The 72,089-nt window shown below is 46.8% G+C and overlaps 1 pseudogene; it reads right to left on the bottom strand.

Annotated features, from left to right (window-relative positions):
• Positions 1–26,912: 26,912 nt before the first annotated feature.
• On the bottom strand, positions 26,913–32,600 carry LOC144249848 (potassium channel subfamily K member 9-like; annotated as a pseudogene).
• Positions 32,601–72,089: the final 39,489 nt, after the last annotated feature.

Here is a 72,089-nt window from a genome sequence, read left to right as displayed (position 1 = left end):
AGGCAGAGTCCCTGCCAGCACTGGGCCTGCAAGGAGGCCTGTTGTAACCACCTGAGGTTCCAGATATCCTGGCACTGAAGACCTGGCTCTTTCATTAGGTGAACTATTTCAGAAGGATTTGGGGAAAAGGCAAAGAGTCACATGAGTGCAATCGCTCATTCTTAGATTTGCAAAAAATAAATTCCAAATTCTATATACTGAGCATATTAGCTTCAACTATTTTATCTCCATTGTGAGTTGGAACATTTATCAACATAAAATAGCCCTTCATTCCATCTCGGTGTCTGAAATCAATAAATCCATCCCAGTATTGTTTTCATGGTCCTGAAATTTTTAAAAAGATGGTTAAAGATAAACGGCTAAAAGACCAGAGGCTTCTCACAGCAACACAGAGCTGACTTCTTTCAGCCCAAGTTTCAGTAGAATTTTTTTAGCCCAATCTGGGAGTTGGCCTTTTTTTTTGGGGGGGGGGGACTAATAGATGAGTTTAAATCATTGATACTCTTAAAGAGTCCCAGGTTAAGGAAGAGAGTATCAAGCAGTACTCTGGATGTCTCAATTCTAGCTGTTCACATATGAAGACGAGATGAACCCCGTTACATATGGCCTTTGGAGCTACTCCTCATGGATTTTTTTTAAAATATCTTTTTGGTTGTCAATGGATCTCTATTTATATGCAGTTCTGAGAATCGAACCCAGTGCCTCATACATGCCAGGCAAGCGCTCTACCACTGAGCCATAACCCCAGCCCTTTTTCTCAGGGATTTTACTTCAAAAGAAATCGGGTCTAAAAACATGGGAGAACATTTAAGCCAACTGTCACCATAACAGGGTTAACTTATAATTGAAAGCATGGTATTGCATGGGTCAAATTAGGGGTGTGGGTGGGTGGGGTTATATATATACAAGTGAAATACTTTTAACATATTTTTTTACTATGTCTATTGTTCAGAGAATGTTAGATTAAATAGCATAGGTACAGTTAATATACTACATACACTATTCTATACAATATTAATAATGTATATATAAAATAGTATATGTAGTATATATCTATAGTAATTGAAAGTTATTTTTCTAGAGGGCATCTTGGTGTGTCTGGGATCTTACACAATACAATGGGCTAAGTGGCTCACAAGCAACAAGTTTCTCAGTTCTTGAGACAAGTCTAAAAGTGGCAGCAGGTTCAGGTTCTGGTGAGGGCCCTATTCTGGGTTGCAGATGGACACCTTTTGACCCCACATGGCAGAAAAAGCTCTGACCCTTATAACCTCCACTTCCTAACACCCTCACTCTGGGGAGTAGGTTCAACATGTGAATTTGGTCTACTGCAGAGGGATTTCCAAGGGAGCACCTAATAAATGCCCGCACCCAATTTCCACTAGCCTCAGAACGGGGAGCTTACGAAGCGCATGGAGTGCTAAAGTGTCAGTTTCATCTGACAAAGACAAAATGGGGGTGAGGGGTGGGGAAGTAACTTGTCAATCATAAAATTAACCAAACCACAAAATTAAGCAAACACCTACTCCATCCTGGGAGGACAGGCTCACCCCTGAAGGAGCATGCGAGAGTCTTCACTGCAGGATTGGTGTCCACAGGAGGAAAAACTAGATGGTATCTTCATATTCAGATACAAACTGTAGCAGATGGTGTGGCCAACACACAGGTCTTCCTGCCCTTTTTGACAGTATTACTCCTAGATGGAGCTTTGATAGCCCATGTCTCCGAGTCCCTCCCTGGACACTGATCTTTCCTGGAGGGCTGCCTCGCCCAGGTTCCAGGGTTTTGTACCCTTCTTTCCTAGTAGATGCCCGAGTACAAAGGCCTGGCCACTTGCCTTAGCAAGATGTCCAGGGTCCCCTGTGGGGCCTGTAGTTCAGCTTTCACTGTCCAGCCTGCCTGACTTGCTCCCTCAGAGCTGAGCTGCAATCGGTCTCCATCTTGGAACTGGTTTCCCTGAACCTAAGCTGCAACATCAGACTGTGGCCAGGTTGGTTTTAGTCCAAGAACACAAAGAAATTGGTATCAGGAACCCTACCATATAATCCCTTGCATCAATAGGCTAAAGAAGGCTTTAAAATATATCAATGGCTACCTAACTGGCATTTCATGTAAGGTAGTAATTCTTGTTTAAAAACAATTTAAACTAGAATTCAGTAGAAAATACTTTTTGTTCTGGATTTTAATGAAAATGCCTTCAATGATTCAATATAGTTATTTTCTAATATACATTATACAGTCAATCTTCCAAAAACTTTGTGCTAATATTTCTGAAAACACTATGTGAAAATTTGAACAAATACTGACAAAAGCAAAATCGGGTTGCTATAATTTCATAACTAAATCCAGAAAGCCTTGAGTCTAAATGTATTTTGTTTTCTAAAACCTAATCTTCAGGTGAAGAATCGGATGTATACTCAAATAGCTTCTCTATTAACAAAAGGTCTAAAATCCTATCTTTATAAAAATAGTGCATTATAATTACATGACAGTGGAATTCATTTTGCCACATTTGTACATTCACATAATTTGATCAATCTTGTTCCCCACTACCCTCCTTTCCCCCCCTCCCTTCCCTGATCCACTTGTTCTACTCTGCTGATTTCCTATTGTGTTTAATTAGTATGTTATAATCTCATAGCAGCAGGATTCATTGTGGTATATGTGTACGTGGACATAGCCTGACTTGGTAGACTTCATTCCCCAGTGCTTCCAGGCCTCCCCTCCTCCCTCTCCACTCCCTTCCTCTGCTCTTTGTCTCCCTTCCATTACAATCCCATGTATAACAGTGACAAATCTATAAGGGTTTCTAGAAATTTTCTAAGAATGGTCCAGGACTTTTATGTAAAATAAAATCTTATTGATGGACATTAGAACAAATGACCAGACACATTGTGACCCTAGAAGGGAGAAGATATATAATTGGCTTCAATGATATAAATATATGAATGCAATATAATGTGAATATTTCCAATCAGCATTCAGATAAGTTTTGAAATAATTAAATTTAAAACTTATGTATTCCAACAAAAAATCGTTGAATCTAATAAATGAACTCAGTAAAATTACAGGATATAAAATCAATGTACCAAATTCTACAAAGTTACAATTACATAGATGAATAAGTCTAGACATCTAATGTGCAGCATGATGACTATAGTTAATAATATTGTACACTGGAAATTTGCTAAGATGTCAGGTGCTCTGATCATAAAAAAATCTTACTTTATAAAGACAAATTACTTGACTATAGGAATCATTTCATTATGTATACATGTCAAAATATTCTTAATGCTTTAAATGTAATCAATAAATTAAATTGTCCAAAATTTATTTTACATCCTAAATTGAGCACATTTAAAATATTAAATTTCAATGAAAAACTATTCCTTGGGCTGGGGCTCAGTAGCAGAGCGCTTGCCTAGCATGTGGAGGCACTGGGTTCAATCCTTAGCACCGCATAAAAAACTAAACAAATAAAGGCATGCTGTTCATCTACAACAATTAAAAAAAAAAACAAACTATTCCTGCAGAACCAACTTAAAGACAACCCATACACTAGGAGAAAATATCTGCAAGCCATTGATAAGGGTTTTGTAATTAAGTGAATTCTTAGACTCAATAATAAAAAGGCAACCTAATTAAAAATGGGCAAAGGATTCGGACACTTCTTTCTGACATAGGTCCACATGATCAATAAGCACATGAAAAGATGCATGAAGTCCTTAGGGGAAATGAAATCAGGATCACAATGAGAGAACAACACTTCAAACCCACCCGAATAGCTACAACGAAGATAAGGACGATGTGGAGATTTTTGGAATGCTCAAACATTGCTGGTGATCATGTGAAATGATCCAGCCACTCTGGAAAACAGTTCTGAAGTTTTCCAAGTCTTACTCAGATACCTGGAAGTAGAATTGCTGTGTCACAGATTTCTACTTAGAAGAAATGGAAGCAGACGACTACACCAATTGTACACAGGGCTCAAGCCAGGCTTATTTAGATGGCCCTCAAAGGGAACAACCCAGATTTCTATCAACTGAGAATAGAGAAGTGAAGCATGGTCTATACATACAATGGAAGGGTTGGTGAAGCCGTGGGAAGGTGGCATTGCTGATGTAGACTAACCGAGGAAGCAGAGTGCAAAATGAAGTTAGAGGAACACCTGGGGATGGTGTCATTCACATGAGACATCCAGTATGGGCAAACCAATGGAGAAAGATCAGAGGTGGCTGCAGACTGGATGGGAGTGGCTGTTGGGTGTGGTGTGGAGTTTCTTTGAAGGGTGATAAAAGTGTTCCCAAGTTAGATCATGATGATTTTTTTTTGACAGAAAAACTCATTTTGATAAAATCATACAAGAATGTAATATCTTATTCTAATTAGGACCTCATTCTTGTGACGGGGACATGGTGGGTTTCACTTAGTTAACTTCACATGTATACATAGGAAAACTAGCTATTCTACTGTCTTTCCTACTCCTATTCCCTTCCCTTTCATTCCCCTTTATCCTATTAAACTTCTCTTCTTCCCCTCTCCTCACTTATTGTGGTTTTAGCTTCTACATATTTAATACTATGAAAAATAAAGATCTGTTTAAATCAAGCCATTATAAAGTTACATTTCAATATTGACCAGAAGTTTGTCAGCCTGAAGATAATTTCCAAGCCTTTAGGTAGCTTGAAACCTTGAAAGGATACTAAATCCAGTTAATGGCACCCCTTGGATGCCTAGATCATTCCTAAGTAAAATGGAATAATGAAACATGGATTAGTAAGCATGATTTGGTTTTGCTTATCTTTATACACTGCAGAAATGCTTTTTCTTAGGTCTATTAAGAACAAGTTCATTTTTCCACGTGGAGGAGTTGAACAAGAGGTGTGTCACAGCAGAGCACTAATCTCTGGGTTATTTGTTCTTTATATATCCTAACCAATAAATGGAACAAAAACCTGAACATCCACTTCTCAGAGGATATACAATCAACAATGAAAAAAATGTTCATCTCTAGCAATTAGTAGTTTTGATTTGCATTACTCTAAGATACCATCTCATTCCAGACAGAATGGCGGGTATTATGAACACCAAAAACAGTAAGTGTTGGCGAGGATGTGGGGGAAAAGGCACACTCCTACATTGCTGTGGGACTGCAAATTGGTGCAGCCAATATGGAAAGCAGGATGGAGATTCCTTGGAAATCTGGGAATGGAATCACCATTTGACCCAGCTATCCCTCTCCTTGGTCTATACCCAACGGACTAAAAACAGCATCCTATAGGGACACAGCCACATCAATGTTTATAGCAGCACAATTCACAATAGCTAAACTGGAGCCAACCTAGATGCCCTTCAGTAGATGAATGGATAAAAATGTGGCATATATACACAATGGAATATTACTCAGAAATAAAATAAAATCATGGCATTTGCAGGTAAACGGATGGTGTTGGAGAAGATAATGCTAAACAAAGTTAGCCAATTCTAAAAAAAAAAAATGTCGAATGTTTTCTCTGATATAAGGAGGCTGATTCATAGTGGGGTAGGGAGGGGAGCATGGGAGGAATAGACGCCCTCTAGATAGGGCAGAGGGGTGGGAGGGAAAGGGGAGGGGGCAGGGGGTTAGCAAGGATGATAGAATGTGATGGACATCGTTATCCAAAGTACATGTATGAAGATACGAATTTGTCAACATACTTTATATGTAAACAGAAATATGAAAATTGTGCTGTATAAGAACTGTAATGCATTCTGCTGTCATTCATTTTTAAAAGTCAAATTAAAAACTGATACAAGCCTGCACCAGCTAGTGTGCTGGTGCATGACAGACTCCTCCATCGGCCACCACACTGAGAAATAGGACTGAATGCTTCTGCTCCCCCAGGGAAGAGGTGGCTGTCCCCGGAAGTATCGGTGTTCAGGGTTCTGACCACCAGAGCTCCAGGCTGCCCTGGTACACTGGCCTTCTGTGCACGGTACAGGGGACAAGGCTCAAGCCAATGAAGCCAGCCTTTCTCTGACTGGAGGAAGCTTTGCTCCTCATCAAAAGTGAGGAGACAGTAGGGGAAACTGTGGTTCCATTGACAACTGAGAGCAAGTGTGTCTCCAGCCCATCTTGGAGTTTGGGTCCGACTTTCTGGGGATGATCTCACGACCCTAGGTTGCAGATGAATGGTAACCAGGCCTGTGTGCAGAAGGCGACCGAGCACCCCGCTTCCCCAGAGCTAACCTGTTCAGTTCCATTTGCACACTTCCTTTATATATTTGGTCTATAAAAATCTTCAAACTGGTTACAACACTTCAGTTTCCTCACTAAAGAGAATCTTCACCAGCTCATTTGTGTAAGGTTGGTTTTTACCTTTTCTAATGTTTCAGTATCACTTGGAAGGCCGGTCCACATGCGTTGAGCTTGACATGAGACAAGGGCTACGTTCAAGGCTCACAGCTGCTCATTTGTAGGAGAGCCGTGGGTTTTCCTTTTTTTTTTTTAACATAAAAACTCTCACTACTAAGGGACTGACTTGTGCACCTTGAAGAGCTCACTGTATGGTGAAGCCACATTCTGCATCAGTGGGGAGAGGACTGCCTAGTTTATAGAAGTCACTAGAACAAGGGGCTCCCATCTGAAAGGAAGCCAAGTTAGGCCCCCCAAGTGACAGTATCTAGAAAAATGAACCCCAGGTGGATTTAAGATGCAAATGTAAAGATTTACTATTTTAACATCCTACGTTTCTTGTTCTGGTATTAAGCTCGGCGTGAAGGGGCCACCTGCCAGGACGGGGAGGGAGCTGGCCTCCACCATTCCTGTGAGGTCGTCTAAGACGGCTACGCATAAATCCGGAGTAAAAGGTCAAACGGTTCCTCAAGCTGCTATTTCTTTTGACTTCGCGGTTCTTATTGTTACTCAACACTTAAAACTTCCTGTCTCATTGGTCTCATTTACTATGTGACCTTGGGGTTTTATCTTTCCAGAGAAAGTCTCCACCATTCCAGTTATTCCCCTGTCCATGCACAAAACTCTTTAGAACCACGTCAGAATGGTTATGTTCCAAAGTACTCAAAGGGCACCTTCTCTGGAGCAGACATACAGGTAATTTTATTCTCTTGGTTGTGTTTGCTAATCTGCTTTAAACAAGGAAATTTATATTCACTTTTTTGCCAGGGGAAACTAATGTTCTAAGAAAACATCAAATGTCGTACTAGAAGGATCTGTAGAATCCTAACAGACCAAATTGGTTGACTCTGTGGAAAAGGACAGATTAGAGACGGGAGTGGAAGACAGATGTCCCACAGAATACTCTTCTGCACCATTTGAATTTTGAGCACTGCCAGTTCAAAACCTCAGGTTAAGCTAAAACGCAATCCCCCTGGCCCAGGGAAGTCCTCGCCCCATTCCACAAGTTGCCTTTCTCCATATCCCCACCAGCCGCTTCTCGCCATGAGCCCAACTCGGTCCCCTGCAAACCATGGCACAAGTCTGGTCCCTGAGCCAAAGCCCTGGGCTTCCGTGTCAGGCCACCCCTCAGGTATACCCAGGCCCCAGGCCCTCAGTGACAGAGCCACAGGAGGACTTTGCTTTCCGCCACCCCCCCCCCGCCCCGTTCCTTTATTTCAAAGTGAAGGTGGCTTATCCCAACAAACCCCTAAGCCTGGAATGGAGAAGCCATAAAGAGCCTCACATGTAGTAGATGCTTAATAAATAGACCTGGAGACCGTGATGGGCCTGCGTGTGTGCCCAGCTCAGTCGCCATAGCTGCTGATCTTGCTGTAAATTGCTCCCTCTCCTCTGCTCTGATGGCGCCCAAGCTGCCCCAGGGTTCTCCGGTGCTTGAAGTGGGCTTTCGGGACAATGGCTCCTTACACCTGCCAGGGCCAGGTGCTGTTCCCAGCTGAGGTGGATGGCTTCAGGAAGAGGGGGCATTTCGGCCTACGTTGTCTAGGCCAGGCTCCCCTTTCCTTCCTCAAAGCAGGAGGGTGACCGGGAGGCCATCCCAGGAGGCACAGTGAGGACGGGGAAGAGGGAGGGAAGGTAGCAGACCAGCAGAGCTGAGGGCTGCTTGACGCTTCAAGCAACTGACACTGGGGCCCACCCCAGCCCTGCGGAGAAAGCAGGTGCCATGTGACTTGAGACGCCACGAAGAGGGCTAGAGGACTGGGCCTTGGCCCAGCTGCTCACCACATTCTGGTAGAAGTTGCTTCTCGGGCCCAGGGGAGTTGATGCCCAAGTGTGTCCCCTCACGTGGTCAAGTGGCCCTGCTGGCCTCAGAAAAAGCAGAGGGCCACCGCAGCTGGACAGACCCGGGATGTGTGCGGGGAGCTATATAGCAGCACTGTGCGGAAGTTGAGCACGCAGCAGCATTGTGTCTACAGCAGATGCCACCAAGCAACCACAGCACCGCCACGTCCCCGTGACAGGTCCTGCTGGCTCCCCAGACCTCCCCTACTGATCACCCCCTCCCTCCAACGCGGACTGCGACACTCCAGTCTGTCTCCGCTTTCACCCCCGCACCCCGCCAGCCACACCCAGCCTGCTCTGTGGGACTGTCTCGTGCATCCTGTGACTACCAGTTCTGCACATTGACCCTTGGTTTTCTCACCTGTAAAATGGCAGGAAGTTATTTTTACTATTGTGAAAGTACTGAACACCACAATGTTAATATGTGGAGAGGGGAAAATGTCTGGCACACAGTACATTTGGAAAATGGAAATCATCATTAAAAACTCTTCCTTGAGGCTCTTGCATCCCAGGCCCTTCCCTGTTTCTTTACCAGAATTACAGGAAAAACTTTTCTCAATACTATCTTCATGATCCCTATGAATGCCATCTTGAACTTGGGCCCAGGTCTTCTGAGGCCCACATGGCAGTGTAAAGCTGGATAATCTACTGGCCAAGCCATCGGCCCTGGACTGGGGCGGAATCCCCAGATCCCTTCTAAGGAGCAACTTGCCCTTCACCTCGGGCGCTCCATTCACAGCCAGCGTCCCTCTGTTAGCCTTTGGGTTCTCATGGGATGCTGCACTCTTCCCTGAAAGCCTGCCACTCCAGGGATACTGGACCTGGCTGCTGCTGTCCAGCATGACCCCTCTGGGAGCCGTCTTGGCTCTGAAGCTCCCGCTGGGCTCAGCCCAACTGTCGGATCTGCTCGTGATCTGAAGGCTTTCTCTGTCCAGACCTGCTTCCTCCCTTCTGAATCGGACACTCTCCCTCGGGAGACAGCTGGCACTCCTAACTGCCTCCTGGCCAGCTTCCAGGAGGCCTGCATCCACAGTCGCTGCCTGGTGCTCTCCTGTGGGTCTTGGCCTCCCCCTCCAGGCGTGGAACGTTGGTCTTGCTGGGCTCCAGGCCTCTTCAGCTTGGTCCTCACAGAACTGGGCCCCATTGGGGTGCTCTAACTACAGAAGGGGAACTGTCCCAAGTCCCAAGTCCAAAAGAACAAGAGAACAAGGGACGGCAACACATTTCAGCAACTAGAAAGAGGTGGGATAGCAGCGTCTCCTTACCAAAGTCAAACGCTAACGGCAGCTGAGCCACATCTGCTGGGCATGCCGCAGGACCCTGAGACTCCGCTGATGGCACCGGGAACTTCTAGGGTGGGGGTGGGAAGGGAGAGCTAAGGCTGAAATACCCTGTAAACCCAGCCTCATTTCACTTGGCTTCTGCTCCCCACCATGGGAGAAAGGAGGTTGGCTCACCAAGGGAGTGAGCCAGAAGACCAGCCTACAGGCCCAGGGGCACTCGCAGCAGAAGTGCTCTGAGAAATCCAAGACGGCCAGGGGCCACATACAGAACTGAGATGCCCAGCCCCAAGCCTTCAGAGCACATGGGATTTAAGAGACTCTGCGGCTCTGCTCGACATTGGGAGCTCCTCCAAAGGCCTTGCTAGGTCGCCTTACACCAAAGCTCAGTCTACAAGCCCCACTCTGTGCTCAGGACCCCATTGGCCCTACTGTTCCCCACCCTTCAGCCTAAACGGACAATCAAGGGCTCCCAGAGATGAAGGGCATGTCTACCATAGAAACCACAGGAAACAGACAAGCAGGAAAAACAAGTATGGAAATAATTGAGACAAACGGGAAAAACGAAAAACATCAAAATAGTCTTTAATATCCCCAGAAACGCTGGCGATATCTGTGGCAGAAACGCTGGCGATATCTGTGGCATAAAACACTTTTTAGGGGGAAGACATCAGCCAAAAAAAAGCTTTCAGAATTTGAAAGCAGATGCAAACATGAAAAACTCAACAGGAATAGACTCAATAGAAGTTGTGTCTATATTAAAAAAAAAAATTAAGGAAATCCCAAGGAAGTAAGAACAAAAAGATGGATAATGGGATGATGTGAAAATATTCAAAGGCTACCTCAGGAGAAGCAACGTCAGAATAAAGAGTTCCAGAAAGGGGAATTAAAGAAGAGGAATCGTTAATAAGCTTTTAAAATGCTTTCCCAGAAACAAAGGACATGACTTTGTAGATGGAAAGGGGCTACCAAGCTCTCTGCATGCCAATGCATGCCTCATGGAGTTGTGGGCAATAGCAATGAAGACCAGATACTTCCAAAGGAAGAAAAAACAGACTTGCTCAATTATTATGAGGGAACACTAGTAGACTGATATCCAGAGGGCTGACCTAAAGAAGGAAGATGCCCGAGGTTTGATGGACTTGTGACTGCCTCAGACTGGGACAGCTTACTTCTGTGGTTTTTATGGTCACTAAAGGAAATCAGAAGACGGAGTAGTTTCTTCAATCTGGAGCCTGTCCAAAGCCTTCTTAGGAGGAAATTGAAGAGCAGAAATTTTAACTATGTCAATCAGGGATAACAATAGTACCACCTCAGAGTTGAATGTTAAATGAGATGATGTTAGGCTTGGTACTTGACATTGTCACCGAAATGTTATGTTGGAGGGAGCTACGGCAAAAGAGGAAAACTCATTTTTTCTATCGTGTCTATATGCCATATGGTCCAAATGCCTATTTTTCTCTTCTAGGAGAAAGTCAAGATTTTCTTCACTTAATTAATGCAACTTTTCTTGAGTGCCTGCTGTATGCTAGGTATTCTGGGGCTAAGCACTAAAGACTAGCAATGACAATAGATGATAGACAGTATGCCTCTTATAGCAGAATCTAATTATTTGGTTAAGGTTGTCTTACTAATTTTCTCAAGTGCTATAAAAAGTTCAAGGCATAACCTTGTAGTACATCAATGTTTACAGCAGCACAATTCACAACAGCTAAACTGGAGCCAGCCTAGATGCCCTTCAGTAGATGAACGGATTTAAAAAAGGGTGGCATATATACAGAATGGAATTTTACCCAGCAATAAAGGAATAAAATCATGGCATTTGCAGGTAAATGGATGGAGTTGGAGATAATGCTAAGTGAAGTTAGCCAATCCCCCCCAAAAAAACAAATGCCAAATCTTTTTTTCCGATAAGGAGGCCAATTCATAGTGGGGTAGGGAGGGGGAGCATGGGAGGAATAGATGAACTCTACATAGGGCAGAGGGGTTGGAGGGGAAGGGAGGGGGCATGGGGTAATTAATGATGGTGGAATGTGATGATCATTATTATCCAAAGTACAGGTATGAAGACACGAATTGGTGTGAATATACTGTGTATACAACCAGAGATATGAAAAATTGTGCTCTATATGTGTAATAAGAATTGTAATACATTCTCAGTCACATAAATTAAAAATAAATTAAAAGTTCAAGGCATAAGAGATAAACAAGATTTACTAATGTACCAAGGGGTGGGAAGGGAATGAGCAAGGAACCCCCTCTGTGCTCTGAAGGATGAGTAAGAACTAACCAGGCCCTAGGAGGGAATATGCTGAGCAGACCAAAGAGCAAGGGCTGGTGTGGGAGCATTCAGCCCCCCGTATACCCAAGAGAAGACTGGAGTTAAGGGGAGGCAGCTGGAGCCCCTCCTGACAGGGTCCTGTGGCCATGGCAGAATTCAGATGTCGGGTTTCATCTTTCCAAAACCCTATTCATGGCTTCTAATTGTCTTAGGACAGAGCATCCTAGAAGTGGGTAGAGTTGTCCCAGATCAGAGTTGTCAGTTTGCAAACAGAAGCAAAGGTGTAAGCCCAAGGGAGACAGATGACCAGCCACAGTCGCCCTCTCCAGGCACCCAGGGAAGAGTGGGCCAGGAAGGGCTCTGGGGAGGAGCCAGCACACATCCCTAAGGTTACCCTAGAACCAAGCCTTGGGCTTGAGTTCAAGAGCCACAGGGCCCCATGTCTCCTCCAAAGACACAATATCCCAGAGTATGGTCCCGGGGAAGCCCACAGACCTGGGCCGGACTCCTTTCTGTGTAGCCTAGGCATTCCGTTTTTAGCTGTCGCACAAGAGGGCCTGCCCTGACGCTCCTCCCCTCTGCCCTGACCCTCCCCCCACTTGCCCAGCCAGGCCCCACAGTCGTCCAAACCAACTCTCCACGAGGACTTATCTCTGTCCTGCTGGCTCGGCTTCTACTGGCCGTCGGTCTGATCCAGCATCTAGCCTTCAAGAGGTTAAGGAAATGCCCTGGGCTTGCCCAGCAAGAGGTGGAGAGCTGGAATTGGATGGGGGCCTACCTGACCCCAGCCCTCAAGTGTAGAAGGCCCCAACCTTCAGGACTGGTAGATGGGGGAGCATGGATGGCTCCCCCATCATGCCCAGGACCTCAACTGGCACTAAGGCAGGTGGGCAGTATTTACAAGAAATGGAGGATGTAGAAGAGGGAAGCCCTCAGCTGTATCGGATTCCTGGACCTCACCCCAGTCCTGCTTCCTGTTCAGAGTCCTTCAGGGGAACCCTATACTCCAACGTGTGTGTGAGAGAGTTTTATACACATAATTATATATAAAATTTTGTTTTGTTTTGTTTTTAACAAGATGCTCCCCCCAACCATCTATTCCTAGTGCCGCACTAGGGCATTGCCATGGCAGCAGGAAGCCCAACAAGCTAGCTTACTTACCTGAGCACTCTGTGGGGACTTCACCACTCACAGGGCAGCTGCGTGAGCCAGTGCCATGTGCTCTGAGCAGTGAATATCGGCCTCCCCTTCACTCTTACTCAAACCCAGGTACAGCAGCCAAGATCCTAACAGAGGGACCATGGAAGAAATGAACATGATGGAAACCATTTTGGGAGCAGGCCCTGACAGAGCCAAAAGTGAGGGAGATAGGATCCCCAGGATAATCTGCAGTGTTACCCCTTGAAGAACTTCTGCAAGGTATGAGGAGGAAGTGCCACTGTGTCCTGTCTCTTCGTTCTAGAGCCATGTTGGAGCCAACCGTCCAACACCTACATAGGTTTTCTGTTGTACGCTGCAGAGGGAGTTAGGCCAAGGTAGCGCCAAGGGCTGGAAATGGGGCCAACAGACTCGAGTCTGCAAAGAATGGCACTCCACTGACTAAGATGTGGATACTTCATTCCTCCCGTGCTTCCCCCCACCCCATTGCCATTATGAGTCAGCATTCTCAAATCAAGAAAAAGAAGGGAGTGGGCAAGGGGGTAGAAATCAGGGTGGAATGAGTTAGACATCATTGCCCTCAGTACATGCATGAAGACATGAATAGTGTGAAAATATTTTGTGTGCAATCAGTGACTTGAAAATGTGTGCTCTACATGTGTAATGTGAAGTGAATTGCATTCTGCCATTGTGTAACAAATTATAATAACTTAATAAAAAGTAGATACTTAATGAGGGTACTATTTTTATTTTGAAAATACATGATAGCAGAATGTATTACAATTCTTATGAAAAATTGTGCTCTATATGTGTAATCTCTGGTTGTATACACAGTATATTCACACCAATTCATGTCTTCATACCTGTACTTTGGATAATAATGATCATCACATACCACCATCATTAATTACCCCATGCCCCCTCCCTTCCCCTCCAACCCCTCTACCCTATGTATAGTTCACCTATTCCTCCCATGCTCCCCCTCCCTACCCCACTATGAATTGGCCTCCTTATATCAGAAAAAAACATTTGGCATTTGTTTTTTTGGGGGGGATTGGCTAACTTCACTTAGCATTATCTCCAACTCCATCCATTTACCTGCAAATGCCATGATTTTATTCCTTTATTGCTGGGTAAAATTCCATTCTGTATATATGCCACCCTTTTGTAATCCATTCATCTACTGAAGGGCATCTAGGCTGGCTCCACAGTTTAGCTATTGTGAATTGTGCTGCTATAAACATTGATGTGGCTGTGTCCTTATAGTATGTTTTTAAGTCCGTTGGGTATAGACCAAGGAGAGGGATAGCTGGGTCAAATGGTGTTTCCATTCCCAGATTTCCAAGGAATCTCCATACTGCTTTCCATATCGGCTGCACCAATTGACTATTTTTTCTAAAGCTCAAAAGAACACAAGGGAAGAATCAAGGTAGGGAAGAGACCCAGAAGTAAGAAGAGCTGGCTCTGTTGTCTCCTAGGGCTGTTCAACCTGGAAACCAGAGCTTATGGGACAGGCTACCCACAGGGACTTGGAATCCTGGCTTCAGGAAACCGCCAGACCACAGGCAAATGGAGGGAGTAAATATGCCCACTCCCCTTTCCTGTAACCTCCTGCTCCCCATTGGCCAAATCTAGATGGAAGCCAAGCAGGTCCGTGTCCACCGACACGGGGCAGAGTGGATAAAGGTAGAGAGGGATTTGGAGAAGAAATGGAAAATCCCACCCCAGAGTCTGACTCGGGCCTGTAGAGTCATCCCATCCAAGTCCACACTGGCTTTTAAAAATTGATTTGTTTATACCTTACCTGGATGTCAGTCTCCAGGGTGACTTGATCTGGGTCTGGAGCACTCTGCCCTTGCAGGGTGTTTACAGGCCACCATGGAAGTCTCTCTGTGGCTCCTGTGGCACTGTCTGAGCAGCTTCCCTCTCCCTGGCCTCCCCAGACCAGACGTCTCGGTGTGGAGCTCGGCCTCTGGCTCTCACCTGCCCACCAGAAGGGCCCTATGGAGAAGGCCTCGGGACAGAGCCGGTGGGGTGGGGTCTGCTCCCCAGCAGGTGGTGCCTGGTCACCTCTGAGCAGCAGGGTCTCTTGGGTAAGCTAGGCCTTTTGAGGGGTTATCCTTGTCGTTACTGCCCACTGAGAGAAGGCAGCTACTGAGATACTGAACCATGTGCCTGAGCTAAATGCCCACCGAGTGCCAGGTACTGTCCTGAGACACCTCTACACTCTGTCAGACCAACTGTGTGCCCTCGGGGGCACCCACGCTTGGGCTGAGCCCACTATGGAAAGTACCTTCCACCTTACTCCTCCTCCCAAGAGTCCAGACTTGAGGCCTTTACAGGCCTAGAATCCTTTGAAGGGGAGACGGTGCCACACAGCCAAAACTGACCCTTCTCCCAGGCCTCCTCTGAGGGAGTCATGGCCATTTACCCAGGTGACTGTGCATTGGGGAAAGAGACACGATCAGATTTGGGGGATTACCAGATCTTGGCTCTGAGCTGATACTGAGTCCAGAACACTTAGTATATCTGATCCTACAGTCAGCAGGCGACCACGGAGATCGGCAATCAATGGAGTCTTAGCTCGGGCCCATCTCGCAGTGGGTCTAGTGGGAGCCCATACTCTCCTGTGGTCATTTCCCCATGACTATACCCACCAGGGAACCAGGAAGTGCAACCCCCCTGTGCCTGGGGGGCAGAGAGAAGAGGAAGATGGAGCATGCTGTCGTGTGCATGTGGAGGGGGGGTGGTGTGGAAGGCCAACTGGGCCCGGCAGAGCCCTTCATGAGTGGATGGTGTTGCCACCCACTGAGACTGAAGAGGGAAGAGGGCTTCATGTGTAAAATGTGAACAGTGTGTACTTCTGAATCCTAATCCAGATTTGCATGGAACCCTCTTACAACCCTAAAGCAGGGATCATAAAGGCCCAAATCTGAGCAGGCTCTCCAGAGAGGCCGCAGCAGGCAGGCCAACCTCCTGCCCATCCCTCTGACCTGCGACTGCTCTCTGGGAGGAGAGCGGGGCTACAGAGCAACATATAGGAGACGAGCTGTCACCCGGACCCGTGACCTCCTGAACCCTCCGAGATGTCCCAGAGGGTACAGGAAGCTGACTACTCTCTCCTAGCACCGACTTCAGTTCTCCCTACACCTGGAGGTAGAAGATACAGCCACTGAGGGCTGAGTCCCTGGCACCTGGCCAATAGCTCAGAAAAGGGAGGTGCACATTGGACCAGCCTGGATCTGTATGGCCCAATGGATAGGAAAGGCTTTTCCCTCATGCAGTGGCTGGAGGGGAAGCTCAAACAGCCCTCTTCTGACACAGGAAAATGGGAAGTGAAGTTTGAATTTCACTCAATATGTGAAATGCTGTGGGACCCAGGTGTGCCCATTCATCTTCACAGTCTACAACTGTTTCCGAGCAACACTGGCAGAGATGTTGGCACACGAGTCAAAACCATGTACTATCTGCTCCCTTAGGGGAAAATTCTGCCTACTCCCAGAAGACCCAGCTCCAGAAACGTGGTTCTGCTAGGGACATACTACAATGTAAACCACAGCCATAATTCGCCCCGGGGTCGGGCCCATCTGTCCCCAGGATGAGTCCCAGAGCAGGTAGCCAGGGCAGGGGGTGAGCACACCATCGTGAGACTCGCAGGGAGGGGCCAGCCTTGTGTAGGCAGGAATTCAGATGGCCTGGGGCAGGACCTGCCAGGACCTGCCCATCCATCTCAGCACCAGGGCAGGCTGGAGAACCCAGGTCTCCTGAGGTGCGGTCCCCAGGCCAGCACCTGAGTCCCTGGGGAGCAGGGCATGCTCTTGGCCCCACTTGCGGCACCTCCAGGGGAGGCGCCAGCCCCTAAGACGGGCAGCTCCTACAAGAGGGAAGAGGCCACCGAGCGCCTTTCATCTGCCTGGGCTTCCTCCTCCTCTTCCCTCATACGGGTTTTTTGTTGTTTTGTCTTTTTAAAGGGCAATGCGATGTGGTTTTGTCTAGAATTCTTGTTCGGTTGAAGTCACTCATTTTGACTTGGTTTCGTTTCCTCCTTGAAATGCTGCTCATCTACCCTCTGCCTCCAAGTGGAGCTGCACAAATGAGTGGGTGCGGGGTTACATCCAAGGAGAACTTCACCTCCCAGGTGGGCCCATTCCCTACTTTACCAGGGCTTTTTGGGGAAAGGGGTCTCAGCAGGCCTGTGCAATGACGAGGACAGGGAGTGAATGTGACAAATCACGCAGACAGCCCAGCTGGCATCTGCTGGCCTGGCAGTGTGCTCATGGGATGTAGCAGGAGAGACTGGTCAAAGCGGCTCCTGTCCAACTGTTTTCTGAAGGAAAACCAAGACACAGTTGCAAATGTGCCAGAGATTTTAATGGGAAAAAATAGAAAAAGTGCAATATTATACTATAGCAAATGATTCTGTAAAAGATAAATAAGGCTGCATGAAGCATTCATTAAAATAGAAAGATGCAATCTCTTGCACAAGGCGTCTGTCACACGAGTGTGACATCGAGGACATGTAAACATTGTGGGGTTTCTTATTCAGGTGAGCAACAATAACGAACACATCTGAAATTGACTCTGGTTGCCACGTTCCATTAATGGCATTCTAAGGCCATTTGTGAAGACGCCTCTGCACAGGCTGAAGGCAAGGGGGCAACACCAGGGGCTCTCACGGCGGCAGGAGGCTCTGGCTCCGCTTCTCCGCAGTCCTGTTGGAATCGCTGGGCTTTGCCGTCTGCTGGGTCCCACAGGCCTGCGCCTCCACCTCAAAGGGCTTGTTGTCCACCAGTGGGAGGGCACGTCCTGCTGGGGGCGTGGGGCAAACCATGCCATCCTCCCAGAATGTGGACCTACTGGTCTCTAGGGCAAGTGGATGCCCCCTTCTTGTGGGACTGTCCTGCCTTCCATCACCCTTCCCCGCAAGAACGGTCGGTCAGGCTTCTGATAGTGTCACCATCAGAACCAAATCCAGGTCCTCTTACCACAGCACACAAATGTCCAGCAAAGCAAAAAAATAAAAGCCCAGAGACCCAGCTATCCAGGGAATGCACCCCCCCCCCCCCGCTGCCCAGTGATCCCAAGAGACCACCTCCCACTCCTAGAATAAGCCCCATAAATATATGCCAGTTAATTTTGAGGATGAGTTTGACATCAATTGAAACTTAATTTCTATGTCTAGGGTCACAAAAGATGGGGGGGTTTGTTTCTCCTTGATGTCGTGAGGCACAGAATACACATTTGGCTGAAGTTAAAGCTAGACATATAAAAGGGGTTATCGGCCATCTCTTGGCCTGGTTGGAATAGACTAGAGATTCTTCCTCTTTTTTTTTTTTTAATCAAGTCATTGGTTCAAATCTGTTGTCTTTTGATGTCATTGTTGCTTGTCTCCTATGTGTACTTAGTTGCAAACCTTCTCGTCAATGTTTTTGTACATAGGAGTCTGGAGGACCTCTTGGCTGGGATTGATCTCTCCCCCTGTGTTAGGCTGGGGGTCCCCATAGTGTCACCTAGCTCGGTGCAGTCTATCTGGTGGAGAGTTCTGATAAGGCAAAAGTGGGCTGAGATGACCTCGTAAGGGCCTTTCCAGCCCAGAACCAGCTGTCACAATGCTATTTGTGGACTGAATAAACAGATACATAATTAGCCCTTTTCAGGAGTGTGTTCTTCTGAGGAGCCATCAAATTATAGAGAAATCTTGTTAATTGTGGGTCTGCTTCATGGGGTTCCCACTAATCACATTTTTCCTTTCATTATTATTGTTCCACTCAACTTCTAAACTTCAGCTCGAAAATGAAATAATTTTGGAGGCAAGTCCTGGTTGCAATCCCCGCTTCCCTGGCCTGGCTTGAGACCGCTCCCATCTCGGAAGCCTCAGGCCAGTGGGCCCTCAGCTAGGGGCCAGGGCCTTAGCCATCTCCTTCAGCCCAGAGCCTCTCACAAAGGCTGGCCACAGCCGGTCCATGTGCCTGTAGTCTCCAGGGGACCAGGGCGACCCAGCTGCCATTGCTGCACTCAGAATGGGGCCCATTGGGGCTGCCACTTCATGCCTGGCAGCTGTGTCTTCTCGGGTTGAGAGGTAAGACTCGGGCTCCTCAGTGGAAGGCGGGCATTGGAGCTCTGGCCAAGACCCCTGCCCACCATGGTCCAAGACTCTGGCTCATTAAGAACTTAGTGTGGGGACATAAAGGAGAGCCCATTTGTATGGGGATCTGTCCAAAGGAGGGTCTAAGAGCTGGGGAGACATGATTTTTCAGACAGGGAGTCTATAGAACAATTCTACCTGGAAAATGGGACATCCCCAAGAGACAGGAGTTGGCCCACGTTTAGCAACGCAGACCTGTGCTGGAAGGACTTGGTCCTGCCCTCCCCACACCTCCCACCAAAATGCCAAGAAAGTCTGTTCAGAGATGCTGGTTTCTTCATCTTCACCAGACGTCTCTGGGAGATACTGCTTCTCTCTGGCTAGCCCACCTTTACAGGGGGGACAAGGAGTGACTAGCCAAGACCATGTGATCCATTACATGTATGGAAGGAGCCCCTTGTCCCCATTGTCCCCATTGTCCCTCAGAGGCCAGAGCTATGGCTGAAAATTACAAAAACAAGCATAGCTCTCTAGATGCTGGCGGCTTCCAAGGTGCCATATTGGAGCCTCCAAAGAGGCAGTTAGGACTCCAAGGTAAAGGGGAAGATGTGCAGATTGAGATCTTCCCCAATAAGTCTCCTTGCCCCTCCTGCACCACCTCCCACCTCCCTCCAAACCCCTCCCCCTCCCCCATCCTCCCACCAGAGTCCTTTACCCTGCTGTGGCTGTTACCACACCTAGGGAGGAGGGTGACAGGAAGGCCAAGATTCCTGCTGACCTAGGCCATGCCACCCAACATCAGACAACACCCGGGCAGCCCCAGGAAAACCCCAGGCCCCGCTCTGGAGGGTGGGTCACACCAGCATGTGCAGGGAGGGGTCCAGCCCATCCTTCTGGAGCAGCTCCTGCCACCTGAAGGCAGGCTCGGCGAGAGGGGCCCTTTCACCAGGATGACATACTGGAGTGTTGCTGTCCTGCCGTCCTCAGATCTGCCTCCGGGAAGGGTGACCTGCCTGGGTCACACAGCGTGCACTGCAGAGGGGTCGTGGGCAGGGGCCACTGCAGGCTTTCAGAGGGCCCGCACCCACTCTACTGCAGGTTACCCTGCAGGCGTCTGCTAACCCCCCAGAGAACATGCTACCCCCAGTCTCGGGTGTGCCCTCTGGGTCCACTGGTGTGGAGAAGGCAGGCCTGGGACCAAGGTCTCATGGCTAGTAGGACCAAAAGCTTAGTCTGCACGTGTCTCCTGTGGCGGGCAGGGGGGTTGTCCTGGTGCTTGGCACAGAGCTGGGCTTTGAAATGGGCAAAGGATCTGGCCCCATTTGGTTCCTCGGAGGTGACACCCCACCCTCCCCCTCTTTTCTTCATGTCCTCTTGTGGGAGGGAGGGCCCCTCCCCACCCTGCACACTGGAGGACACGCTCTGAAGTCCGAGTGGGACGTCGGGCTGGGAGTTCCAGTGGAAAAGGAACTCGGCTGGTGGACCTGCAGGGTGGGGGTGCTCTGGCTGCCCCCCACCCCCACCCAGCAGGTAGAGCAAGTGCACAGAGGGAACACGGAGTCCAGCACCCGCTGGTCCACATGCTCTTTGTAGTTCAGGCCCCAGTAGGGCAGAGCCCCAGGTGAGGTCCCATGCTGGGTCCAGCACCTATGGGTGAAGGGACCTGCCCTCCCGGAAGCAGAGAACCCTGGCACAGTGGCGGGCACAGAAGAGGTGCCCATAGATGGCTTCTCCCGGATACCCTGTGCAGGAGGGGTTTCTTGTAATCTCCAACTGGAAGGTGGGGAAGGTGGGGAAGGTGGGGCTTGGAGGAGCGAGCTACCTCCTCCTGTGAGTGGCCGAGGTTGGCTCAAGGTGTGAAAGTGCCTGGGCCTGAGTAACTCATCATGCTGTTGTCTGGGGGCAAGAGAGGGGGGGTTTGCCTCTCACAGGGCTCCAGAGCTGGAAGTGGCAGGTTCCACTGAGGCATGGGGTCCCCTCCCACTCATCCCATGTCCCCATGTCGCCCAGCCTCCAGCAGAAGACCTGCCATAAGCAAATGGCGTTGACTAGACCCAGTTTCCTGGTAGTGTTCCTGCCACAGGGTTCCCCTCCCACAGGAGAAATGTGCCCAAGAGTGTTCTGCAATCTGAAGGTATTCCAATGGTACCCAGGGAGGAAGCTCCCAGCCGTGGGCCACCAGCCATGGGCAGCTGACTAACCAGGGGGATGAGGCCAGTCATCTTCTCGGGGATCTGGATTGGTTTCCAGGCATTGTATAGCATTATGGTTTCCACTTGGGCAATTAAAGGCGTGATCATGGGGATGCATGACCATTGGGACAAGATGTCAGAAGTCTTTTTCCCATGGCTCCCACAATGGCCACCCCTAAGGCTGGGACCACGGGAGGTTTGCTTCTCAGTGTGTTCATCCATGAGAGGAGGACGGGGGAGCTCAGAGGAGGACACCCGAAGTCTGTCGGGGGTAAGATGGTCAGGAGGGACTTTGACAGGAGGAGCTAAAGGCCCTCGCACCACCCTACAGAGCAACAGGGAGGCCCCAGGTGGCAGAACCTGAATGGGCACCTCTCCCCCGTCAAAAGGGAAGGTGAGGGGGACACAGCAGGTAGGTTCCATGAGATCGGATCTAGGAGGGCTGGGCTCTAGAACTTCTCAGAGAAAACCCCTCATAGATCACAGGTGGTAGCCCTTAGTGGCCAGGTGGGGCATGGAGACAAATTCCACTTCTTGGAGGGAAGGGCATGGCCAGCACTGAGCCCACGGAGGAGCCCGGGCAGCTCTCGGGGGCCCTGGCAACACGCATCTCTGCTTTCCACTTACAGCTGGACTACCCCACAGGTGTCTAGGGGAGGTGCTGGTGTCAGCCCACACGGAAGAGGTCCCCGGGAGAGGTCAGAAATCTGAAGCCTGCTTGGGCTTCGGCAGTGAGACCCAGCATCCGTGGACGCCTCTTGCAGCTGTAGTTAGTTCCCCTAACAGAGGAAAACAACATTTAATACGACTTATTTATTCACAACGAGAGCAATAACCACAGAGGTCCCCAGGGAGACAGACATCCAGAGCATAAATCATAGCTACACAACATCAACTGTTTTCTTGCCAACAGTTCCTCAACCTGAGGGAACAAGCAGACAAAAGCAGATCATAGGGCATTCTACAAGACTGTGGGCCTGGGCTCTTCAAAAATATCAAGAGAGACACAACTGCTGAGGGAGATGCCCTCAATTGGGGGGTTCTGGGACCACAAGACAAGCAACTGTAGGGGTGTCATCTTGGGTGGCGTCGAGTTTCACAAAAAGCTCTGCAGGATATTTTGGGGACAGTTGGGAGATTTTTGCATACAGATTTTACTAGGTAATACTGTAAGATACTAAATCTCTCGGGTGTGACAATGGCACTACTATAGGAGAATGAGCTTGTTCATGGGAGATATACAATGTTTTCTTTGGCTGAATCACCTCACTGTTACAGACATCATGACATTCTGTCCTCCAAACGTCTCTGAGTGTAAGAGTTGAGGGGAAGGGGGCAAAGGGCCGAGGATAGTGGGTCAGGGCGAGAGGTATCAGGAAGCTCATTATGTTCTTTCAACTTTTCTGTAACTCTGGGACTTTCAAAACAACCTTGGCTGGGAAATCGGTCCTACTCTCACTGTCCTGAGGCAGCAGCCTCTATCATGTTGTGGTCAAGACAGAATACCACGGGATGGATTCATGCCCAGCTCTCTGGGAAGCCCAGAATACGCTGGGCCTCAGTGCACGTGACCACCACTGCTCTCTGCCATTGCTGTGTCCCTTCATCTTCCCAGCTCTGTCTCCTGCCAAAGGAAAGGATCGTTTGGCTTGCTTTCTGGTGGCTCAACCTTCAAGGTGCCCAGAGATCGGATTATCCAGACCAAATGCCTTTGTGGGTCAAGTCCGTTCTGCACAAAGTGCTGTCCGACTGTTGAAGGAGGAAGCTTCAGGGACTCGGAGTGAAATGACTTCCAAGAGCCCACTGAGGCAAGACACGGAAATGGGCCCTGTCCTGCCCCTCTTCCCTCCCCTAGGATGCTCCCAGGGTCTCACAGATACCATGATTCTAGAGGAAACACACTTTACAAGTGAGTCCCAAGCTGCTTTCAAAACTAAGCCATGACTCTGGGTTCAGCAGCCAGCCCACACCTGGGATCTGGCACAGATACTCTCAGTCGGGTCCCTGTGCGTAAAGAACAGGGCGCCAGGTGACTCCAGCTCCACCTTTCTTACAGGTGGTTTAATGTGACCTCCTCAGGGGTCTCTTCCAAGTAGCAGTCTGCATCCATTTGCTTCCTCCCCTGGAAGTATGAGGGACGTGGAGGTAGGGGGAGAGACGGAGGATCCCAGGCTGCAAACGACCTGCTATGATCATACTACCTGGGCAGAGGCTGCCTTGCTTTCAAGATGGAGCAGAAAGAGCAGATTTGGTCCCAGCTATGGGGCTAAGAGGGAATCTCAGAACTCAGAGAGGTTGGTTCACCTCTATGTAAACAAGAGTCTAACAGACTGTTGGTCGGGACAGCACCATCCACCTGGGAGGGGTGCTGCGAGGACCCAAACGGATGCTCGCTAGAAAGCGGTGAGCCCAGGGCTCCAGGGTAATCAATCCAATGTCCACCTTCCTCCTGCCTTTGATGGAGTAAAGATGGATATCACTTAGTGGAAAAGAGTTCAAGTGAGTCAGAAATCTCAAGTATATACAAGGCATGTAGTCGTGTGGGGACCGGAAGACAAGTCGGCCTCCTACGCCCCTGGCGAGAGGGGGCTCTCCATTCATGCGCCCTAACAGAAGCTGATGCTATCCAAACCCCCGGGGGTGATTTCATCCCCCTTTCTGAATGGGCATGGTGGAGTGGAAGAAGGGAGTAACAATCACTTGGCTGAAGTTGCCAAGTACAAGGGAGGAAGAGGGGCCAGGCCAGAGAAGTCCAGCAGCAAGGGGTCTTTGGAGGGCTGTGCAGGACGGCAGCAACAAAAGCAGCCTGGACCACAGCAGAAAGAGTACCGAGACCTCGGCTCTAGCCATGACCTCCGGCGGCTGTGGGCCTGTGTGGCCCAGCTCTCATCTGAAGGAGATCAGCAGGGAGAGGCACACTGAGCTTCTGCCCACGCTGGCCATGGGGGGCTCTCAGCCGAGAAGGCCCACTCCCATCCTATCAAGAGAGAAGATCTCTGGAGATCTCAACATCCCCCACCCTTTCCCCAGGAGCACATATGGAGTGCACCATGACAGGGAAGAAATGGGCCATCTGCAGGGGAGCAGGCCATGCTCGCCTGCATCCCCTGGCCACTCTGGATGTCTAACTGTGAAGAGGGGACCCAGTGCTCCTCCCTCGGGGCTAGCCTGGCAGCAGACTGCAGAAGACACGGGAGGGAAACAGAACCAAGACAGTATGGAGCTGCCCCAGACCCTTTGGTCGGTGGTCATGACTTGGAGAAAAAAGGCTTCCTCCTACAATCCTAATCCTCCAAAAAGGGAGTTGACTGTGAGAATAGTGTGTTCTACATCTCCTGTCGCTCGGGGCATTCAAGCAAGACGGTCACTGCATGACCACATTATGCAGATAGAAACCAGCTCTGAAGGGGGCGAGCTGACCTCCCTCTGTCTGACTCCACAGTGTGGGCCCCTGTGGAGACACAGGGCAGGGTGCCTCACTGGGGGGCTGGGTTAGGATACCTTGGTGTGTGGAATCAATGTTGTGGACCCTTCTGAGACTATGGCCTTGGTTCTGTCAAGGATCAACTGATATTGGGCAAATCTTTCACCCTCCCTGTGCCACATGAAGATAAGATGATCACACACTCCCCACTTCGGGGGGAAATCTTACAAAGGTTTTCAGAATTCCTACATGTGTCCCAGGCAGCAGCCAAGGCAAAAAGCAGTCTGCAAATATGCATTAGTGAGTTCACACCTCTGACCTCCTATAGCCAACAATCCCTTCAGAGAATTCAAGAAGAGGAGTCTATTCTCTGGACAGACTTGAGCACCCTAGGCAGGGTGTTCCAGAATCGTAAAGATGAATGAGCCGATAGAGGCCTTGAAGGTTCATAACTGTCAAGTTCGGCCAAGAGAGTCTGAGGTTCACAGACTCCTTCTGAAGGTCCTGTGTCCTAGGCGAAGGGGACATTTCAACACGGGACGTAGCATTAGGTGCATGCGTAGCCTTTTCAAAGGAGTCCAAGTGCTCCTGGTTCAGCCCAGTGGCCCACATGCTGGGGCCGGGTGGCATTTGGGTTCGGTCTCCTTTAAGAAGTCCTGTAGGCCAGTGAGCGGGTTCCTTCTGAGCAGTGCAGCGAAGGCCATTTCCATCCAAGAGCCAGGAACTTCCAGTGTACAACAGAGGATTTGGGAGGATGAGTGAATGGGTGACTTTCAGAAATGGCAGGGATGATGATGGAAGAAATCAAAGTCCCCTCAGTGAACACAGAGGTCAAACTGTCCTTATTCCTGCCATCGTAAGGGCCTACCATGTGCCATATTCTCTAGCCTAACGTGTGTCCCCTAAGAGATGAGCATGTCTTCCCTTTGGGTTCACCCCTTATGGAGAGTGGGGAGGAATTCTCCACTGCCTAAACCAAAGCATCCCCTGAGATTGACAAGTTCCCAGTAGGCCAAGATACAGCCTCTAAACTCTTCCTGAGACCAACTTGAACTTTCCCCTATTTACAAATCAAATGCAATTCCAGACAATCTTTCTTGAAATATATAATCTCTATATATTTTAAGCGAGGAATGCCCTGTCACTTCTTATTAGGAAAAGAAACCACATCCACATACCAATCCCACTCTCATCCAAGCATTACAGAACTACACTGCTTATCTATGCAGGGAGGTGCCGCACAGAAATCATCGTCCTAGTTATCATCATCGAGCAGAGGGAAATAATAAAATAGATACTCTGGGGTTCCAACCACTTTCAGTTTCCACCGAAACTGAAATTTCCAGCTGCACAGTAAATTGTTGGAACTGGCGATGATAAAACTAAATATCTTTAAGTGGGGGCTTTTGGTCATTCCATTGCTACTTCTGTTGATAATGCATACCAGTTTCACAAGGTGCATGCTTTTCAGATTTTTAAACTGGCAAGCTAAAATGATCCATGTCTTCTTGCCCACCCACCCCCTGAAAAAAAGTTAATAGAATAACTTAGAACCTATGGTGGTGGCACACCTGGGGTCAAGGCTGCTCATGGAACATGCTCGATTTGGCAAGATGATTAAAAACCTCTTGGGTTTTGTCTTTCCTTTCTGTTTGGAAGCAGCCCAAAGCAGGTTACCAACAAAACATGAGTGAGGGGAGTGGAAAAATGAACCTGACACTTCCCATCTGGTCACACGGTCCACCTGCACATAGAGGCACACACGCTCACACTGCACACGCAGACACAGCCACCCAGTCCTCGGGGAGGAAAAGAGAGAGTTGGTGAGACAGGCCTCTAGGGGCGGCAGTCAAAGGCTCTCGGCTTGGTGAGCCACTTCGGGCTGGGTAGCCTCAGCTCTGTCTCCGTACTCTTGGTCTCACACCTGTCCTAGAAAAGCCACCCCGGAGAAAGGGGGCAGGGCGGGGGAGGGGAATATAAGGCATACTTTGCTGGGGAGGAAGGAAGAAATCCATGCTTCATGCTCAGATGCGAGTTTCAGAGAAGGATGGGCCTTTATCTTCCCTTTGGACAGCTCTGCCTGGCTGGAAAGGTGGGGAAGAAAATGAAACCGAGAAAGGAGGGAGGAGAGAAAGGAATGGTGATGACTGTAATCATAACGAAAGGTAGTAATAAATAAACAAGGAGGAAAGACGAGTTGAGCCAATGGAACTTACATCCACATGACAATGACTTCCGATCCTTCCCTCCCCACACTTAGACGGACTTCCTGCGGCGCATCAGCCTGTGGTTGTCCTTGAAGCTGTGCAACCCAGGCGAGACGGAGCTGAGCGGAGACGGCAGGAGGCTGTTCTTCAGGGTGCTCGGCGAGATCTCCTCCATCTTGTAGGAGATGGCGCGCAAGGTGGGGGGCGCGAGCTTGGCACTGACGCTCGGCGGAGCCTGGGGATCCTAGCAGGCGCAGGAGCACACCACCGACTGCAGCTCGCCGCCCTCGCTCCTGCGGCGCCGTCGTGCGGGCCGCCACCACGCTGTTGCGGTTGTCGGGGGCCGGCTCCCCACCTTCCAGCTCCGGAGGCTGCTCTTCGTCGCTGTTCATGGTCAGGAAGCGGAGGACCACCAGGTTGAGGAAGGCTCCGATGACGGTCAGCCCCACCAGGATGTACGTGAAGCTGAAGGCCACGTAGAAAGGCTTCCTCTGCAGGGCACCCTTGGTCTGCAGCGCCACGTAGTCCCCGAATCCGATGGTCGTCAAGGTGATGAAGCAGTAGTAGTAGGCGTGGAAGAAGCTCCACTCCTCGCACTGGGAGAAGGCTGCCGCCCCGATGCACAGCGTGCCCATGCAGGAGAAGAAGCCCACGGTCACCATGTTCTCCATGGACACCTCGGTGTTGCGCATGCTGCAGCACTTCTTGATGCGTTTCAGCAGGTAGCGCACAAAGGTGTTCATGCGCTCGCCCAGGCTCTGGAACATGACCAGCGTCAGGGGGATGCCCAGCACAGCGTAGAACATGCAGAAGGCCTTGCCAGCGGTGCCAGGTGCCGCGTGTCCGTAACCTGCAGGAGGGGTGGGAAGAGCAGAGCGACAGTCAGGAGAGGCCCTGTGCCGTTCGCCTGTACTGGGGTCTGGGATACTCTGTTTGGGAGGAGGTTGGCCCACACCCTAAAGGGACAAGGAAAGGTTTGTTTAAGCAACGGAAGGGTTGGGGTGTGGGGGGTTGGAGGAATTTCAGTAGGGAGGGGACTTGGAGCATAGGTCAAGCATCCCTAATCCAAAACTGAAATCCAAATGCTCCATGGTCCAAAATTTGGAGAGCTAACGCAATGCCACAAGTAGAAAACTGCACATGATGAGACTTTGTTTCATTTGTAGTCACTTAAAATATTATATAAAATTCAGCCTAAGTGTATAAAGTATAGAAAATATGAATTTCCTGGGTAGGCTAAGATATCTCATTGCATACATGCAAATATCCCAATATCTGAGAAGATTCCAAACCCCGAACACCTCTGGTCCCAAGCATTTTGGTTAAGGGATGTTCAACCTATACTGTGACCCAGGACTGAGGAGAATCAACCAGGATATGTCACTAGTGATGTGACACTGGAAGGGTATATGGGGCATTTCAGTATTCTCAAAGCAAAGGTTTTTAAAAGAAGAAGAAAAAAGCATATCTAACTACTAAGAAAAGTGTACAAATACCAAAACCAAGGGAGAAAATGAAGTATTCTCATGACGGGTCGATCCCTAAGAAAAGGGAATATTAAAAGAATCACTGCCACCTGGCAGGAACCATACAGATGCCTGTAACGCATGTCACCCCAGCCTAACCTCCTAGTCGCCCTAGAAAACGGGCCTAATGATGCCCACACTGCTGACAAGAAATCTGGGTTAGTGACTTCATAAGTAGGGTAGGTTGGCTTCTTCAGAATTGGGATTTGAGCCCAGAGTTTTCAGCCTCCTAGAGTGAGGCTAAGAGTAAGAATTAGAATGGAGAGAGGTGATGCAGACTGCGGCACAATGCCATGGGGAGGAGGCCTTCATCTGTTTTGGTCATTGCTGTACCCCCCATGCCTAGATAATACTTAAAAAGGTAAAATATTCCTCTGATGGAGGCATGAGTACTTCTGCACCACTGTGTGAATGTGGCCTTGATAGGAATGTGGCCTCGAAGGCCCTCCATGTGCAGGAGCTTTGGAAACTCCCGCTGGAACTGTGCAGCATGCCATTCACTGATGCCCTGCTGTAGCCAGGCAAAGTCGGGCCTCTATTTTATTTGCTCCTGTTCAGCATGAGGATGATGGATCTAGAAAGGTAAGGTTGCTGGTTAGGGTCACCTATAGTCAGTGGCAATGTCCAAGCCAGGATATGATCTGCCCAATATGAGAAGAAGAACCTCAGAACCCAGTAGGTTGTAGCTCAAGTTCTGGGATGAATATTGCCCAGAAGAAAACCTGGGTCATGCACAGTATTCAAACTCAGAGTTCGGAGGATAGACCTGGTCTTCCATCTCAAGACCTGACCTGTCAAGGAAGGCTTTGCTTATGTTCCCCCAGTCACATGATCATTGTCACTCAACCAGCTTCCTTACCATGGACCCAGAGAACTCCTCCCAACCCAGGTGTCTTCATCTGACACAAATAATAGCAATGTTTCTGGGTGGGTTTGGTGAGAATAAAGAGCAGCTAGTCCAATACACAGTAGGCATCTACTGACTTCTAACTGTGAACAATGGAGGCTGGCAAACAGTGGAATCACACTGAGATTCTTAAACTCAGAATTCTATATGCAAAAAAATTACCTTCAGGAATGAAAGCAAAATGAAGACATTTTCAAATTTTTAAAACTGGGATAATTTATTACCAGCAAATCTGCATGGCATGACTACAGAAGGAAGTTGTTCTGTGCAAGCAGGGAGGATACCAGATGGAAATTTAGGTCTTCAGGAAAGAATGAGATGCATAGTGGTAAACAAGTAGGTAAATATAAAAAATGCAGGTGGGAATCCCACTGTATTCCACATAGTCACCTGTAGAGCTGATACAAAAGCCAGATGGATGTTGGAGAATAACAGGAAATTGTTAGAAACTTAAATGGCAATGCTAAGAGTTCTGGATGTAATGTCTTTACTGGAAGAAATCGCAGCATTTTCGGGGTCAAGATTGCACACATCAAGGGCCAGGCTCCTCCACTCCCATCCCTATCAGTAAATAAGATCAGAACTGTTTGCCTTTACACAATCTGGACAGCAGTACACCTGCACATCCCATCTCAGGGCTGTGTTCATCCTGCTGCTATTGTATTACAGAATGGAAGAACCTGTTCATGTTGACACCTCACAGTTCATCTCGCTGGTCCAGGTCCATTACACTGATGCCTTAGTGAGATGCACAAGAAAGCATGGGAGACCAGAACCACCCAAGTTCAGGGCCCTTGAATGCTAACAAATTCCATAGGAGCCCAGTGGTCTGAGAACAGGACCACTTCCTCTAAAGTGAGAGATGAGTTGCAGAACTTGCAAGGCCTTCTAGGAGAATGAGGATGTGCAGGCATCCTCCCCCACCCAGGTGCCCCACCTCCACCCCCACCCAGGCGCCTACCTCCACCCTGCACTCTACCCTGCTGTCCAAACTGTCCCCCTGCTCTCTAGTTTCCACTTGATCCATCCAATGGGCAGCCCCAGGGGGAGATCAAAGGAAAGGAGGACCCTGCCCATCAGGAGTCATACCACAGAGCTCTCTACAGGTCCTGGTGGCTGGTCCCCAGGTGCCACACCTCACTTTGCTTTCCCCCAACTCTACCCATGGGGGGAGGAGAGGCCAAGGAGGGTAATTGGACTCATTTCTGTTGTGTCTGGGGCTTTCCTTAGGACCCACTGTGGCCAGAAGATCCTGCTCCTGCTGGCTTAGGTGAGATTTCCCAGCAGTGGACAAGCCACTGGGTAGGAAAAGCTGCCTGGCCTTGCTCCCCTCTGAGCAGCATTTCCTTTAAAGAGGCTGTGACTGGCCTGTAGGCCCTCCATATGGACAAAGAGGGCTGCAACCAGCCTCACCCCTGACCTACCAGTGTTCAAGAACTGTCCCCGGCTCCTTCCTGCCCCTGGCAACGAGGCCCACCCGCACCTGGCGGTAGGTGGTGGTTCCAGACTTCCACACACTTGGCATTGGCCAAGCGCGGAGCGTAGTGTGGGCTCCAGAGCTGTGTGGCGGTAGGCCTTGGTGCTCCACCTGGCTCACCCTTTTCCTTCTACTTGGGAATGCCCACCACTACCCACATGCAGGTGGCAAGCTCCACTCGTGTCTGAGCTTGGCTCAGAATGCCTTCCCTGACGTCCCCACTGTCTCCCCAGAAGCCCTCAAGCCCTGCTCTGAGTCTCCCCTGCAAGGAAGGGTAGTCGAGTAACAAGATCAACGTCCCACGTCGGGTCCGACCGCCACCTTAGTGACTGTGGATCACCTCCCTCCTGTAGCCTCCTCTTTGGTCATGTTTACTGTAACCTCCCAGGGAACCTGGTGTCAGAAGGGGTGGTGGCAGTCTCCTCCAGCCCATTGGTGCCAGGGAACAGAATGCCTAGAACAGTCAAGCCCTGAATTCAGGGTCACTAGTCAAAGCCTGAATCATTGAGATTTTTGCTGGAATAAAGTTTTATTCTTTCCTGTCAGAGCTTGAAGGGTGCCAGAGTGTGAGATCTGGAGCTACTGCAGTCATTTCACCATCATAAGTATAACCCCCAATCGGAGGAAATTGTCCCTGATATAACAAGATACAGAAGCTATTCCACCTGTGTCCGAGCCCGTCCAACAGTCAGCCCTATTCACAGAATGTTCCAATAAATCTAGCTTCAGACTATATGGGGTTTTTTTATTTGTTTTGTTGTGGTTTTTGTTGTGGTGGTTGTGTTTTTTTTTGTTGTTGTTGTTGTTGTTTTTTTTTTTTTTTTTTTGGTTTGTTGGTATGGAGGACAGTGTTTTGATTATAATTAATACTCAACCAGGAGTGCATGTCCTAATACCTTCGCCTTCCTAGGAAGAATCACAATGTTGCCAACAAAGCCTTCTGTGTCCCCTGCCCCCTGCATCTCATGTGGTTCCTTACAGCCCACATCAGATCTGAGGGGGCATGTGGATCCGGGAGGTGACCAGTCTGTGGTAGACAGTGGCCAGCTGGGCAGCCAGATCCTGTCAAAGAGCAGCTGCTCCCCGCCCAGCAGCTAAGACTGTGGACTGAGATGGCCCCATTTCCTGAGTTGTAAAGAGAAGCTGGAAATATGGATTTTTAAAATGTGAAATTTAATTAGTGTCTAATTAAACATTCTGAAACATAGGCCAAATACAACAAGACAAAACAGACCATCATTTGTCTTCAACAGAGCTTACACGTGCTCCAGACATGGAAGAAGGGAGAGACATCGGCAAACGCCCAGGCTCCCAAGTCTCCCTACTGACCAGTCCTCTCCCCGCCCCTTCGCCTCGCTCCACCCCTATGAGGTGAGAATGGCCCTTGGCTCCATTTCGCAGATGCACAGACCAAGGCGGCAAGAGAGCACTGCCCCACGTGGCCACGGTGGCCCTGCCCTGCACAGGGCCACAGAGGCGCCCCTTCCGGGATCGGTGGCCCCATTTCACAAAGAGCACAGAGACGTCCCGGTGACTTTCTCCCTGTGGGGACCCCAGGCCCGCTGGGCAGTCTGGCCCCAAGTACCACCTCGCTGTCCCCAGAGCCAGGAAGGCCCTCCGTGGCTGATCGACAGGTCTGGCCTCTGCGGTTGGAAGGAAAAGCTGGCAGGTTTCGTGTTTTATTTAATGAACAAGAACTTCTTCATATGCTTTTTTATTGTTAATCTCCCAAAAGAACTTGGGTTCCCTTGAGCTTTCTCCCATTGTGTCTCTTGGGGAGGAAACGGACCTACCAGACTTCTCACGCTCAAGCTGCAGCGCACGCATTTCTGCCAGGAGCTAATAAGAACCTTGTCCTTCCTCCTCCTCTGTCCTGAGGGCGGCCTGGGGCGGGGCAGGGGACGGGGCGTGGGGAGGGGGGTCCCGAGAGGCGGATGGGAGGGCAGGGAGCGCACCCCTGCCCCGCCTGAGGATCTGAGGCTGGGACCGCCCCTGCCCTCCCGGGAGTTTGCAACTGGGGAAGGCGCACAGAGGTTGAGCCCGGGCGGGCGAAGGCGCAAAGAGGAGGCGCCTGCAGAATTCGGCCCCTCGGCCACCAGAGGTGCGAGTGCGCCCTCTGGCGGGCGTTTGGACAGCTGCAGAAACGCAGCGCTAGGGGCCCCAGCAGCCTGGGCATCCACCTGGGACCGCACCCAGGACCTAGGAGTCCCAGGGAAGTTCTCTAATCTTCTCCGTAGACGAGCACGTGTCCGTGGTCAGCTTTCTCCCCAGAACTACCATCAGTCCATGAAATCTTGGCATAGACAAAAGCTGACAATAAAAATCACGACCACCATGGAGGGAACCACACAGCTCAGGAGCTGAGCTGAAATACTTTGTTGGCTAACTCGCTGCTCCAGGGAGAGGGGAAGCCTTTAGCAAGGTGGGCAGTGTTCTCTCTAGCATGGCTGAGAAGATGCTCCTTGCCTTGGGCTAAGCGTGGTGTCTTCAGGCACTCTGATCTGGGATCTAGACCTGGGTCCCTGCTCTCACTTGTAGGCCAGGTGCCTATCCTTTCCAGATGGACAAGGACCTCCGCAGAGACCTACCTGTTCCTGCAGCTCCCTCCATTCCCAGGAAAGATCTCCTTGGACTCTTCCATTCTCTTCTTCCCTCTCCATGCCTCACCAGAAAACAAACAACAAAAAAGAAGAAACCCTACCAAAAAGGTGCGTGGGGAAGATGTGATACTTGACTGACATTTTGAAAAGTCTCTGGTAGAATAAGTAAATTTTAAATCGAGCTAGGGCCAAATACTCAATAGGTAATAATTGATAGTTTGGGTTTCTTTATTTTCTTAACTATTCATCTTTTAGTTGTAGTTGGACACAATATCTTTATTTTGGGTTTGGTTTTGTTTATGTGGTGCTGAGGCTCAAACCCAGGGCCTTGCACATGCTGGGCGAGCACTCTACCACGGAGCCACAACCCCAGCCCTGATAGCTTCATCTTCAGAACTTTCTTTTTTCTTTTTTTTTTTTTTAAGTGAAAACAAATTTATAGTATGTCTTTATTGTTCTCCCTTAGGTTTAATTTACCTGGAGCATGTGGCAGGGAATTCTTACTGGAAAGATCTGTTGGATCAGAAGAGCCAGGACTCAGTGCCAAGTGAACTCAGGATCTGAATCCCAGCCAAGCTAGAAGAACCCGCTGGGTGGATGGACTGGGCCTGCCCCCATCACAGGACAGATTTCTACCCTCTCGGGGCCCAAGTTCACGAGGGTTCTCCCCATCTTCCTCCACGTTCCCAGAGGAGCTCCAGGCCCACAGGATCTGAGCCCCCAGTGGGCCCTTGGGGGCCTCCCACCAGGCCTCATGTGCCTCTGTGAAGTGAGTGGGGCAGGGAAGCCAAGGCATCAGTCTCCATAGCAGAAGAGTTGGACCATCGAAGTCTGCCCCCTCAGCAGAGCTGGTGGTCAAAACAAAGGGCAGGAGCAGCGTTGAGGCTTCTGAAGCCCCGCCCCACACTTCACCGTTCCCTGGGCCAGGGCACCGGATCTGGCCATAGTACAGGTTGTGGGGCAGGGGGATGAACTCTGCCTTCCCAGCAAGTGCCTGGGTGACCACTTGCACCGAGGACCTCCTGTCCTACAGGAAGGGCTGAGAGAGAACCTGCACCCAGCAGGGTAAGTGTCTGGCCTGAAAGGATGCCACCAGGCCCGGGGCACGCTCGACTGAGCCCATTCCACGTCTGCGAGGACAGCGCATGTTTCAGTTGGATGGCAGCAAACAGACCCAGGTCTTCACATACTGAAGGACACTCATTTTGTCAGCTGGCCAGGTGAGGCGCACTCTCTGCTGTCCCCTGCCCAGGCCATTGTGCCCTGAGTAAAGGGAGGGGAGGGGTCTTTGGGTGAGGTCAGTGGCTGGCAAGTCATAAAGATGTTAGCTGAGGCCTGCCAGGCCCTCCTGGGCTCCTCCCCAGGGCACAGGGACCCTCTGAAAACCTGAGTCCTGTGCCTACCAGAGAGTTTCTGGGCCCTGTCTAAGGGGCACTGCGTGGGCACAGGAGATGACTAGCACAGAGCTGGTGAGAGGTCACCAGCTGGAACATCCCCTCCATTCAGCACCCTGAGAGGCCAGGGTGAGCAACCAGCTTATGGGCAGCGAGGGCCAGGCAATCGAGGGCCAGCCCAGCGAGGCCCATTGGATTCACTGCCATGTCCCCCCATGAGTAGAATCTCAATAAAGGTCGTTAATGGTTGGGGTTCATTCTCCATTCGTTTAAGTGCATAACAAATGTCAGCCAGGTGGGCGTGAGCACCCACCAGGTAAGGCCAGCTGTGTGGCCAGCAGAGGGCATATTGGTCATCACGGTGCCACGGGGCTCAGTGTCCCCAGCTCAGACAAGAAGCTGAGGCGCAGAGGCTGCTGCTCAGAGACTCCAACGGGCAAGGTGCCTGCTGGGGTTGGCACTGGAGGAGAAGAGAAAGGCCCTGTCCAGCCTCCCAGCACTGGGGAGAAGAGCCGCATGGCACCTTACCCCACCGGAGACCAATTCCACAAATGGGAGCTGGCTGCAGCCCATTTCCGCAGAGCCCCTTAACGAAAGCAGCAGCCGGGCTGCCAGAGGCCCAGGGAGGCCTGGGGCACAGGAGCAGCCCTGCACCTGTCTCCTGTGTGGCTGGGTCTCGGGCTCTGCCCGTGCCAAGGAAGAACACGGGGAGAAGCACCCCTAGAGCAGGCTCATGTTGAAGGGGCTCCAGGGCCACCTGTGAACTGGAAGTGGGGTCAGAGCCCCTTCTGAACCTGCTGGGAGGCGGAAGTCAGATGGACCTCCAGGGGTGGCCACGCAGTCCCCCTGAAACAAATACCTACAGGTTTAAGCTGCTTGGCACCAGACCCCAGGGAGAAAATTGTGCCCAACCAGAGCATTGCCCTTGTTACCCTTCCCAAAAAGTCAAGGGTGACAGCTGCTGGGGTGGACTCTTCTGCATCTGTCACTGCCAATTCCCATCAACTGCCATCATCAGGAACCAGCAGCAAGGGGCAGGCTGGTATTGCCAAGGGGAAGTGTGGGGTCACAATTATAATAACAGATACAGCAGACCTGGGTCCCAGTGGCACCTCCTCTGTGGCTCAGCTGTGTGACCTTGGGCGAGTCACCTAACCTTGCAAAGATCAAGAAATGCAAGACAAGAAATGGAAAATCCTTGCCAATCGAATCCTGATGAATTTATCTCCTAGACATCTATCCACTTCCCTTTATTTTTGACTTTTTAGATTTTTCCACTTAGTAATTTTGCTGATTGTAGGAATAATACTTGCTCACTGAAGAGAACTGCAAAGTTTTTTTAATAATATGAAGAACCAGGAAAAGTTGCTCACAATTCCACTGCTCAGGAGGCAGCCCCAAGAGCATTTTGGTGTATTTAGGAAAAGGACTCAGAAAATACATCTTCCACAGCTGAGAGCAGGCTGTTTGAAAGCAGTTACACACCTGCCTTTTCACTTCTAAGAAAATAGAATGCTTTTGCTGTTCTGCTGCCAATAAAAGTTCTCCATGAATGACTCTTTTCATTCTTCATCAACTTCGAGTAGGTACAACATAACTTCATCACCTCAGTAGATCATACAGGGAATCTGTTGGACTCCAATTTGTTTCTGTTGCTAATAACCATTTGAGTTTTTGCCAAAGGCATGCTGTTTATGGTCCGGGAGATTTTATTCTTCTCACATGCAAAGACCAGAAGCCAATTAAGTGCTAGGACTTGGGCAAGATTTAAAATTTGGGAACCTTTTGTACCCCCTTTCCTGAAAACGGGGTCCTAGCACCAGTGAGATCTGTCTTCTCTCGTGCACTCAATTGCTAGAGATGATGGCTTCCATTTTCTACTTGAAGAAACGGGGAGATTGCTCAACTTGCTCTTGTTGCACAGGAATGGAAAAACTTCAGGAGCAGAATGAGGATGGAAATCTCTGTTTAGCTGTCTTCAGGCTGTGTGCTGATGTAGTGGCCAGAACAGGCACCATCACACACCCTAAGGTAGGTCACTTCCTAAGCCTTGTGCCTGGCAGGATCCAGACCTCTCTTCCTGGCAATGGCCCTCTTCTTCAGAAGAGGTGACCCCACCTCCTCCTCCTGACCCAATCCAGAGCCCAGAAGGCAAAGAGATGACACGTTCAGAGTAAGGAAAGTGAATCTGTGTCAATAAGAATTCTATATCCAGCTAAACTGTCTTTCCAAAACTAAAGAAAAACTGAGACATTCCCAGATAAACACAAACTAAACATTCATTGCTAGCAGACCTACCCTTACAAGGCATGAAAGGACTCTCTTCAGTGACTCAAATTCATACAAAGAAAAAGGGTGCTGGAAAGGTAACTACACAGATAATTTGATGAAAGTATTAATGTGTTTTATTTGTAGCCCTTTCTCCTAATTTTAAAAGGTTACTACTTATAAAGAATAAGTCAGTGCATAAATATAAGACAATAACAGTATAAAAGAAGAAAGGAAGCTATATTGGAACAAAATTTTATAAGCCATGAAGATGGTATCATCCCAAACTGATTTTTTTCAAAATGCAGTTTCTCATTTGTAATCCCCAGGACAATTGCTGAGAAAATAATTCAAAAAAATATAATAAAGAAACAACAAAGAAATCAGAAAGACATGCTAGAAAATATCTACTTACCGCAAAAGAAACCTGTAATAGAGAAACTGGGGGACAAAAAAAAGACAAAATACCAACATAACAAAGAGTAAACTGGCCAATTCAACTCCTACAGGATGGATAAGTATGCTAAATATAAATTAAATGCATCTTCCAATCGACCTCCAGAAATCGGAATGGAGGGCGGGTCTCCTCTGGAGGTGCTACATGTATCAAGCCCTGTCAGAAAACAGGTGGCCCAAACAGCCCAGAATCCAGCACACAGTTACGTAAAACCTGATTTAGCAAATGCACTGTAGTGAGCAGATCCATTCCCAGGTCTCCTGACTCTAAGCCCTGCTCTTCAGTCCAAAACGCCTCAAGGATTTTTGTGTCCTTGTTCTCCACAGAATATAGAGTCCTCAGTGTGTGATGAGCTTGTCTCCCAATAAATTGGCATCATAAAAAATACTGAAAGTCAAGGATGTGTCTAATGCACCTTTCCTACTGAACGCCAGGGCTCAGCAGTGCGGTTTTCTGCAGGTCCTGCTGGTCACTGGGAGCTGCAGCCACTTCCATTACCGTCGAGCAGGCATCAGCCTGCATGTCTCCAGCATGAGGGGCCAAAATCCAAACTCCAAAGACGTTTCTGCCGCACATTGCTTTCGCACCACGGTAAGCACAGGGTAAGTGTACGCGGGACAGGCCAAGCACAGCAGGTGTAAGTGCATGAACGGGGGGCTGCTGTGCACAGAAGGGGCCCCCGCTCCGCCTCACACCAGGGCTATCCCTTAAAACAGGGGGAGCTGGCCCCTTGTGCAGGGAGTTGGCTGATTAAATGGTCATCAGCTCTGCCCTCCATGTAGAGGAGACACCCCCTGAAAGGTCCTTCAGGAGAAGGGGAGCTGTGAGGTGGTCACCTCCCATACATTGGTCTATAAAATGAAATGCCAGCAGCTGGTGGCCAGGTCAGTAGGTAGCATCATCTGGGCACTCCTGATGCTGGAGGCTCAACCCGCAGTGACCCTCTGGGACGGCCTGAGCCTGAGCCTGACCCTGCCGAGCACCACAGGGCCCCCACACTGGCTCCACCCCCATCTTCTCCTTGGAGACAGAATTTACCATCTCAGAGCTGGGGCTCAGGAGCTGCCCAGGCAGACACAGGCATGATGGGGACTTGCTGCTGACAGCAGGCACGTAGGCATTCCTCCTGCCCACCCTGTGGCTTGAGTGCTCCACACAGACCCGTACGATAATGAGGTCATGCCCCATGCCTAGCACTGTGCCTGGCACATGCCAGCCACTAACGTCATGAGATTCAGAAGAACCATCACAAAGCCATCAGCCCTGTCAACCTCTGACTCCAAAGGGGGCCAGAGGCCACTCTTGTAAGAGGTATTTCAATGTAGGATGTCACAGAGGAATGACCAGGAATGGGAAATGTTAATATATTTTACCCATGTTTGGCTTTATCGTAACAACGAAAGAACCTGAAAAGTTTTATTTCTTTGTGCCATGTTTGCTTTGAATCTAAGTGAAATCGAGGTCCCCCTCCCTAACCCCAGGACATGACAGGACTCTTCTGGCCCACTATATGCAGACACTTGTTCAAGCCGTACTCGAAACTCAAATGGGAAGATGTCAGAAAGTGCTCAAAACTCAGTCGTAGCACTACAACTACGAGGCAGAATTGCCAGCTCAAGAAAAATCCATCCTCCCCGCCTTCCGGGGCCCATCCTCCGCATGCTGGCCAGCTCTGCTCCTACACGACACCCTGAAAATTCCTACTCCCTGCAGAGGCCCACCAACCCAGGTCCTCCAACCCCAGAGCCTCAGCAGAAGGGGACAGAACTAAGTACCAAGTTCCTTTCTTTCACCTGAGGAGAAAGTGAAGGCCCAGAATGGGCAAGATAGTGGCTCAGAGACTGCACAGCAGGTGAGTGTGGCAGCCTGGCAACTCCAACCAGGCGCCAAGGCCTTGAAGCACAATTCCAAGTAGAGCTTTCCAGTCTAATGCACCAGGGGAGGAGGCAGATGCCGCTGTTACTTGAGGGGAAAAAAAGGAAATGCTAAGCAAGACCAAGAATAACCTAGAATAGCTGAGATTAATCTGGATTTTCTGCTTATATGCCAGGGGAAGCTCGGAGCAGGTTTTCAAGATTTGCGTGTGAAAACGGCCACCAGGCCTCAGTGCCCCGACCTGCAGTATTGGCCCCTTCATCTGCAGTGGGGCCAGATGATCTCCTGCCCTCAGGCCCAGGCTGCCTGACCACCCCATCCCACCCCCTTTTCCTCCCCATCCCACCCCCACTCTCACTGAGCCCCAGAACCCTCCAAGGCAGGCCGTCCAAGATGACAGCAGGAAACGGGCTCCTGGTCGGCCCCCAGAGCTGGGGTGCCACCTCCTCGGGAATCCCATGTGGCTCCCTGACACAACACCCGGGTCCAATCCTTCCCGGCACCAAGAGACACCACGAGATGCTCACAGACGAGCAGGAATGCCCAGTTCACTGTCTAATGGCCTCCAGGGGACACAGACTGGCCACAGTGAGTCTCGTCTGCCACTCCATGGCGGGGCCCTCAGGAGGGCAAACGGGGATGTGGAGCTGCCCCACAGCGTTGGCTGCAGGAACTGATGTGTGGACAATGGATTGCGGGGGGGGGGGGGGCGCAAGGAGTGGACTGAGATGCAAGAGGACGGCTGGTGGAGGGGAGATGGACAAATGAGGGGATGGCGAGGTGACCGGTGGATGGAACAGGGAGGGATGGACACAGGAACGGGGAGGAGGGGGGAGGGGTGGAGAGATGTAGAGGGATGGATGGATGAGAGACGGAGGGAAGGTGGGGTGGAGGCTGGAGGGTGAGTAAGGGTAAGTGGGAGAATGACGGACAAGTGACAGATAGATGCATGGTTGGCTAAAATGTGTTCAGATGGACAAATGGGTGGGCGGGAGAGGAGCAGGCAGATAACTGGGTGGGTGACAGTGGGAGCGTGGTGGGCTGGAAATGCACGGGGGTGGGCGGCAGGGCTGGAGACGATGTCTGGGTCGGAAGCAGAGTCCCCTCCCCTCCTCCACCGCCTTCTCTGATACTGCTGGGGAACAAGCTGACAGTGACAGGGTCAGGCCCCAGACCCACGCGGCCTCTGGCTGTCGGGCAGTCTGACAGTCCATCTCCTTCCCTGCCTGTCCCTCACTTGGTGTCCAGAGGAGGAGAGCAGGGCTCTTCCACCTCTGGTGATCACAAGAAGCAAACAAAACAAAGCACTCTTCCCGACTCGCTCCCAAAATAGCCTCTCACCACCCAGGCGCAGGCCAGCTCTCCCCCACTCAACCTGACGAGGCAGGTTCTCCAGGCCCTGGGCTGGGGAAGAAGGGGTCTGGGGAGCTGTGGGAGAAGGGTGAGGCCTGGCCACCCTGGGAGGTAAGCAGCTTGCCGGGGCCCTGTGCGTGTAAGTCCATCCTGTGAGCCACACCCGTTTCTCATGAGAGTGAACTGAGGCCCAGGTAGGGCAGTCACTTCTGAAGACTGGTCAAGCAGCTGTGTCCCACCTGAATAACTTGCTGTCCCCGCACCCCTGGGCTTCCCTGTCCAAGATTCTGCCTGCCAGAGGCGGAGAAGACAGTGCCACGCCCCTAGGGTACTCAGGAAGGGTTTCCTGGACAGGAGTCAAGGGGATACCTGCCTACAGCCAGGGGGAAACGGGGCCAGGCCCGAAGACTTGGGGAGTCCTGGAGGACACCCTGAGCCTCAGCTCCTCGTCTGCCTACTAGGAAAAAGAGCCTGGGAGGGAAGATGGTGGTCAGTCACCTGGGGACGCTCAGGTGAGGGGGGACCCCTGAGTTTTGCTGCACCCTGGACAGGAGGTCGGGTGTGGTGTCGCGTCAGTCCTTGGAGTTCTGGATGCTGATGAATAAAACGGTCCCGCTCTCTGGCCAGTCATTTGGGCAAACACCAGACAGTGTCAAAAATCGGCCACAAGATGGTCTCAAAATAGACTCCGACACAATTCCCATGGCAACAGCCCCAAGGGCCGCCTCCAGGGGACACGGGATAGGGCCGGCCCAGCCTCCCGGGAGGCTCCCACCATGGGGCGTCCCCCTTGCACAGCAGGCCCAGGGAAGAGAGGGGCCCGTGGGTTCTCAGTTCCCTTTCTCCAGAGAACGGGCAACATGGGAAGAAGCTGGGGAGCCCGGCAGCTGGGCGTCACCACCTCGCAGAGGACCAGCAGGCCTGGAGGGCCGGGCAGCCAGGTGGCACTCCACAGGCAACCCCCTCCTGCCCTCCCCAGCTTCGCAGAACAGAGGCACTGGGCCCAGCCCACAGGAGGGGTGCAGGTTGGGGAGCAGCCAGTCGGGCCCAGAGGGAGGGAGGAAGGAACCACAGGAGCCCCCAACCCAAGCAGCACTGGGGAGCCCACCCCCCAATGGCTGCTCCCTTTGCTCCAGAAACAAGAATGACAGAGGCCAGCCTCCGTGAGAATGCTGCAGGGGTGACCCTTCCATTTCAGTATGGGCACCGGGCCACCCACAGTGGAGGCCCAGACCCTCCAGATGTGCCCCACTCCAGAGGAGAGGGAAGTGCAGGAGCATAGCCATTGAGCTAACTGGTGGCTCTCACAGCCAAGCCCAGAGCCAGGAAAGGGAGACACTGGAGGGGCCCAGCCCCGAGGGGGGAAAGAAGGCTCCCTTCCCTTCCTGCAGGGCACCCTCCTGGAAGCTCCAGCAGTACCATGGGATCCAGGCTGGGCCCCCAGGACCCTGGAGGGACAAGAATGTCAGCAGGCCCCTGAGCTGAGCAGGGAGGCTGAGGGGTGCAGGGAGAGCCCTGGTCCCGTGGAAAGCTGGGCCGCCTTCCAACTCGACCACCCACCACTTCTTGCAAACACCTGCTGTTCAGATTCGTGGGCTGCTGTTTTTCAAGGATTTGCTTTTCTGAAAGACCTAAAGAATATTCTAGAACAGTTAAATATAGCTCTCGTGAAAGCTGTCCCATTTACATGCCTATGTTCATTCAACAAACATTCTCCAAGGGCCTGCTGGGTGCCAGACACTGGTGGGTGGACGTCTCAGCCACCGTGAAGTAGAAGGTCTCTGTCCAGAGGTGCTGGGGACAGGGGACAAAGACCAGTGTGGGAAAAGTTAGGCATGACACAGGATGACAGGTGTCAAACTTGCAGGAGCCCTGGAGCTGCGAGGACACGCAGGAGAGGCACCTGACCCCCAGAGAAGGCTGCCCAGAGGAGGGATCGTGGCTGTTCAGAGGTGCCTGCCCCAGATTGTGACGGTCTGTAAGGGACAGCAGTGACGTGAGGCAAGGGGCTGAGTGGCAAGCAAGAGGTTGGAACTCGAGGGCCATGACAAGCAAGGCATGAACACTCAGGCCATGGGCAGCCATCATGGGCTTCTGAGCAGGAGAGTAAACTGATCTGCCCTGAGAGCAGGGGGCCAGCTCACTGCACATCAGATCAGCCGAAGCCACCTCAGAAACGCAACTGGGAGAAGGCCGCCCAGAACACTGTCCCAGGGCAGTGGCCCTGCCAACCCCCTAAGGCACTCGGCTCACCTCCAGAGGAAGCCAAAATTAGAGAGGGAGACACAGGGAGACACAGGGAGAGAAGGAGGGAGAGATTTTAAAACATACACACTTAAAATAACTTTTAAAGAAAAAAAATGTTTGCAAATTATTTACAGATAAATGCCAATAAGAGACCTATAGGATACAGCCAAAGCGGCACACAGAGGAAAACACATAGCCTTTAGTACAGATTTTATTAAAAAAAATAAAAAAACCCAAGTATTTGTAAGTATAAAAGCAAAAACCAAGATAATAACTTACTATAACTAAATCCAGAGCTGGTTCTTAAGATCACTAAATGTTGGCAACTAATTTTACATATTTCCAAGCAATGTAAGAACCAAAGAAAGCACATGTGAAGGCTAGAGCCTGTGGAGAACCAAGGGTTTTGTCTCTTCTGCACAGCAACCTGCTGCTGGCTGTCACCTCCTGAAGTAAGGCTGAGGGGGAGGCCGGGCAGGACAGGACTCTCCCCTTCTATGCTGCATTTTCCTTGATTTGTCCCCAGTGTTTACTATGCAAATTTTCAAAAGAATACATAGTGGAAAAAACTATGATTACACCCAGATATGAACAATCCACCAGTTATTAACAACTCACAGTCAGTCTGATTTCATCTAAGACCCTTCTCACTTCCCTTGAAATTCAGATTATTTTAAAGCAAATCTCAGATATTACATCTACAAAGGCTTCAGTATCCCTTAAATATGAGAACTCATGTATTCTACACAGTCATAATAAAACAACCGCACCAAAAACTCAGCCTCTTGTTTTAAAAGGCTGTCCAGGGGTGATTTGTTACACATCCCTAGCTAACTGATACAGAAGGTCAAGAGAAGCAGTATATAACAAGACAGTTACAAACACAAAACCAAAGTCGGACTCCTTAGGTACCAATCCTTTCTGCTGCTTGTTAACTGTGTGGCCTGGTTTCTGAAGCTCTCTGATCTCCCACGTGCTCATCTATAAAATGGTGATACATAAAAATATTTTTAGGGTTGAGAGGATGAAATTAATTCAGATACTCTCTAAAAACCTAGAGACCCATGGACATGACAGAAATGGTAGCTCTCCAGATAGAGAATGAGATGACATTGGCTCTGGAGATGCCCCACCAACAGGGCCGACACCAGCCAGGGGAGCCGTCTGTCCTCTATGCCACATCTGCCTCTGCCTCTAAGTCCAGCTCCCCAGCCCTGGGATTCGGCAGTGATCCATCCCGGAGGGCAGGGCTCTTAACTACCAGATGATGCCACTGAGCTGGCCCTCCCCATAGCCAGGAGCACGATCCCAGGCAGGGGAATGGCTGGAATGACACCCAGCCGGGCTGTGCGTGTCGGGAACACCACCACCTTGGGCAAGCTCCACCCACGAGGCCATCTGTAGCCATGGCTCTCCTGACATGCAACACAGAGCTCCTGCCTCTGAGGTCCACCCTGCCATCGGCCCAGACGAGTAGGAGCCATCGTGCCGTCACTGCCCATCTCTACCCATGGCCAACACGGCCAGCCGTGGTCCACGGTACTCCTGCCCCCGAGGCTGCGGCTTGTCCAGCCTCCTCAGCTGCATCCACAGACCCCCTGGACTAGCCCAGCAGAGCAGCACAGGTTCACAGCTGTGGGTGGGCAGCAGCCATTGGCCCTGCGTGGCCTAGTCCAGCTGCCTTTCAAAGGCCAAATATTGTGAAGGAAACTCTGAACATCCAGACATTCCCAGCACTTCCAGAGAAGCCAGCGTCCCATACCACACCTCAGCCACCATCCACAGCAACAGCCCAAGAACACAGCCCCCTGCTTGACCCTCTGATGGGGAAATCTCGCCCTCTGTGGGAAACCCTCAGGGGCTGGGCTGAGCCGAATCTAGACTCACACCAAGATGCTCAAAGAAGCACTGCTTATAATTAGCCAAGAAAGAAAAGCACTAAATTGCTATAAATAGATGACAGTATATTCATTCAGTGGCTCTGGAGCCATTAAAATCAATCTTCCTAAAGACTGGAGGTAGGAGGTGATGTTTGCTATAAACTTCAGTAGAAAGGAGGCCCAGAGTTGAGGCCCACAGCAGGGAGGCCGTGGTGACCCTCTGACATTTTCCACTCCCTCCTCCCCAGAAGGCCCCAGGTTGCCTGGAAAAGCCGCACATCTCATTCCCAGCCTCCCTTGCAGCTAGGTGGATCATGTGACATGGCCCGGGCCATTGAAATACAAGTAGAAGCTACTGTCTGGCAGGGCCTGTGACAGCCAAAGGCCATGTCACAGGGGATCTCTTCCTCTCTGGTGCCTGTGGTCACCTGGGGGACTGAGATCACACTTCCAAGCCTAGGGAAAGAGATGCCCCATACCCAGAAAGACAGGTCCCTGCCCTGTCACCTCTAAGACATACGACAGCTCCCCTTCAAGAGTCTGCAGCCTCAGCCTGCACCTGCCTGCCACCCAGGACACAGCCCACAGTGAGGCACACCCAGCTCCAGCAAGCACCCAGGCACCCAGACTGCCACCCCCTGGGAGCGGACAAACCAGTGCCATGGCCCAAGGGGCCAAGGACATTGTGGGAAGAGGAAGGCAGGGCAGGGGCCGGGGCCGAAGACCAGGACAAGGGCAGAGCTGGGTGGGCCCAATGTGGGGACATTGGGGCAGATGGCAGCCCAAGGGCTTGTGGAGGTCATCATGGGGCAGACTAGAGGGCAGGGTCAGGAAGTCATACTTTCCCAAAAGACCAAGTTGGAAAGATGCACCTCCTTGGTTGGACCCTGTGGCCCCCAAACCCTGCAGCCCACCCTGGTGGGGGGTGCTCTCTCCTCCTCAAGGGGCACTTCTCAGCCTCGGTGTCCTCGGGCCACCCACACTGGGATTGGGCCAGGAGGCCTCTCACTCTTCCCCAGCGTCACACAGTATAGGGGCTGGGCTCTGTGTCCCCATTTCACACACGAGGAAGCTCGGCTTCAGTGCGTGAGTGGCCAGTGGCACCTGGGGACCTTCCTGCCACCTTGGTCCTCTGTCCAGATTCACGGACCAGGCATAGAAATCTCTGAGGCTTTGCTGGGGCAACAGGTGGCATTGTGGCCCACCCAGCCAATGGGAAGGCACCCCTCAGCTGGCCAAGGTACGGGGGGACTTGCCTCTGCCCTCCAGACCCTTCCAGCACCCCCAGCCACACCCCTCCCCCACCCACCTTGCTCATATGCCCCCTCCTCTGCCCCAGGCACCTACCAGGACTGAAGAGGACGAGGCCCATTCAGGGAGGTCCATTCCACTAGGCCAGCTCCTCCTTCCAGCAGCTGTTTCTGGCCAGGCTCTGCCATTGCTCAGGCAGGGGCATGGTGAGGTTGAGGCCAGCCAACCCTCACCTGGTGGACGCGCAGGCCCAGTGACCGACAGGCTGAGCCTCACCTCCCACAGCTCCTCCCCCCCCGCCACACTGGGACTCCCATCTGCCTCCCTGTCTCGGTCCACAGCACCCAACCCTGTTCTGTGCTCAGTGTCAGTGCCCCGCCTTCCCCCAGAGAGCCGCAGGCTGCAGGTGGGTGTGCTTGGCTTCAACAGGAGAACTCTCTGCAGCAGAGTCCCCAGGGTAGGAAGAGGCAGGAAGAGACCCCGGGACAATCCCCCTAGGACAGGCCACCCGAGCCCCCTCCTTTGATGCTTGTGGTGGAGAAGACGTTCCAGCAGGAGAGGAAGAGACCCTGGCCTGCATTTTTACGTCCCAGAGCTGCCGTGCCCAGTGACACTCTAGGAGTGCCCACGCCCTCCTTGGCCAGCCCAGCCCACCTGGGTGTTTGCCTTTTAACTCCCAGGACTCTTCCTAACTGGTGAGGCCAGGTGTGTATTTCCCTGGTCCTGCAGGAGGGCTGCTGCATACAGCAGGCACGGAGCTGCCCCTGCCCCCTGCCTCAAAGGGGCAGCGCCTCTGGGGACACAGCCTGCCATCTCGGCTCATCCCACGTGAGCAGACCTGCCCAACAGCTGCCAAGACCCCTCTGCTCTCCTGGACCTGGACCCCATGTTCCAGAGTCTCCGTGACACCAGCTGGCTCTGCCCCAGGACTGGCAGCACCTGAGGAGGGCCCCCACAGGCCCGCCTTCCAAGTGGCAGCTCAGAGCTCTGAGCAGCACCTGCAACTCGCGGCTCAGGTGAGGTCCTGAGCTCCCGGCGCGGCAGGCATTCGAGAAGCAGCTGAGTCTGCAATGCTGGAGCTGTGGCTTTGTGTGTGCGTGTTGGTGACGTGAGCGTGGCTGTTTACAAGGGTCTGTTGAGGTGTACACTTGTGAAATGCTGCTCTTCTGTGTGAATATTAAATAAAAGTTTTTAAAAATCAAAAATGACTGGATTTGACTGATGATTAGGCAAGAAGGAGACGGGCTGGAGCAACGTGAGGATCCCACATTCAGCCCCAAGGTGCTGAGACCTACTGAGTCTGTGCTTGGGCTCTGCACCCTCACAGGGCACCCGGCCATGTGCAGGGAGGGAGGGAGGCGGGGAATAAGAAATGAGTAGAGGTGAGCGGAGGACGGAGGGAGGGGTGAGCAACAGGAGGGACCACACAGGGGCACGTGGACGGAGGGGCAGGGAACCCAGGGCCGAGCGTGCGATGGTTCACGGAGGACCAGGACCAAGGGACCCAATGGCAGGGAGGGGGACAGGGACAAGTGAGTGGGAAAATGAGCATAGAATGGTGGCTGGGGAGAAGTGAGTGACATGGAGTGGGTGGGAGAAGGAGCGACGCCATGGTAGATGGAGCCCTCTTCTTCCTTGCAACCATCACCTGCTACATCTCTTCTGCCTTGTTTCTGTTCATTTTTTGAAATTGCAAATTATTTTCTACCTTCCTAACATTTTCTTTTTTCTTAGTTAACTATATTTTACCATCTTTTAGAACTGATTTATATAACTCCTTCCCCAACCATTAGTGCCAATACAATTATTACTGCTGTGGATTACATAATTGACACCTGATGTTTGCTTTAAAGTCAGGTCTAATTCATGGCTGTTGTCTTTACTGTTGACAATTGCTGACTCTGCCATCATTAGTTTGTGTTTGTGTGTGTGTGTGTGTGTGTGGTAATTAGTGTTGTAGCTGTCATAGTAGGGACTGGCTATTTATTTTAATGCTATATATCATTCACATTGGTTGTGGCTATTGTTACTTTTGCTCTATTCTGAGGGGTGCTGGGAACCTCACAGGGCAGTAAAAGTTCACAGAGTAGAAATTCTGATACTGAATTCAATTGAAACAAAAGACAGTGCACCTTGCTCCCTACACTAAATTAATGACAATCTTCAGCATCCTTTAATACAAAGAATAGAAGAGACAGAGACCAAAACTAACAACCAAGCCCCAAGCAGAAACAACTATGGCTGAGCCCCCAGGTCCCACCTATGGACATCCATTGCTACAGCAAAAATACAGAAACAATGCAAAGGCTATGGATACCACACCTACTAAGAGGTCTCAATCTAGATCACTCTAGGATACTTTGGCAACTAAATAATGTACCCTAAAATGGCCCACACATAAGGGTGGGAGAGAAATACCATTCAAGAGAAGAATAAAACTCAACACAGGAATACAAGAAATATGAAAAACCAAGGTAACATGACATCCTAAAGTTCATAATTCTCCAGCACTGACCATGAAGATATTGAAGGTGATGAAATATCAGATAAGGTATTTAAAATAATCATTATAAAAATGATGAATGAATTCCAAGAGAACGCAGAAAAATAACTGAATGCATTGAAAAAGTGAGTATGGGGTATGAATAAGAAATTCAATAAGGAGTTAGAAATATTTTAAAAGAACCAAATAGAAATATTGGAAATAAAAGTCACTATAAATCAAATAAAATGTTCAGTTGAAAGTCTAATAGAGTAGACCATGCTAAAGACAGATTCTCAGAGTTAGAAGACAAAGTGGCCAGTCTTGAACATTCAGACAGCATTAAAGAAAAAAAATAAGTAAGCACAATCAGAATATAAAATAACTCAGGGACAACATGAAGAAACCAAATTTAAAAATCACTGGCATGGAGAAGGGTTGTAAGATGCAGAATAAATAAATATTGTTATTTCCTATTCAGGGAAATAACAATAGAAAAATTTCCAAATCTTGAGAATAAGATGGACCTCAAGATACAAGAGGCATTCAGAACCCCAAATAGACAAGATCTAAAAGAACCTCTCCATGAAACATTACAATGAAAATACCTAGCGCACAGAACAAGGACAGAATTTTAAAAGCCTCAAGAGAAAAACAACAGGTCATATATAGAGGCAAGTCTATCAGAATCACTTCCAGCTTCTCAGCACAAACTCCAAAAGCCAAAGGACTTAGAATAATGTGTTCCAAGTCGTGAAAGAAAAGAATTGTCAACCAAGACTGCTATATCTAGCAAAGTTATTCTTCAAAATCGAAGGCAAAATAATAGCCTTCCAAGATAAGCAGAAACCAAAAGAATTCATGACAACTAAACCAGCACCACAGAACCTAATAAAATACTCCACACAGAAGAAATGAAAATCGAACCCTGGGGTTCAAAAATGAACAAAGCTAATTTGAAAAGTAGCTAATAAATGAGAAACATGATCAAATTAAATATGATAAACAAATCAACACAGTAGGAATTAATAAATATCTCCCTGTAATTGTCTCAACTCTCCAATTAAGACATAGGATGGCAGAAATGGATTATAAAATAAGACTCAACTATACGATGTTTGCAAGAGAAGCACCTTACAGGCAAAGACAACCACAGGTTGAAAGTGAAAACGTATAAACTGAAATACCATGCAAATGGAACCCCAAAACAAACAGGAGTTGCTACTCTGATATGTGACAAAGGAGACTTCAAACAAAAAAATCAGAAGAGACAAAGAATGTCACTTCATACCAGTAAGGGAACAGTCTTACAAGAATTTCTATAGGCACATGATCAACCCAAACTGGGTCAGGAAGACATACACAATTTAAACAGATCAATGTCAAGCAAGGAAATAGAAGACACCATCAAAAGCCTACCAACCAAGAAAAGCCTGGGACCAGACAGATTCACAGCTGAGTTTACAAGACCTACAAAAAAGAATTAATACCAATACTCCTCAAATTATTCCATGAAATAGAAAAGGAGAGAACTCTTCTAAACTAATTCTATGAGGCTAGTATCATCCTGATAGATGATACTAGGCACAGACACATCAAGGAAAGAAAATTTCAGACCAATATCCCTGATGAACATAGATACAAAAATTTTCAACAAATTCTGGTAAATCACATACAAAAACATATTAAAAAAATAGTGCGCCATGATCAAGTTGGGTTCATTACAGGAATGCAAGGATTCAACATACGGAAATCAATAAACATAATTCATCACATCAATAAACTTACAGGATCATTTGATTACATCAACTGATTCAGAGAAAGCATCTGACAAAATACAGCACTGTTTCACGTTCAAAACACTAGAAAATCTAGGTATACTAGGAACATACTCAACATCATAAAAGCTATGAATAAGAAATTCAATAAGGAGTTAGAAATATTTTAAAAGAACCAAATCAAAATATTGAAAATAAAAGAATATAAAATAACTCAGGGACAACATGAGGAAACCAAATTTAACAAGCAGCTAAACCCAAGGCCAGCTTTATTCTAAATGGAGAAAAATTGGAAGCAGTCCCTTTAAAAACTGGAACAAGACAGGGATGCCCTCTTTTACCACTTCTACTCAACATAGTCCTTGAAACTCTAGTAAGACCAATTAGACAAAAGAAATTAAAGGGATATGAATAGGAAAAGAACTCAAACTATCATTATTTGTAGATGACATGATTCTATACTTAGAGAATCCAAAAAACTCCACCCACTAAACTTCTAGAATTAATAAATGAATTCAGCAAAGTAGCAGGATATAAAATCAAAACCCATAAATCAAAAGCATTTTTATACATCAGTGATGAATCCTCTGAAAGAGAAATTAGGAAGACTACCCCATTCATAATAGCTTCACAAAAAATAAAATATAAACAAAAGAGGTTAAAGACCTCTACAATAAAAACCACAGAACATTAAAGAAATAAATAAAAGAAGCCTTGAAAGATGAAAAGATCTCCCATGCTCCTGAGTAGGCAGAATTAACATTGTCAAAATGGCCATACTACCCAAAGCACTATACAGTCATTGCGATTCCAATTAAAATCCCAACGTCATTCCTTATAGAAATAGAAAAAGCAGTCAAGAAATTTATTTGGAAAAATAAGAGACCCAGAATAGCCAAAGCAATCCTTAGCAAGAAAAGTGAAGCAGGAAGCATCACAATACCAGACCTTAAACTATACTACAGAGCTATAGTAACAAAATCAGCATTGGCACCAAAATAGACATGTAGACCAAGGGTACAGAATAGAGGACACAGAGGCAAACCCACATAAATATAGTCATCTCAAACTAGACAAAGGCACCAAAAACAACAAATGGTGCTGGGAGAACTAAAAATCCATATGCAGCAAAATGAAACTAAACCCTATCTCTCACCATGGACAAAATTCAACTCAAAGTGGATCAAGGACCTAGGAATTAGCCCAGAGACCCTGCGCATAATAGAGGAATAACTAGGCCCAAATCTTCATCACATCAGATTAGGCCTCGATTTCCTTAACAAGACTCCTAAAGTGCAAGAAATAAAATCAAGAAATCAAGAAATGGGATGGATTCAAACTAAAAAGCTTCTTCTCAGCAAAAGAAACAATCATTGAAGTGAACAGAGAGCCTACATTTTGGAAGCAAATTTTTGCCTCACGTATATCAGATAGAGCACATATCTCTAGGATATATAAAGAATTCAAAAAACTTAACACCCAAAAAATAAACAACACAATCAATATAAGGGTTAAGGAGCTGAACAGACACTACACAGAAGATACACAATCAACAAATATATGAAAAAGTGTTCAACATCTCTAGTAATTAGAGAAATGCAAATCAAAACTACTCTAAGATTTCATCTCATTCCTGTCAGAAAGGCAGTTACCAAGAATACAAACAACAGTAAGTATTGGTGAGGATGTGGGAGAAAAGGCACACTCATAAATTGCTGGTGGATCTGCAAATTGGTGCAACCAATATGGAAAACAGTATGTAGATTCCTTAGAAGACTTGGAATGGAACTACCATTTGACCAGCTATCCCACTCCAGGGTCTAAACCCAAAGGACTTAAAATCAGCATATTATAGTAACGTAGGAATATCAATGTTCATAGCAGCTCAATCCACAATAGCTAAACCGTGGAAGCAACCTAGATGCCCTTCAATAAATGAATGATAAAGAAACTGTGAGATATATATATATATATATATATATATATATATATATATATATATGTGTGTGTGTGTGTGTGTGTGTGTGTATGTATGTATATATGAGTGTGAGTGTGTATATATATATACAAACACACACACACACACAGAATGGAATATTACTCAACATTAAAAGAGAATAAAATTATGACATTTGCAGGTAAACGGATGAAGTTAGCATGAATATCATGCTAAGCAAAGTAGGCCAATCCCAAAAAACCAAAGGCCAAATGTTCTCTCTGATAAGTGGATGCTGATCCACAATGGGGTAGGGGAGTGGGGAGAATGGTAAAGATGGAGGAATTGTGATTGGGCAAAGGGGGACAAGAGGGTATGAGCACAGGAAAGATGGTGGAATGAGATGGACATCATTACCCTAGGTATATATATGACCACACATATGGTGTGACGCTATATCATGTACTACCAGAGAAATGAAAAGGTGTGCTGCAATTGTGCAAATGAATCAAAATGTATTTTGCTTTCATATACACCTAATTAGAATTTATTAATTTAAAAACAATAATGAGCTCTTTAAAATCAAACATTTAAATCACCAAATAGAAATTTCAGTACAGTGGTAGAAAAATCAGAAGCCAATGACATTTCTTAGAGAAAATGAAAATGAAAATGAAATTCTATACAGCTTTCCCAAAAGTCTTGTGGCATATTCTGTAACCTGTTTCCTTCAACCTCTAGGGTCAACTGTTTCCTCTTTGCCCGCCTTCTGAATAGACACTATAAAACTAAAACTTAAGATCCCTGGTCTCCCAGATTGACAGGATGAAGATGCAGAAACAAAAAAAGGAGGGAAGCCTGTGTCCTCAGGACACCACAGGGAGACCAAACTAGCTCTAGGACTGCCCTCCTCTGGACATTTATGTGAAAGTATTCCAACAATAGAAACTATACTGCTTGACAAAACAAAATCAAAACACATGTAGAAAACTTCAGACTTCTATATCAACCTAGAGCCATACTCAAACAATAGAATAAAGGCATTATAAATACTAAACAAAGTAATAATTTACCTCCTACGTACTGACTGCTAGGAAGCCACTGAAGGATGTGCTTTACTCACATGAGACAGACAACCCAGAAAGCGAATGATGAGACACTATATCAAATGGGAGGAGGCAGGGGTGATGCAGGAAAGCAGTGGAGAAGTTTAGAAGAACATCACCAAAGGCCAGTTCACAGGAAATGGTGCGGCAGACCTAGGAAACAAGCGGACCAAACAAGTGGATGAAAACAGGTGACAGAGGCTTCACGAGGCAGGAGACAGAGAAATGGAGAGAGATAGAGAGGACGCACTGAGGGATACAGTGATGCGACCACGGGTCTTACGACGGATACAGGTGGAAGATAAAGGCAAAAGGAAAGTTCAAGCAGCTCTGAAGCCAAAAGGCACAAGACCCAGTGGTGTTGTGGACTCACCCAGAGGAGGGGGTTTGGTCATGTTCAGTTTGAGAAGACGACAAGTGAAATGTGTAAGGATTTTTTCCCCAGGCAGGAGATAGAATGGTCAGATCTCAGTAGTCACATCTAGGGATGGAAATGTAGGTGCAGATTGTATTATCTACAGGTCACTAAAGTTCTGAGCATGCTCAACTTCTCTGAGAGGGACAGGGAAGAATGGGAAAAAGACTAAGATTTCCAGCTTTCCTGGAATGGCCATCTTTTATAACTTTACTTAAGGACTCTTACTATACGTTTGGGTGTGCAACTTTGTGTCTTTAACATCTCAACTTGACTCCTCTATAATAAGGGAGATTGTGAGAGGAAGAGGGGAAAGAATGTTCATTTCACATAGAAAGGCTTTTAGAGGTCATTAACCCCGTTTTAATTTTTTTCCAGTTACCTAGAGTGGTAAAAACTTAATCAAGGGCAGAGAGGAAGCAGAAGAACAGAATAGAAGCCAGGTAGTCTCTAATTAACTGACAGCCCTCAGGGAAATTCTATTTATCATATGATACTTCCCCTAAGCAAAGAAAAATTAAAGCAATATTCACAACTGTTTCATTACCATAATAATATCATCACTTCCTCCAGCAACAGTTTTAAGTTTTTAAATTTCTTTTTCCAATTGTAAATAATTTTAAAAGATTTCAGTCCAGAAATGAAAAATACTAAATGGATAAACACATTCTAAAAAGACCCTCCAAAACCAATAAAATAGAACATATTTAAGAAGGAGACACTTAGAGAAATATTAACTTGACCTATACAATGATATTACCTTCTCTTTTCCTTTTTTATTTATGAATAAATAAAATAGTAGAATAAAATAGAAGAAAATGGTATGATTAATCTCTGTGTACCCATCATCTTGCTTTAGCAATTATCATCACATGTCCAACTGTTTCAGCCCAAATAGTAGTTACTTCCTCCTTCCTCTCTTTTCTCACTTATCCTCATTATAATTATTATTTCAAATTTGACACAGGGTGTCACTAAGTTGCCCAGGCTGTTCTCAAATTCCTAGGCTCAAGTGATCCTTTCTTGTCAGTCTCCAGAGTGACTAGGACTCCAGGAATGCAAAGCTGTGCCCGGTCACCCTGATAACACCCTTTCTGTAACAGAATCATTTGCTTCTTGGCAAACTTGATGATCTCTTTCTTGGGCAATGTTTCTGGCTGAAAGATGTCACCAACTTGTCTAGTGTGGAGGCACATGCCTGTAATCCCAGCTGCTCAGGAAGACCAGGCAGGAGGATCATGAGTTCAAAACTAGTCTCAGCAACTTAGGGAGGCCCTAAGCATCTTAGCAAGAGCCTGTCCCTAAACAAAACATAAAAAAAGGACTGGGGATGTGGTGGTTAAGTGCCCCTGGATTCAATCCCAATTACCAAAAAAAAAAAAAAAAAGGTGGAGGGGTCACCAACCTGTTCTCATTCATGTTTCCAGTGTGCCACAAAAAGAAGCATAACGTCTAATAAAAATTAAAAAATTCTTGAATAAATCTTGAAGTTGACCAAACAACATACTTTTTTCCATATTTTAAAATCAGAAAATGAAACTTCAACTCACTCTCAGTTATTTATTAAGAAAAAAGCTGTCCCCACCTCTTACACATACTGTTGTTACAAACTGACATTTTCTAGGTTTTGATTTAACTGTACAATGAGGGGTTAAAACTAATGCTACTAAAAATTCCTTAGAGCTGTAAAATTCATTCCATTCCAAGGTAAACAAAAGTCTCTGGCCACGTGAAAATTCAAGCACAATTACAACAAGAAGATGCATCAGGAGGAAACATTTCAGCTTTAACTGAAAAAAAACCGGCTTCACCACATTTGAAAATTACTTAGCTCCTGTGGACTACTTTCTCCTTTGTCAAATGAGACAAACAACAGTACTATCTCATGGTTACCATGAAGACTAAATGAAATGCTTAGGCAAGTGCCATAAACTTAGCATGCAATCATTACATTTGAGTAATAAACCACTACCATTTGGAATCACTGAATGCTACATTTTGATTGCATGGGGCCATAACAATGATCTGATTCCCTTCTCTTGTTTCTAATTTAATATAGTAACCAGAGCCCGCAGGATGGTTCCTTGATCCCTACCTTAAGTCACTGCTCTTTCCACTGCACCGACACATAAACCTTCATAAATTAGACTGCTTCAGTTAATGCTTGAAAAATTGTAGGATTTCTTGACAGTGTTAGCCAGGACCAGGAAGAAAACAAGAAGGGGTTTGTAAATCAGGAAGTTAAGGAAGAAAGAGAAAGAAAAAAACAGGATACAGACATGTGAGTGTGTCAATGAAACCTGAAATACCTTGAGGGGTCTGTGTTTTATTTATTTTTTATTTTTTAATTTTTATTTTTTTTTGCTATTTTTTGGAGGGGTGGGTTTGGTTTTTTTTTTATTGGTTGTTCAAAACATTACAAAGCTCTTGACATATCATATTTCATACATTAGATTCAAGTGGGTTATGAACTCCCATTTTTACCCCAAATACAGATTGCAGAATCACATCGGTTACACATCCACATTTTTACATACTGCCATATTAGTAACTTGTATTCGGCTACCTTTCCTATCCTCCACTATCCCCCCTCCCCTCCCCTCTTCTCTCTCTACCAGATCTACTATAATTCTGTCTTTTAAACCGCCTCCGGCTCCCCAGGTCACCTGGGCTCCTCAGTCGCCCTCCCCTCTCCAGGGGGCCTGCGGGTCAGGCCACCTCTTCTCCTCTGAGGTCCACGGCGCAGTCCACACGGCTGAGGCCACCGCATCCTGAACAGGACCCCGCAAATCAAACTCCACCCGCTGTGACCAGCAGCTCCGCCGAGGAGAGCCCTCAGGTGAGAACCGGGACCGCGGGGTCCGCGGGGCCGCGGTGGGCGCTGTGGGGACCGCCCCGGCGGCTCCAGGGGACAGGCAGCCCGGGACCGAGGCTCCAAGGCGGCGGCAGAGTCCTCCCGGGTCCCACCCTCGTGTGGGCACCTAGACCCGGGCCGCTCCCGGCAGCGCACCTTCTCCTGCCACGGACCCCGGGAGCTGGACCCGCCACCCGGAAACCACAGCCCCGCCGCGGGCGCTACTTCCCGGCTCCTCCTCCTCCCAGCTCCCCGCGACCGCGGCTCAAAGTTCCCGCCCTGCACAGGCCCCGCCCCCGTCTCCCTGGCGACGGCTCCGCTGCGCTTCCGGGTCCACCTCTGCAGGCGGAGGGCCTGACCCTAGGCGCCCCGCCTGCCGGGCTGTCAGCTCAGCTGCTGACCTAGGGTGGGACAGCAACTAACTAGCCTCCTCACCTGTCCCCAACTTCCTAGGAGTGAGGCCTGCGGCTGCCCCTCGTGGCCCAGGGACCGTGTGGACGGGCCCTGGATGCTGGGCTTTCCCATGGGAAATGGGCCTCAGCCAGGGTGATGGGACTGCTGCCCAGGAGGACAGGGGCCCTGGGAAGGAGCCTGCCACTCTCCTTGCTGTGAGGTGACCACCTCCAAGGGCCTCCTGGACAGCCAGCTGCGGGCGAGGGCTTTCCTGGGCATATGTTGTGAGTCTGCCCCAGCCTCAGGTTGGGAAGTGGGACCTTCCTTCAAGCAGGCACGACACTCAGGGTAGCCCTGCCCTGTGGTGGCCCTGTGCAGTCAGCGATGTGGTAGAAAACAGTCTCTCCCAGGGTGTTGGGACTAAGCACCTAAGAGAAACCACACCAAAAGAAAGCCAAGGACCCTCGCTTCCCAGGCTCCCCATGAGGTTGCCCTTGGAGTCCCTGGAGCTGCTGCTGTGCCCTGATGGGCCCTCCAGTTCCCCAAGCAGCCTTCCTGCTGAAGTGCTGAAGAGTTTGCTGTCATCCCAGACCTTCCATTAGTGTTCCCCATACAATCCCATAACTAAGGTAACCTGGAAAGATAACTCAGTTCCCTGTTATTTGACATAGCCAAAAGGATTCGAAGAGGCAGCACCCGGTATGGATCAAATAGATGGTAGCTAAATATATCAGTTAAAGAAAGTGTCAGTTTAAAGAGAAAGACTACTGGAGATGTCTATCATCTAGTCTTGCTCTTCTACAGTATGTAGCATCCCTAGTGTTTGTGGTTGGTTCATGGATAACAGATGTAGTAGGATGTACAGTCAGTGAGGTTGGGTACTTCTGTTTAATATTTTGGTATAATGATAATGTTTATTTTCCTTTAATATAGTTGAAGAAACACAGTAGCTCTGATTGCTGCTGGCAGAATTTGGCACTACAGTAGGAGGCAGCCTGAAGACAAAATTGCTAAGAGGAAAAAGGGAGGACAGAGACACCACAGAGGAGTGAAGATGGAGTCCAGGTCCATCTATGAGCAGTGAGCCAAATTCATTTTGGTAAGTGAGTCAGAATTGGGATTTTCTGTTTAACAGTGTACAGAATAATTGGGAAAGAAGGGTTTTCCAACTTAAAAAAAAAAAATCTCTCCATAGTGAGACACCTTGAGAAAATCCTATCAAACTGTACATTTTACGGTGTGTACAATGAGCAACTTCTCTATGGGACTAGAAAAAATAATCTTAGTTATTTAAAAAAATTAAGTCCTAAGAGCCACCAAAATTTTTAACATTTTTATAATAGAAAATACTATTAAATAAAAGTGGATGAATGGTTTTCCAGACAGTATTCAAAGCCTGAGATGGAAAGAGAAATTTCTCCTGTCTCTTCTCACAAGTAAGTTGCCCTTTGTTCTACTGATGTAGAAAAAGATCAAGAGACCATAACTCAAGATCACTAATCAATGTTTTCCAGGTTTTGAGAAACATTAGAACTAAAACGTCAAGGATATTTTTTTTCTATTAATAAAAAGGACATTTTATCATTTTTCCCTTCCAGTGTGGGATCTGGGTATTGTTTTTGACGTGTCTCTTCAGGTTTCCGTATTGGAACATTGCTTCAGCCTTTCTTGGTCTTTTATGTAATGAATATTTGAAGAGTACAGCCCTCACGCTTTTTCAGTTGACTTACAGTAAAATGAACTTTTCTTTTGGCTTGCAGTTCTTTGAGTTTCCATATACATTGAGACTCATGCAACTAGCAGCACAATCAGATTATAGAAAAAGTTTTGTTCATCCTCAAAATTCCTCCACATTACTCTGCTATAGCCACACTCCTGTCTCATACCTCATTCTGGTGTACAAGATCTCTTCTTCATCACTATAGCTTGGAACTTTTAGGAACATCCTATAAATTGAAACAGTATATAAACTTTTGAGACTGGCTTCTTTCTCTCAGCATAATGCCTTTGAGATTCATCTAAACTGTTTCCTTCATCAATAATTTGTTCCTTCTTATTGCTGGGTATTTGTTGTATGGATGTATCACAATTTGTTCATTCAACAGTTGTAAGACATTTGGGGTTGTTTCTAGTTTTGGGTGATTATGAAGAGAGGCATCTAAACATTCATGTACAGATTTTTGTGTGAACATAAGTTCTTAATTCTAGGATAAATAGATAAGAGTGAGATTTGCTGGATTCTATGGTGGGTATATGTTTGTCTTTTGAAAAACTGCCAAACTGTTCATCCTGATCTCTACCCAAAAGGCTACTAGAAGGAAATTATCTCTTTCTGGGGACAGCTGCATTTAGTTACCAATGCTTGAGCAAGGTGCACAGACCATGAGATGAAGGAGGCAATTAATAACCTATTTATGTTGATTTTGATGGAAGTTACATCAATGATCCATAACACTAGATGCTGACAGATGTCAGGGAACATTGAAGGTCCATGAAAGTCTTGATAATCAGCCCATGTGGAGTAGATTTGGGGAAAAAAAAAGTGTAACATGATCAGATTGCAATTTGTCCAGTAAACCAAATATATGCCACATATAGTTTTAGAGGTCATAGACTTCAGTTGACAGATTAAACTTAAATGACTGTACCATAACCTGAAAAAGTATTAAAAAAAAAAGTACTGGTCATCACCAAAAGTAATGGTGATGGTTAAACACCACCAGTTGCCTGGAAGGTGTCCAAAGTCTGAAGTCAGCAGTCGGCCAGAAGAAAATTATAGCAACTTTGAGCAGGCACCATAGTCTGGCCTTCATTGGCAGCCTCTGCAGAAATGTGGAGTCCTTCCATTTGTTCTGGGAGACTTCTTGTCATATCTGGGTTTGATGATAGATCCAGGCAGCAAGAGAGTAGCAGCCAGGCAGTGTAGACTCAGTGGGCAGCTTGATTCTGGCTAGTCTCATCAGAGAGTGGGCCCTTCCTATGGGTTCCTACCTGATGGTCTTGGACAGTTTAATTACTGTGATTTCTTTCTGTAGTCACAGGTATGAATGAAGGGATGTCTTTAATCTGACAGACTTTAGTTTTCATAGTTGTAGACCAAATGTCTAGACCATTGGCAACAGCTCAATACTTAGAAAACAGGTAAGGAAGTTCATCAAAGAATACTGGCCATAGCTCTGTGAAGGGCTTTGGATTCTCTCTGCTGAGTAGGCGTATCACATATGGTTTTGGTTTGGCAGAACTGGCACTGAGGTGGAAAAGTTACTGTATTAGTCCAGTGTGATTTGAGAACCTCCTCTAGTTAGTGAAATGACTCACTTAGCTGCCTGGGATGTCTGGTTTTCAGCAGAGAGATGCCTCATTTTAGTATTAAGTACAGTGCTTGTGGGGCCAGGCAGCTGTGTTCTTGAATATTCCATTTCGTTTCTCAGAGTCTGAGTGGAGCCATCCAAAATGGGAATCACCTTGTGGAGATTCACAAGGCCTTTATAAGTCACGTGTTCAATTTGGATAAGAGCCTTATAGCAAACTGGAAGTTGCTTTTCTAAAGTGATGGACCTAGTATCCATACCAGGGAGGCAATGAGTCCAAACACAATACCAGGCAGAAACTCCCTCCCTTCACCAGAGTTCCTCATCAACAAAATCCTCAGTTATGGAAATATTTGTCTCAAAGTGTTTGTGAGGGGTGTGGAGAGCCCAAAGTGCTGAGTAGCCAGAGCTATGCCACTTGCGGTGAAGCCTGTTGGATTGTACCTCACTCCAAAGATACTAATTTATGGGGCGGCCAGTAATAAAGGACCAACTGGGATCTCAGATGGATCGATATTGTCTTCAGCTCCCCAAGAGCTTAACAACATCTTTGAGATCCCTTTTGGTGGTAGTAAGGGGCAAATAGACCCCAGTCTTTCCTTGACTGCTAGAGTGATTAAACAGTGTAGATCTGCTCAATTAGTCAACATAGCATCAAGAAACTTTGCTTGGTATCAGGCCTAGAGATTCTGCTGCAGTTTACCAGCCAGCCTCAGTGGCATTCAGGGCTTCTGACTTGCCAATGTACTCCATGGTGAATGTTTCGGACTTTTTTTTTTTAAGAGAGAGAGAGAGAGAGAAGAGAGAGAGAGAATTTTTAATATTTATTTATTTATTTATTTTTTAGTTTTCGGCACACACAACAGCTTTGTTTGTATGTGGTGCTGAGGATCGAACCCGGGCCGCACGCATGCCAGGTGAGCGCGCTACCGCTTGAGCCACATCCCCAGCCCAAATGTTTTGGACTTTTGAGGAAACAGGCATTTGCACTGAATCCTGACTCACCCATTGGCACTGATAGGACAAAAAAGTACAAGTGCATAATCTAGAGGTTCCTCTATAACATGCAGATACAGGAAAACAACATAGCAACATGAAGTCAACCTAGGGCCCTCTCACAAGGTCACTTCAGCTTCCCTCCTCCACTGCAAACCCATGCTGACACTATAGAATTTGGGTTTTCCATTCCCACAAGAAATCAGGTATGCTGTTTAGATGTCTTTCCAACAGTCCTAAAAATTTGAATCCTTGATTCTTCAAGTTTTCTTCCATATCCAGATGGGAGCATGTGGAATTCTAGTCTTCCTTCAGAAAGTCAAACCTCTGCCCCAAACCTCAATCTTCTTTTTAAAGCAGAGGAACAGCACATGGAGGAGGAAAGATGGGTTCATGGTGCAGAGGGAGAGAATGGCTCCATGCTGGTCACAAGGCATGATGTTACATTTCGTTTAGAGCTGAGTGGTGACTGCTTGAGGCAGAATCAAATGAACTTCTCATGTTCCTGACCTATGAAAAGCCCTACTATGCTCATGGCTAGCACTGTGTGTTTCAGTTGTATAACATCTTGAAAAGGTTGTCCGCATAAAAACCTGAGAGTTCCTCTGCTTGAAAGATGATCAGAAAGGTGAGAATTCCATGAAAAGTTGCTTTTAACCTCTTGTATCCTGTGACCTTAGTAAATTTTAAACTTACTTGTCAGGTGTAAGAGGATTTATTTTGGAGGTTCTTCCTTAGGGTGGTTTTTTGTTGGTTTTGTTTTTCCATTCTACCTGGTTTCTTATGGGGATGGAAAAGCCGAATCCAACTGACAGATCAGGAAGGGTCTACCATGACCTTGTGGGAGAACCCTTTCAGTTGACTCAGTGTCCTTTGCCTTATTGGTTTTCCTGTGTCTGATAGTGATATAGTTAATCGTGTCCTCTGTGAAGAGGGACAGTTGTACTTTTTCCTTCCAATGGGGATGCTTTACTTCTTTTCTCTTTTTTATCCCAGATTTAGACTTCTGATATTGAGCTGAATGGGATCGTGAGTGCATATTCTCGTGTTGAGCTGATCTGTGGAGAGAAGCAGTCTTTCACCATTGAGTGGGATGTTAGTTGTAGGTTTGTTGTGGCTGCTCTTTATAAAACCTCTGAATCTGCCACTTAATCATCATTATGTCCATAGTGTGAACATTAAATGCAAGTCTAAGGAAGTAAAGAGAAGTCTTTCCTCAGTTCATTGCACTTCAGCAAGTGCTTCTCATTTTGTCATATCCCCTTTGGTTCACTAAGTGACCCACTCCTGCTTTAGGTACTCTTAGGTGATATTTTCATTTCACTTATGTCTTATAAGTGTGGCTCCAAAAGTTATGTTCTTGTTTGTTTAGGCCCTTGTTCCACTGTGGTAACATGTCCAAGGAGATGGCATACCTTCCATTAACCTATCTATGTATCCATATATCTGTCATTACATCCAACCATGTCTCTTCTCTATACCAGACGTCTCCACATCCATGTGTATTCATCATCTGTTTCAACAATTGACAATAGGTCATCAAATTTTTTTTACTTCTATTTATATTTGCTACTCCTCTAAGTTTCCATATTATTTAGAAATAAGTGCAAGACAGTAAACGAATGGTAAATGAATGGAACTAGAGACTAACATACTCAGTGAAATAAGCCAATCCCCAAAACCAAAGGCAGAATGTTCTCTCTGATATTCAGATGCAGACTCATAAGACCCTCAAAAACAATAGAATAGAGGAAGGCACTTTTGAAAAAGACCTCTTAAAAACCTTTCAAAATCAGAGTTTTTAGGAGAATTGGGAGGAGAAGGCAGTGGGTAAGTGTAGTCTGTCGGGCAATTGGTGGAGTGGTTAATTCCAAAATTTCTGAAGCTGCATCAGGCTCAATAAGTGCTCCTCCAGGCTGCAGTTAGAGATCACATTGCCTTTAACTAATTGTGGGTATAGGCCCTCCTTTGAGGTTGGGACGTCAGTATGAATACTGGGGCCAGAGACAGTTCAGTTCTAGCTACCAAAACAGGCACAGAGTCTCACATTCTGAAAGCAAGTTCCTAGCTACATTCTGCTGTTCTCTTACCAGGGCTGTGGCTCTGCATTTATCCAGTTTTCCAATGTGGATGACACAGAGGCTTCAGTATACTGTCTAGAAATAATTCTTATTTGTAAAATTGAGTAGGTAATGCAAAATCATCGTACATTGTTAGTAGTAAGGGAAGAACTAAGAACAACAACACTAAATAACTACCAAGGAAACAGCTAATATAGGAAACCATATATCTTAAATTCTCTTTAGTATTCCCAGAAATGATTGAGGCTATATAATACCCTCAAATATTGTGGGCTACTCTGAAAAAGAAGTACTAAAATAATAAGAAATGATTCTTCAAAATTAAAACAGAATAGAAAAAAAAACCTTAAATGAGTTATAAATAGTCTATATGTGGCCAAATTCAAAATATGCTACAAATTAAAGTCCCAGCACTTAGTTCAGAAAGACAAATTGTTGAAAATTATGGAGCAGAAGTTAGGAGACATTTGTTTTTTCTTTCAGTAAATATTTTGAATGCTTATTAGTGGCTCCTGCCCTCAGAAAGTATAATTTAGTAAAGAGTAAGAAACAAAACATTACAAAATGAGTATATCCAATGGAATTATGATAATTTTCTATAAGGTACAAGTACAAAGAGTTATAATGTTAATAATAATTGCAATGTACATGATTTTAAACTGTGCCTAGAACTATTCTCAGTGAAAGCTTCAATATATTAGCTTATTTAATCTGTAGTATGATCCTATGAGGTAGATTCTCTTCATGAGGATGTCAAGAACTGTGAAGGGTCTGGATTTTGCTTTACTTACAAGCTACCAAGTTGTAGGAAACCTGGCAAAAGATGTGAGATTTCTGCGTCAGAGACAAAGGACTTTATTACTCAAGGCACAGCATGTGTCATAGATTTCAGATTCACAAATACACACGCCATGGTCTTGTGCCATAGCTAAGGAACACTGAGCTCAGGAAACCAAATCTTCTATATTGGCTCCAGCACACCTTCTGTCTTCCTGAGGGGAGATACCATCATTATCATATGGATGATAAACAAAGCTACTCCTTATGCTAGAAGCAAAATAAAGAAAGTGTTCTATACAAATATTCTTAAAAACATAACGTGGAGCAAAGATGTACAGAAATGAGAGTGACCCTTACGGAATTATCTCCCAACAGAAAATGGGAAGCACAGAGAGACTAAATGATGGTCTTAGGCCCCAAGTGAAGAAGTACCAGAGCCAAGATCCAAAGCAGTTTACATAGACCATACTCTTCACCAGGGGTTGTCAACCCAGGCCTGTTTTTTTTTTATGACTAATGAATCAAGAATGGTTTTTCTGATTCATAAAGGATTGTAAAAAAACCAAATGATATATGATAGGGATTGAATGAGGCCAACAAACATTAAAATATTTATATAAAATCCTTGCCAATCTGTGCACTTAAGTGGGGCTCCTGGCTACCCCTCAAATGGTTAGAGCAGTGTGTGTGTGTGTGTGTGTGTGTGTGTGTGTGTGTGTGTAGGATCTAATCTGTTTGAGGGAGTGCAGATAAGGAAGGCATGAAGTGAAAATTGAATCAGGCCTTGAAAGGTGAAGAGGAGCTGAGTAAAGAGAGAAGAGCATGCAGATTGAATAAGGAAAAAAAGTTTCTCTGAATGAAGAAAAAACAATTTTAGACCAAAGCTCAGAAATTACAGCCACCACCCACACTTATTCATACTTCACACCCAATGTGCTTGTTGTCCCTGAGTGTTCTGCACTGAGCCAGTACATGGTTCAGGAGGAATAGATATGGGACAAAGTCTTCTGGGGCAAGTGGCAGAAATGTGGCCACTTCAACCACTGCACTCAGACCAGAAGCCTTGGAGTCCTTCTTGATTCCTGTCTTTTTCCTTGCTCTGCAATATATAGGACTAATCCTAAAATAGCTGCTGAAACCAACTGCTAAGTCTTTCCCTGCACACTACTGCAGTCCAGCCACAGTTAGGAGAGCCCCCTGAATGGATCTGTTGTCACACCACCTGCTCACTTTGTCTTCCATGCTGCCATCAATGTGATATGTTTACAACTCAAGTCACATGATGCCATTCTCCTGTCCCAGTCCTATGAAGGTTTCTCAAAACATGTAAAAGTTCCTTGTGTTCCTGCCCACTTCTTCAGCCTCATTCATTAGCTTTTCTACTGTTATTCACTTAAGTTTCTCAAGTTCACCTCCTTGGAGATGCATTCTCTGATGGACCTCATCCCTACGATTCTGTAGACTGAACACTGCTTTATTTATAATCTCCAAGATAACCCTTCTTAAAACATTTCTTTGTTTGGTTTATTTGTATAACATCTCTCTTCAGCCTTCTCTAGAAGGAAGGATTCCTGAGGGCAAGGATTTGGTCTTGTTTAGAATTCATTCTGTGTCTGGGGAAGTGTTTGCTACATTACATTATGAATGGGGGTGTCAATGCATATTTGTTGAAAGAATTAGCACATTAATTTATAAGCCTCATGCGAAAGCATACCATGTATCTCCTATGATTAAAGAAAACCTCAGCAATGAGATAGATAAGCTGATCCTATCAGTGACAGAAGTTGGCAAGAACCACCCACCTGGCTTTTCAAACCTTCCATAAAGGAAGTAGCTAGGGAGGAAGAGATGTGTAGATATTTGGCCAGAGACCTGGTGTATCACTGATCAAATCACACCTTGTGTTTGTGGCTGACACTTGTAATTGGCATGAAATGTGGACTGCTTTGGGTCCCAGCCACCGTATAAATCCCTTTGAATGACCTAATATATGGTGGAAGAGACTTCAAGGATACCTGGGAACCTGCTAATTATAACCATTTCATTTATATAGTCCAAATTTTTATAGTCTAATTTTTTTCCTAGACCTTTAAAGGACTCCAAAAATAACCAGCAGAGGGCATTAGAAATTTCTGAGATAGCATCAGTTAAGCTCACATTTTAATTTAAGAATTTTATATACTTGTTGAGAGATGGCTTTAAAAAAAAAAAAATCTAAAGTGGATTCCACACACAATGTCTCCCCCAAGTGGTTCTTGTTGTGTTTGCAGTTCAAAGCACAGACTTCCTATTAGGACTTTGAAGTTATGACTCAAGTATTATTTGGAGTAGAAAATGTGTACTTGTCAGTACGAGAGTAAAATTCTATTTATTCAAGTTCACTATAGATGATTCTTTTTTCTCCAACTGAAGCCAACCAATCCACTGTGTAATCAACTTTACCAGTTCCTCTTTGTGGTCATTACGATTTGACGGTGGAGAAGAAAAACATTTGTTTATTCAGATGAAGTGCAAATCACAAAATGTGTTCGAGACAAATTGAAGTGGGAATTGGGCATTAGTTTTGGGAAGGGGAAGGAGCAAGTGTGTGGGCATGAAAAGAGGTGGTGAGGTGGATGTGACCCATGGGTCACAGCTTGCTGATCAGAGTAGCACATGATCATGACAGGGTTGTTAGAAAGGCAGGACTGCCAGCCATTCGTACTAAACCAACACTCCATTGTGGATGAGCCACTATCTATTGATATAATTGGGCACATTTCTTAGTAATTTCAACAATGATGATCTCCGTTGCTATAAGACTTGGCCATTGTGTGCTTGCTTTTAAGATACAGTTAATTTTTCCAATAAACAACCTTTTGTTGGTATTCATATTTTACTCAGTCAGCCATGTACCCTTCTATAAAGATGAAAACATTAAGTTATAGAATGATAACTCCAGGAGAGGTATAATTCTATCTTGAAGATAATTGACATATGAATTCATAAACTTCTATACTTAGAGATTTTGTTCAAAGCATTCAAGGAGTTCTTGTTTATGTTCACATGAAGTACAGCCACACAGAGATCTTTATCAAACTAAAGGATCTTATGTGAAATCATAGCTATAATTTAATTTCTTTAACAATTCTAGGTTGACTTTTTGGTTTAATCATGTGGGATTGTCCATAGTTATAGGACCAAGTTCAAGCTTAGATGACTTTGTGTTTAAATTGATTTAGCTTTTAATATGCCTGAAGAAAAAAGAAGCTGTCATGCCATTTTTGTGAGGTATTTTTTTGTTTGTTTATTTGTTTAATAATCAACTAAAGATGAGAAAGGAGTCAGAGCAGCCACATGGTCTAGATCAGGTGCTGTAAGATAAAATTTGGTCCTGCTCTACATATTCCCTAAAGGATTGACAAAGAAACAGAACTTGGGTATTGTAGCACTCGGGAAGGTTTCAGACACAGTGATCCTGATCAGGCAGGGTGCCTCTTCGGGGTTGAGATATAAATACAGAGCAGGTGTAGATGAGGTAATCTTTAACCTCCACTTGTAGGAGTGATAATGAGCTGCTGACACCAGTCAGACTCACATCTTCCAGTGATTGGGGATTGAGTAGATAATCCCACAACTGATTCCTAGCAGATGTGGCCCTGAGATAGAACAGGAAAAGTGAGGAGAAGCTATTGTGTATCAAATTTCAGTCCAAGTAGACTGCATTACAGAGTGTCTACTCTGCACTAAGCATGGTTTTTGCACTAAGCATGGTGCTAGGCTCCATGGAGGGAGGGCCATGCGATTGTAATTGAGACAACAATTCTCACTTATTGAACTAGCAGTCAAGACAGGGTATATGTAAATAAACACAGAATACTGTTTTTAGGCCTAAGAATGAGAATGGATTTCAGATGTTGCTAACCCTGGGAGACTAATATCTATATTGGTTTTGTGGGTTATATCTTTATGTGAGTATCCATTTTTGAATTCTTCTTTGGGATCCTGACTGATATGGGTGACAGAGAACTTGGCTTGAGGAAGAGAAAGAAGTCCAAGATGAATAGAGAACAGTGACAAGTGGAGCAGTGCTAGGAGGTGCAGTTGGAGAGAGTGGGCCAGGCCGCTCGGGCATTGAATGTTGTGCTAAGGAGTTTGGATTCCCTTTGAAATCAGAAGACACTGTGTTGCTTTAAACAGGAGAAACATGATATTACATATGTTTTAAGAAGATAATCTGGCTTTTTTGTGGAATAAAAAAGATCTTGGGATCAGGTATGGGGAAGCAGAAGCAAACACTTGTTAGTAAGTGTGGTATGATCAGCGATGACATTTCTGTGGGTGGGGGTGTCTTTAGAGAAACTAATAAGGTGTGATTGGATTGGGGATAAAATTTGAAGTTTGTGCAAACTGTGAGATACTATTATTCTAATAGGTGTTGCGTTGTATGGGAGAGTGAGGCTCAACAGACAAATACTTTTCTGATATCCAATCTACAGAAACAAGATCTCACTGACATAGCTAGGAAGACCATGGGTCCCTATGCTGGCAACAATGGACTGACATTGCTAGCAGATCATGCTGAATCACCAGGCCCTGCCAAGCCCTTGACATATGTAAGTTCTTTAAAAGCAGGTACAATTGCATAGGATATCTAAAGAACCCCATTCCAAAGACTGCATGTTTTTCCTGTCACTGGGGTGTAATTGCAAAGGATATTTTCTTCCTTGTGTAGACATAGGTTAATATGTTCACTCTCTGGCTTATAGAATATTCTAATTGGTATACTACCATGATTATCTAGTGAACAAAAGATTCATGGACGTGTAGCAGAGGTCCGAAGACATCTGCACTGAAGCAATACTAAACAGCGTTTGTTTGGTATTTCACTAAAGCTGTCCAAGTCATGTTGACATCTAAATGGGAAAAAACTCAATCATTCCACTCACTCTCCTGTACAACTTAAAGTCTTAGACTATGTAATGAACACACAGACACCAGACTAGCCTTCAGTCATTTTTTTCCCCACTGGTTCTCCTCTAGTGAACTATATACACAAATTAAGAATGGGTAATACCCTGAGATTTGTAGGTCTCCTGGCCCTCCCAGGTTTCATTTATATTTAGTTACTCATGTCCCTTCAATAAATATTTTCTCTCCCTTACCTGCCAGGTGTATTTTCTTCTCATGCGAATGAGGCCTCTTCTCTTCCTGTGCCTGCCCTGCTTTCAGTTCCCTCATCCTTTTCCTGCAGATCTGGGTTAAGATAGGCAGAAATCAGCAAATCATCAGGCTTGGCTTATGAGTCACAGTTGCTTGAAATTCCTGGTCTGATCATTCCCTGCCATCTGAGTCTGGCTTCTGATAATGCTCTGTTCTCTACAAGCTGTGATTTTTGCCTTATACTTTTTTCTTGAAATCTGGACACAATGTGCCCATTAAAAGAATTCAGGTACATAGGCCTTGAGTAATATGTAGGTGAGATGTAGGAAGGGAACGTTCTGTGGTCCTAGGATTGTTCCTTTGTGTTTTGGTGAGCATGTGCCTCTGGACTGTGATCATCCTCAGTGCAATTTACTTCCTCCAATGCCCTGACCCTTAGGTGGTACATTGTAATTAGAGAGGACCGGAGTTGTGAAAATCCTTTCCTCCTCAGGGAAGGTTGGAGGGAGCTAGAGTTCATGATCTCCCTTCTCCTACATGCCAGGATGGAGGAGGCTGAAGTTGCAATTTTCCTCTTCTCCAGGTCCGTTGGGCCCTGAGGATGATTTTATTTCTCTTTCACTGCATTTAAGTTTGAATTAATCTGAATTGTTTTTATTTGTAAAATGATGCTCCCATTAGTCATTCAGCAGTCTAGAGCGGGTGGCCTAGTGATTCCATTCATTCAAGTTAAAATTGATGGGACACTGATTTGTGTGTCCGGGAGTCTACTGCCTAGCTAGCCAAGAGAATGGGGCCTTGGGAGGACTGGGTTGAGTAGCTGGCCAGAGGCCTTCCTTGTCTTTTTCTGGTTCCCTATTGCATATCAAATAGGTTGGTGCTATCAGCTGACCAAAAAGGACAATTACTGGGAAGTCCCAGGGTATAATTTTGAGAAAGTCAAAAAATGAGATCCTTTCAATTCTTCTATTTCATCCTCATTAACTTTGCCAGTTTTATTTTTAAAACCTCCAGCTAACATACTATATATATATATATTTTTTTTTTAACAAAGAGAGAAGAGAGAGAGAGAGAGAGAAATTTTTAATATTTTTCAGTTTTCGGTGGACACAACATCTTTATTTTGTTTTTATGTAGTGCTAAGGATCGAACCTGCACATGCCAGGCAAATGTCTACTGCTTGAGCCACATCCCCAGCCCCATACTATATATTTTTCCTGTTCATTTTGCTTAGCACTAGAGAGTAATTTTCACAAGGATAGAATTTCATTTGGTTTGATTGCTTTGAACTGTACTTAGAACACTGCCAAGAACACAATGGGCCCTCAATAAGTATTTTTGAATGACTGAATGTCTTTGATATATGGAGCCTTGTGTAAAGTGGCTTCTTTACCCCATCTGAATAAATTCTGTGAATTTTTTACCTTATCAACCAGAATTCTGGAGGCAAATTGGGAGATTGCTCAAAGGCAAAAAAAAGGAGAAAATATTATGTCATTATTAATTTTCTTACATGCAAAAAGGAAATGGTAATATTTGAATTAATATGGTAATATTTGAATTAATATTAATAATAATAAATTAATATTAATTAATATTAATAAAAAGTTTGGTTTCAGATCCCAAACTTCACTTTTAAGTAGTGGCTAATGAAACACTGTTTTGTTTTGTTTTGTTTTGTTTTTAGAGGGAAATAATTTTTATATGTATATTACCATAAAATTACAGAATGTAAAATTTCAAGAAGAGACACTCTTTACAAACACAAAAGATAAATCTAGAAAAGATTTGTTAGGCATTATCACCAAGAACTACAAAATATCACTGGACACTATACAGAATTATCTTTCATGTTAAGCAGTTGACTAATTTTTAAAACAATAGCAGAAAAAAGAGAAAATTGGGGGAAGAATTTAAATGGCACATTTCAAAAAGTCTATTTAAATTGCTAGTTAATGAGAAAATGTATTTTATAGCATTAGTTATCCCAAAGCTATAATCTGATGCTGATAGCTACTCATGAGAATGACCAAAGTTAAAAGCAAAACAATAGTAACTTTTTAACACTAATATTCTCATATAATTCTAGTAGGGGTATAAATTGGTACAGTCCCTTGAAAGTCTGTTTTACAGTATCCCCTAAAGCTGAATGCTTGATGCTGTATGACCCAGAAGTTCCACTGCCAACTGTTTATGGACTAGAATGTTATACCTATAGTCAGAAAAAGATACGTACAAAAATGTTCAGAGCTTTGCTGTTCATGTGACTTCAAAGTGGAAGCAACTCACATGTTCAACACTAGAGTGGGTAAATAAGTTTTGGATATTCATACAATGCAAAACTATAAAACAATGAAAATATGTCATGTATGGCTATTTCCAACTCCATGAGCAGAAGACAGACACAAGAATATGTACATCATAATTACATTTATATAAATTTTATATAAATAAAAAACTAATGTATGACTCTAACTTATGTTTACTTATATTAACATTAATTGGCTCTATTTTGATTAGCATATCTAATTTTGATTTTTCTTTTTTTTAATTTCTTACATACATGACAATAGTGGAATGCATTACAATCATAATTATCCATTCACAGCACAATTTTTGTAACTCTGTATATAAAGTATGTTCACGCTAAATTATACCATTATACATGAGCTCTCTTATTATTGTTATTTTTTTGCATTACAATTCTTAATACACCT

This window comes from Urocitellus parryii, chromosome 12 (genome assembly GCF_045843805.1).
Source record: "Urocitellus parryii isolate mUroPar1 chromosome 12, mUroPar1.hap1, whole genome shotgun sequence".
Taxonomy (NCBI): Eukaryota; Metazoa; Chordata; class Mammalia; order Rodentia; family Sciuridae; genus Urocitellus; species Urocitellus parryii.
Note: the sequence above shows the minus strand (reverse complement) of the source record. Positions and strands in the feature narration are given on the sequence as shown.